At 38.5% G+C, this 60948-nt stretch overlaps 1 protein-coding gene and 1 long non-coding RNA gene across 3 annotated transcripts; one reads left to right on the plus strand and one right to left on the minus strand.

The window, feature by feature from the left end:
* Window positions 1–18688: 18688 nt before the first annotated feature.
* On the minus strand, window positions 18689–54299 carry RAP2A (RAP2A, member of RAS oncogene family). Its single transcript, XM_041731295.1, has 2 exons — window positions 53651–54299; window positions 18689–22522 (listed from the first exon to the last, which is right to left on the minus strand). The coding sequence occupies exons 1-2, from the start codon at window positions 53962–53964 to the stop codon at window positions 22285–22287; spliced, it is 552 nt and encodes a 183-aa protein (XP_041587229.1). The 5' UTR covers window positions 53965–54299; the 3' UTR covers window positions 18689–22284.
* Window positions 54300–55449: 1150 nt separating this feature from the next.
* LOC121477162 lies at window positions 55450–60733 on the plus strand. Of its 2 annotated transcripts, none has more exons than XR_005984119.1 (3): window positions 55450–55700; window positions 56928–57132; window positions 58520–60733. It is a non-coding gene; the product is annotated as an uncharacterized LOC121477162 (long non-coding RNA). The 2 variants fall into 2 exon arrangements; XR_005984118.1 differs by having other exon boundaries at window positions 58525–60733.
* Window positions 60734–60948: the final 215 nt, after the last annotated feature.

The following is a 60948-nucleotide window of genomic DNA, read 5'->3' on the forward strand; positions in this document are numbered from 1 at the left end:
CTTGCACAATCTTGGACCGTAATATACATTTAGATGCCAGCACGTTTTAGCTCCTCTTCTATCAACGTTGTCCCTCCGCCCAGGGCTAAAAGAAGTCAGAAAGATCAGTGCCAAATAATACTGAGCTTTTCATATTGATTCTCCTTCTTAAAATTAATTTCTTTACAGACTTCTGAATATTTTATTTGTCTTATGTCTGCTTTTTTTCTTCTTCTTGAGTTCCCCTCTTTGTATCTTCTCAAACACTGTAAAGACAATGGGTGTGGATTTAAGATTTGTTCTGCTATGTCTGATTTTTTTGCTTGGGCCCTAGAGATTTCTGACTTGCTAAAGGTCAGTGTGTACATTTGTAACACAAATACCCAAAATAAAAATCCCACAGTATTTGATTTTTATTCACTTTTCAAGGCAACTGTCCAAAACAGGGTAATTTAAAATATTTAAGTCTTCTTTGTGTATCCATACAGTTACTGCGCTCAGCAAAATCTACCCTAATTTGTTTCTGATGCAATACAGGAGATTCTTGACAAATTGTAATTTATGTTTTTTCAATAGTTGTAATTATAACATTTGTTGTCACAAACTCTTATTCAAAAAGGACACAGAGAGCCATAAAATGAAAACAACCAGGCTTTCATGTACTGTTTAATGCCAGTGATGTTCCAATGGACAACCTGAGACCTTGTAAGATCTTGAGCTAACATTTCAATCTACAGAGATTCAGATACAATCTGTATTCACAATCCAAGATTACGTTCAGAGCTCTTTCAAATAAGGTACATTTTATGAAAAGATTTCAGTTACTGGGAATGTGTCAGCTGTCTTTGGTATTTATGGTAATATCGGTGAATCAGAATATTCAGTTTACCAGAAAACTCCGTTTCTCACTCTCCAGGGTAGAAAGGAGGAATGAGGTGGGGCAGGGCCCAGCAGGAAACCCTAGAGAAGCCAAACTAGCAAACTAGCTTTGAACACACCCTCTGGTCTGTTATTCCAATTTTAGCCATTTGTTTTCACTCACTTTGTCATGAACTTAGTTTTTTTCTGTGCTGCTATGAGAGTACATTTATCTTCTAAATACGACACTTCTTTAAATTGCACACTGCTTTCTATCTTTCTACTTAAAATTTTGTTCTGTAAATTTAGTTCTCTGGGGGCAAAGCCTGGATTTTCCAGCCCTAGCCACAGGTATGCCAGGAATTACTCAAAACAACACTTAACAATTGTCCCCATTGTTCAGTTGAGATAACCAAGGTTGGTAGAGGTGAAATAATGTGGACAAAGTCAAGATCTATAGTTAGCAAGGGAGTTAATTGGAATTTGCACCAAGATCTGACGTGTCTCGAGGGCCATGCTCGATGCCTCAATAGTATAGGAAATTATTATATACAGGTACTCTCTAATTTTCATTTGATAGAATTTTCATTAACAAGAATTCAGATAACTGTGACTCGCAATTATTTTTTTAATTGAATTTCTTTTTTAAGAGAGAGAGAAAAATTACAAGAGTGGTTGGTAACTTTATTAATAACAGTTAAAACATAAACATGTATATATACAATTCCAGGGAATAAATAGTCTGTCATTCCCCTGAATCATAATAGGCCTAACATTCTATTCTCTAATATTACAAATATTTTACAATGACTAATATTTTTGGAGATAACCCCAAGGCTTCTAAATAATTGAAATCAATGCCAAAGCATTAATAAAACTAATTAAATAATACTAACACAGGAAAGTAGTCTTATCTATTTCATTTCATTTAAAGAATGTTTAGATTTCTTGATTTATAGAAGTCTAATTGTTCTCAGAGATGTTACTTCAAATAACATATATTTTCTGTTATTAATAAGTAAATACCTATTGTAGAATATTTAGAAAACATACAAAAACAAATTCAACAAACCAGAGATACTGTTATAATTTCTTTCTGTCATAAGTAGATACAGGAATCTACATGATTTTAACTTAAAAAGTTGAGATTTTACAGTATATATATTCTTTATTCTGCTGTGATTATTTTATCATGCCATTTATAATTCTTTATTTGCAAGAATAGAGATAGCCTAAGAATCTTCACATTGGTATATTTACTTAATAGTTTCTTTTTTGAATATTTGAGTTGTTATATATAACACATCAATTAATATATTTACCCCCGTCTATCTTTTTTTCTAGGTTAGATTCCTGGAAATAGAATTATCGAGTCAAAGGCAGAAACATTTTTGAGGTTCCTGATAGGTATTTTAAAATTACTTTCCGGTAATTTTGGACCATTTTTCACTCTAGGATCTACTTCACCAATACTGGCAATGGGTATCATCGAAGCCTATAAAGATTCACAGCGTGGCTTCATTGCAAATTATTTGCTTTAACAGGTTTAAAAAGTGATTCTCTTTTAGTTCATGGAACATGTTTTCCTGAAGGTTCTGTTGTCTAATGTAATAACAGTGTAAATGTGGAAGCTGTTGTGCTAAGAGATAAAATAATCTCTTAATTCTAACCACCCTTTGTTTTTATATATATTTTATATATAAAATAATAATTTTCTAGATGAAAAAACATTATCTCAGAAAAGTTTAGCCACTTGCCCAAGATAACCCAGCTAGTAATTGGTATAGCTTCAGCCAGGTCTGAGTCCAAAACATGTGATATTTTATTTATTTATTTTTCATCAATCACTTTAAGATCAGGCACCCATGATTCGTTGCCCCTCAACATTTCTCTACATTATTAAGAGGTTCTGATTTCTTTCCATTTATTTTCCAGATGAACTATGTAATCATCTTATCAATTCCCTCAAAACTGGCATTTTGACTGATGTTGCATTGCTTTGGTTTGCTTTTTTTTCCAATAACGAGTTAATGTTGAATTGTGTATATTTGTGTTCCTTTTTATTATAGTTATCATAGTTTTCTAATTAATTTTCTAAGGTTTCCAAATAGACAATTATGTACCTGTGGTATTTTTTTCTCCTAGTTTCTATTTCTTTTTTTTCTTTCTTTCTTTTTTAAAGGATTTTAAAAATTTATTTATTTTAGGGGGGTAGGGGCAGAGAGAGAGAGAATTTTAAGCAGCCTCTGAGCTGATTGCAGAACTGACATTGGGCTTAATCTAATGACTCTGAGATCTGAAATCATGACCCGAGCTGAAATCAAGAATCAGAGGCTTGACTACCAGAGCCACCCAGGAACCCTTTCTAATTTCTAGTTCTTATCTAACTCTTTCTTGATTCAGTGATAAAACTTCTAGAACCATGTTAAATATTGATGATACAGTAATGATAAGAAACATCTCTCTCTCTCTCTTTCTTCCTTTACCATCATGGAATTATTTCTATACTTTGCCTTCAAGTTAATGTGGATGTGTGTGTGTGTGTGTGTGTGTGTGTGTGTGTGTGTGTGTGTGTGAAACTATGGTAAAATATAGGGACATTGCAGTTAGTAGAAATCCCACCTTGACTTTAGCACCTTTATTTTAAAAAATTTTTTATTTAGTTAATTTATTTATTTGACTTTAGCATTTCAACAGTTTTTGGGTTTTAGTATTTTCATGGCTAGTTTAATGGGGAACCGCAGACAGGTATATTGACCTAAAAACTTGCTGCTATTGTAACTCTGAAATTGAACACATAAATTTTATAAAGATTTTCAAGAAATGGTGCAATATATTATTGCCTAATTAACTTTAAAATTCAATTCACTTCCCTAAGCATCTTAGTCTTCTGAGGTAAAATTATAATTGGCTTTTCGTAATTAAATTTATCCCACACTCCATTATTTTTCATTATACATGCTATTTCCAACTCCCACTAGAATGTATAGCTTTCCAGACCCAGACTAGAGAAAGTCAAACTTGGAGTTAATCAGGAAAAAACTCCTGAACTGAAAGTCCACCATCTATCTCACTCCAGTGCCCTGGAACTCACTGATTTCTGCTGTACAACAAGAGGACTTGGTGCTGGCTGTTTTCCTACTCTGAGCTCTAACTGACATCATGGTCAAGTCTAGCTACAGGACTATAAGGAACTGTGATTTTCTGAAGATAAAAACATATAGGCTTGTCTATTAATGGGTAATGGATAAAGAAAATGTGATGTATGTATATGTGTGTGTTTATAACATATATAATATGTAATATTATTTCATTATATATACCTATATATATAATGGAATATTATGTATGTAATGGAATATTATTCAGCCATAAAAAGAATGACATCTTGCCATTCGAGACAACATGGATGGACCTTGAGAGAATTATGCTAAGTGAGATAAGTCAGAGAAAGACAAATACCATATGATATCACTTATATGTGGAGTCTTTAAAACAGCAAATAAATGCAGAGAATAGATTTTTGGTTGGCAGACAGAGGCGGGCTGGGGAGGTGGATGAAATGAGTGAAGGTGGCTAAAACATACAAACACTCAGTTATAAAATAAATAAGTCCAGTATGTAATATACAGCATTTGACTGCAGTTAACAATACCATATTACATATTTGAATGTTATGGAGATTCAATTTTGAAAGTTCTCACCATAAGAAAAAAATTTTGTAGCTATGTATGGTGATAAATGTTGACTAGTTATTGTGGCGATCCCTTTGCAATATATGCAAATATCGAATCCTTATGTTATACACCTGAGACTAATAGAACATGATATGCCAATTATAACTCAATTTAAAAAATATAGGCTTATAGTGGTGGATATATGTCATTACACATTTGTCAAAACCCATAGAATGTACAACATCATGGGTGAGTTCTATTGTAAACTAATGGACTCTGGATGATAATGATGTGTTAACATAGGTTCATTGATTGTAACAAATGTACTACTCTGGTGTGGGATGTTGATAATGTGGGAGATGGTGCATGCGTCGAGAGCAGGGAGTATATGGGAGCTCTCTATACTTCTGCTTATTTTTTCTGTGAACCTAAAACTGCTCTAAAATTATGTCTTTTACAAAAATGTATGAAACATATAATGTCAATTATGTCTAAATAATAAAGAAATAAAAGAAAACACACACACACAGTCCATATGGACTTAGAACTCTCAAACACTGCTCTGATGCCATGCCTAGAGTGCCCATGGATGCCAGCTCTGCCTCTGTTGAATGTCTAGCATCTTCTCACAGGACATCCTCCGTGTCATGGTGTAGGATTCTGAATCCAATGAGGCTAATTTCTCCGGACAGTTCTCTACTCTCTCTTCCGTGTTGTTGCCTCTCCGTCTGTTTCTTCTATTCCTACACTTTCAGTGTACTTCATTCTACCTGTAATGAGAGATCTGAGGAGAATCTTCTGTAAAATAATACGAGCTCTAAATTCTGAAGCACCTCACAAGGGTCCTATCTTCATGCATCTCATAAAAAGTTCACTTGCCATCAATTGGTAATATCACTGTTCCTGAGAGTAACAAAAACCCTCATCTTTCTGGAATACTTTAAGTAGGATTATTTCAAGACCTGCCCTTTTGCTGAAAATCCAGAAAATTATTGTATAAACATTAAGCATTGGAAAGAATAAATAAGTGGCAGGGATCACAAGACTAACAAAGAATAGTCCCCACTATGTAGTTGATGGTATCCTTTGCTGCATCATACAGTGTGTCCTGTATGAGGATCCACAGAAATATCTGGAACAAATCTCCAGAGTTGGTTAGCTTTTAACTCAAGAACATTTTGAATCCTTTAGTTTTGTTTTCCTCTTGACTTTGGCTTCCAGGGAACTCAGTATGAACGGCTCAGCTTTTAGAAATTTAGGACCATCAGCATGCATTGTGAATAATAACTGTACCCTTGGTTTTTTTCTAATTTTTTTTTTTACTTTATATTCCCTTTGCTCTTCTTTCTTAGTCAACTTATGTGGTATACATTCTTGCAAGGTGGGGCATCTGGGTGGCTCAGTAGTTGTTGGTTCAGGTCGTGATCCCAGGGTCCTAGGATTGAGTTTCCACACTGGGCTCCCCGCAGGGAGCCTGCTTCCCCCTCTGACTATGTCTCTGCCTCTCTCTGTGTCTCTCATGAATAAATAAACAAAATCTTTTTAAAAAATATCTGAATTCTTGCAAGCCTCCAAGATATTGAAGGAGAGAATACTTCTTAAAGTGACAGTTTTCAGTATGAGTGTCCCTGCCTTTGCAAATTTTTGTTTTGCCAGTTTAATTACATACTGTCTTCCCTCTGCCATTTGGTACATGCTTGGATCATATAAGGTCACGGAATGCAACACCAATGCAATGTTAGTTTAAGTCAAGCATAATTAGGAATCAAAGTTTTCAGAAAAGCATGTCATATAGTAAATTCCAGAAGCAAATGAAAAATGACTTTGGTATTTACTGTATTATTACTAACACTATTATTACCTGTGCTATTTTTTTCTTTTTCTGGTAAGAAATATATTTGAGAAAAAAAATCCAACCAAGATTTTGTCTGGAAGAAAACTTCATAACACAGTACATGAATCAGTCAGATTGTTGCTACATTCATCCTGTTTTTACTGTTTTTGTTTTAATGTGACCATGGAAACATGAAAAGCAGCTAATAAATCCTGGATGATACTCAGGCTGCATTTGATTTTACTGTCATCCCATATCTGCTGTTACTGTTGGGTTAATTACACATAATTTACCAGATGGCAAGAGTGGGCTCATGTCATATAATTTTTTATTCAGATCTGTAAGTGTATTGTATATAATAGATACTTCATATTTGTTGAATGAATGATTGTGAGAATAGATGAATGAATGGCTGAGGAGTGAAAGTAACCAGGCTCAAGCTTCAACAGGAGTATTGGCAAGCCTGTTGAAAGGAAGGGAATTCTACTGTGGGCAACTCAGAATCCACATCAGAAAACACCTGTTCAAAAGAGAACTCAACATTCTCTTAATGGTGGTGGTGCTAAGACACAGCTTTCCACTTCTAGCATTCCTGTGAAGAAATATATTTAAAGGTGAATTCTTCAGGTGCCTGGCTGGTTCAGTCCATGGAGCATGCAGCTCTTGACCTTGGGGTTATGAGTTCAAGCCCCACACTGGGTATAGGGATAATTTAAAAATAAAATCTTTTAAAAAGTTGAATCTCTGATTAGGGTCTCTGATGAGATGCCCTAAAGGTTTGTAGACACCTGAGTTTTAGCTCATGGGCTAACTGGTTCCCATCACTCTCTAAGGACTATAGGAGTGGAGGCTGAAAATGAACCAATCTCCAGGGAAGGGAAACAATTCAATATCCAAGCTCCATCTCATACATACAGGACTGGCTATATATTTGAGAAATCTAGTGGGTAAGTGCCAAGTCCCTCATTCAAAAGTATTAAGAATTGCAAGATTGTGGCAACAAATCATTAAACCAAACATGGAGTCCTTAAGTACAAGTCCCTTTATGACTACACAGATTACAAGCACATGAAACTAGCATGGGTGTTCTTAGACTCTTACTTTTTCTAAGCAAAGAAAATTGAATAGGTCTGACACAAAAGATTGTTACTGCAATGTAGGGTCCTTGAATAGAACTTTCTGCTATGATGGAAATGGGCTCTATCTACACAGCCTAATACATAGCCATTGACTACCTATGACTATTGAGGACTTAAAATATGGCAATGTGAATTGAAATTCAAGTAGTTCTACTTGTATTTTAAAGAATTGTACTTTATCTAGTTTTAATTAAATAAATTTAAATAGTTACCTAGGGATGTGGCTAATGGCTGCCATATTGGACATAGAAGTTTAATGATCAACCAGCCTATACACAGTAAAGAAAATAGTTCCATATAGAAAGAATTTGTAACAATGAAAAACAAGCCATGTCTTTTCTATGAACTGTTTTGAGCAACTATATGGGCTAAGTTTGCATGTTATCCCAGTGAAAAGTGGCAGCATAGCTTCTAAACTTCTAAATAGAACAAGACATTTCTTTAAGATCCAGAACTGTGAAACTTGGAGCAGATCCCTGCCTCCAAAATTTACCGAGAGAGTTTCCATGGCAACAGAGGATCCATCCAAATGTAATTAAAAGTGGGTGACTAGGGTACCTATATTGTTCGGCTCTAGCACATTTTACCTTTAATTATATTTTTCTAAGCCACTGATGTGCGGAAATGTCAGACAGTGTTTGTTCAGGACAGAGAATGATAAGTCATTGTAGGAAGAAAGTAAAGAAGACACAGTCATCCTGGAGGAGCATTAAGAATTCTGCAGATACAATAAGACAGGAAGAAAAGATGTATTCTTTGGCTGCTCTGGAATTCTTTCAAGTAGTGATGAGAAGGCTGGCCACTATTTTAGGGTTTCCCCACTTCTTAGTATCACATTTCATTTTTGAGGACCCCTACCAGGCCTTACCCTCCACAGACCCTCCCTTTAGTCCCAGGGAGCATCTGTCCTGTTTCCCAAGCCAGGGTCCAGCATCCCAGGCAATCTTGCATGTGGGTGGGGGGGGGGGGGTCTTTCCACCATTCCCACCTTCCCCAGGCCCTGGCCTTGGCAGCTTTGGGAAGCTCTCCCCACAGACATCAGGACAAACATTAATTACTGATTCTGGTTTAAAGTTAATGATGAAAAAAAAATAAAGTTAATTATGAGAAATTGGTGTTGTGGCAGATGATATTTGCAACAAGAAAAACTATGTCACTTAAAAAATTATACAGTGAAATACTAGTTGTATGAGTGAATGAAGAAAGTGCAGAAAATTTTGAGTTTGTTTTGATTTAGTTGTAAATCACATGTTCCTGAGTGGTGAATGAAAATGCCTGGAATTGCTAAAGTGAACTAATTTATTATGAAAAGAAACAACCAGAGCAACCACCAGGTCAAAATGGTTCTCAAAAGGAAATACTGTTAATGAATTAAGTAGCAATTGTCTGGATTTAGGATGTGGGGTAAATCCAGCTGCACAGGTCCATGGAAGATACTGGTGGCAATGAGACAAAAGGAAGGAGAGAGAAAAGGAAGGAAGGAACTGGGGCACTTGGAACGGGGGAGGAAGGATAATGAAACTTTAAGTTGGTTTGAGGGGACAATTGATGTCTATCTTAAATCTTTCATTGGGTTCACAGGGTAAACTCCATAATTATTTATTTGCTCTCTCTTTTACCACCAGACAGCAGTACCCTGGGCCATATTTATTTTGTATTGGTCACCATAAAAGTGGTGAAAGTTGGACAATTTGAGCAGTAAGCATTATGAGCATCACTTATGTTAAAGGAAAAAGCTCTGAATTAACTCAGTGATTTTTAGCAGGAAAGGGGTGGAGTGCAATCTACAGTGGAAGGAGGCCTCTGAATTTCCAGATCAGAGGAAAGGCTGGCTTTTTCTATATATACCCACACATGATTTTAGTGCATTCCTTTGGAGGTGGAGCTTATTATTCCTTTTTTTTTTCTTGAGACTTTCTATATGCAATAAATTTTTGCTAACGGAAGCACATTGTACCTGTGAAGGACGAAGAAGTAGGGAAAAGGCTGAGGCATTGTTTCCATTCTTTTCCTCTTAAAAAATGCCTCTATAATCTCCTTAAATGTAGAACAGCACCCCATCCTCACTCTACTATTTTTGTCTTTTGAGACAAATGTTTTGAAGCATCTAAACCTATTCTTGTGGAATGTCTCACATTGTGGATTTGTCTGATTGCTTTCCCATGATTAGGTTTAGGACGTGTGTGGCAAGAACACCACACAGGTGACATGGGATGCTTCCCATTGTGTCACAGCAGGGACCCATGATGGGATTCATCCCACTGTGGGTGGTGCTAAGTTTGATCACTTGGTTCAGTTGGTGTCAGCCAGATATTTCTACTATAAGGCTAACTCTTTCCCTTAACAGTTAAGAAGTACTTTGTGAAATGATACAATTGACACCACATAAAAATTCCATTTCCCTGTAACATTTTTACCCAATGGTCTTAGCATTCATAGTTGATGCTTGCCTGATTCTACTTTTATGTGAAAAATTGCAAAATGATGACTTCTTGATTTTATCAGTCTTTCTGTTATTTATTAACTAATATCCTCCTTTCAAAGAAGCATCTGGGTTGGCTCAGTGGTTGAGCATCTGCTTTTGGCTCAGGGCATGGTTCTGGAGTCCTGGGATCGAGTCCCACATCAGGCTTTCCATAAGGAGCTTGCTTCAACCTTTGCCTATGTCTCTGTCTCTCTCTCTGTGCCTCTCATGAAAAATAAAATCTTAAAAAAAAAGAATGGCTTTATTTTTAGTGACACTTTAATATATTATTATGGATTCCTGGATTCAGGTTTGTTTGTTTTTTTTACCTCAGTTTTTGTTGGATATCATATCCCTTGTCTTAGATATATTTACTAAACTAGTGACCTGTGAAACACTAGTCTTGTGAAATGTTCTGAGAAAAAAAGCATTTTCTGGTCAAATAATTTAGAGACAGAATGAATCTAACATCTTTCTTGAAGCTATATAATGTACATTAGAATATTGAAGATGCCAAGGGGTTCTATAGTAGAAAACTTGCTTAATTTTGTTTAATTGGGTGTTTCTTAAACTTGATCATGAAATCCTTTTTCCTATTTAACACAGACTTAATAATACAGATTTGGTAAAATACATTTGAGGATACACTGGCCAAGTGCCAAACCTGCCAATTAAATATTTTAATATTTCATCAATAATATAAAACAAAGACTAATTAATGATGATAACTCCATCTTTATTTGTTCAACAAACCCTGTATGCTTAAAGTAATTATTCTAGAGGCACCTCGGTGACTCAGTCTGCTAGGCATCGGATGCTTGATCTCAGCTCTGGACTTGATCTCAGGGTTCTGAGTTCAAGCCCCACACTGGGTTCTTCACTAGGCATGGAGACTACTTATTAAAAAAGAAAACGAATTCTTCTAAAATGATTCTATGCATCAGGTCAACTCAGCATACCACTGAGGAAACAGAGGTCAAGAACAATCCTGAAGTAAAGAAAGATTTCTTTAGAAGAATATAAAAGAAATATAAAAGAAAAGATTGGTACATTGACTTTGTTCAAATTAAAGACTTCTATCAAGAGACTCCAACCAGAGTGTGAAAAGGCAAGCTTTGCATGAGGATGGTATATCAACAAATACATATCCAGAAAATATAAAGAACTACAAATATACAACATTACATTTAAACAATGGGCAAAAGACCTGAACAGGTACTTCACACAAAAAAAAGGATAACCAATGGCTAATAAGCATAGGAATATTATCAGCCTTCAAGAAAAGCAAAGTAAAAACCACAATGACATACCACTGCACACCCACTAGAATGAGTCAAATGAAAAACACTGACAGCACTAGGTATGCGAGTGGGTGTGTAGAGTTGGTAGATGCTGTGAGGCACCGCCTGGATTCCCCTTTCAATAAGGCGATTGTTGCCTCAGCTGCTGACAGTGTGGATGGCCTCCACCTCCAGTCCTTCACAGACCTCGTAGGCGGCATCTTGTCCAACGTCACAGTGACTGGGTGGATGGAGGGCATAAAGGATTAGCCAACTTGACCCAACTTGGGACAATTCTGAGGGGCCATTCTAATTCCCTGCCCCTCTCCCAGGTTGTTGTTAGCCCTACATGGAAGTTCAGCTTCTCCTTCTGTCCAATCTTATTACTTTCTCCCACAGAAGTGGGAGATCCCAATGGCACTCTGTAATAAAAATTTGGCACACTAAACTCTGTCACAGAACCTGTGTCCCAGTGTAAATTGGTACAACCACTTGAGAAAACTGTCTACCAAAGCCAAACAACAAGCATACCTAGGATCTAGGAATTCCACCCTTAGATAGTTACCTGGGGAAAAATAAGCATTGTGCCTGTCCACTAGGAGTTACATATAAGAATGTTCAAAACAACTTTTTTTTTTTTTTTAAGATTTCATTTACTCATTCATGAGAGTCACAGAGAAGCAGAGACATAGACACAGAAAAAAAAGCAGGCTTCCCATGGAAAGCCAGATGTGGGACTCAGTCCCGGGACCCCAGGATCAGGATCTGAGCCAAAGGCTAATTCTCAACCACTGAGCTACCCAGGTGTCCCTGTTCAAGCAACTTTATTCATAACAGACCCACACTAGGAGAACCCCAAATGCCCATTAACTGCAGATTGTATTAATAAAGTATGCTCATAAACAAGAACATTATACAATGGTAAAAAAGAACAAACTGCCGATATATGAACAGCAGGACTGAATTTCAAAGACATAATGCTGAACAAAAGAATCTAGACACAAAAGAGTACACACTGTGTGATTTAATTATATGAAGTTCAAGAAGACAAAAAATAGCCTAAGGTGAAAGAAGTCAGAACAGTAGTTACCTCTGGGCTGTAGCACTGACTGAGAGGAACATGAAGGAGCCCTTTGGAGTGATAGAAGTGTCTTATATCTTCATGCAGTTGATGGTTACATACCTAAAAGTCCATTGAGGTATGCACACAAGTTTGGGGCATTTTACTGTAGGCATGTTATGAATCAGTTAACAAACAAACAAACAAACAAATCTCAAACTTCAGTAAATTCTTTATTAGCCCATTGCAGAAACTGTTTTGTAGACTGGTTTGGTTAAGGTCCTATGGTAAACTGTGATATTGTCATCTCCTGGGAATAGTGGGGGTGGGATGGACTTGGTAATGAAGTAGTCCTGATTAGTGCATTGACTAGCACCTCTGCAGCAGAAAAAACACACTCTGGAGCTTGTGGTCTATTGGGGAAAGAGAAGGACCCTCCAGGTCTCATGCTCCTAACTTAATCAAAGGGCTCTTCCCATTCAGATATTTACCACCAGATCTTATCAGCTGTTATTAATTACCAAGGCTCTCTGAGAGAAAATTTCTGTAGGGAGGAAAATAATCTCATTTCATGGGGCTGTTAGGATAGTCCATAAACCAATCAGTTAATCTGCAACCAGGTAAATGCAATGAATTGACAGTAGTAAATCATCTGTCACCAGAGACTTAACCTGCTTTGTTCCTGAAAACTATGAACCAACTTTACAAAGAAAAAAAAGGGCTTCAGATATTTACAATTCTTAAAATTAATTTTATTAATTTATCTGATCAGCATTGACTAAGAGAGGCTAAAGAAGTATCAGGTTAAAACTCAACCCTCCCAACCACTCACTGCAAATAGCAGAATTTCCTTTGAAAACTGTACTGGTATGGGACATTTGGGAAATGTATTTGGGAATCGATTTGGGCATAAAATTGGGAAATATTCCAAATGGCTATTTGGGAAATTAGTTTACTTTAATTGGGTAAACGAAATTTAACTTATGCCTATGTAATATTCAATACTTAAACACAATTAGTTCTTGCCCTTCTAATGAGCATTATAGTTGATAAGGACTTCTTATATGTCTGTGGTGTACTGGGCTTTTTTTCTAGATATAGTGGTATGGTATGATGGTAGGAGAGGAATTGAAATCAAGATAAATGGGGAAGAAAAGAGTATACACTGAAACACTTAGATTGTGGATTATAATCCTCTAAATAGGGTGATATTTTGGAATAAAATTCATAATAATATGTGGTAGGTGGCCTTTCAAGGTGGCATCCAATGATCCTTGTCTCCTGATATTCATACCTGTGTCAGTCATAGTTCTCCAAAGGAACAGACCAATAGGATGTATGTATGATGTATCTATCTTCTACTTATACAGAGAAATTTATTACATGTATTGGCTCATGAGATGAGGGAGGCTGGCAAGTCTGAAGACCTGCAGTTGAGTCAGCAAGCTGGAGACCCTGCAGAGCCAATAATGCAGTGCCAGTCTGAATCTGAAGGCCTGAGAACCAAGAGAGCAAATGGTATGATTCCAGTCTGAAGACTGGCAGACTCAAGGGTTAGGAAGAGCCAATGTTTCATTCAGTTTGAGTCTGAATGCAGGAAAAAGCCAATATTATAGTTCAAAGGTGGTTAGGCAGGAAGAATTCACTTTTATCTGGAGGAAGGTCAGCCTTTTTGTATGATTCAAGTCTTCAGTGGATTGGAAGAAGCCCACCTCCATTAAGGAGGGCAATCTTACTGTACTCAATTGACCAATTTAAATGTTAATCTCATCCATGGATGCCCTCACAGAAACACCCAGAATAATGTTTGACCAAATATCTGGGCACCCTATGGCCTAGTCATGGTGACACATAAAATTAATCATCCTGAGACTGTTGTGTGATGTCTTTCTTTTGAGTGTGGGATGAACACAAGTGTCTTGCTTTTAAATAAGCAAATAGGGTGAGGTGTATCTTCTGAGACAAACATACAAGACTGTGATTCTGTTTTGCTCATATTCCTCTCTTGCTTTCACTTGCTGGCTAGGATGAAGCGAGCTGCCATGTTGTGAGCTTCCCTATGGCCAGGCCCACATAGGCAGCCTCTGCCTGACAGCCAGTGAGGAAGGGCAGGCCTATTGTAACAGCTCTAGAGAAGCTGAATCCTGTCAATAGCCACTGAAGGATCTTAGCAATTGATCTACCTTGAGTGATGCCTTCAGGTGACTGAACGCCCAGTCCACAGCTTGACTGCAGCCTTGTGAGTGACCAGAGCCACGTCTAGACTCCTGCCCCACAGAAACTGTGAGATAATAAATGTTTGTTGTTTTAAGCCACTAAGTTTTGGGGTCATTTGTTACACAGCAATAGGTAACTGACACAGAGTGGGTAAATAACTGAAAGGTAGTAAATGAAACAAATGAAACAAATTGAGGGAAAACATATTCAAACTTAACTTTCAAAAAAGGTGTCATTGGGGACTGGTGGAGAAAAAGCTGCCCCCTAAATTTCCATCTGTGTTCTACTTCCAAAAGGAAGATGGCTGTTGGGAGGACAGTCAGATTAAGCCCCCTTTGGCCCTGTAGCAGGCTGCCCAGATGGCACCTCCAGGATAAAGGCCAGATCCTCCCTCCTCTTCCCTTTACTCCTGAGTAAAGTGAAATGAGTCTGGAGGTAGCTCCCCGCCTGGAGTGTCCTCCTTCTGTGAGCTGCCTCCCCTGCCCCCAGTCAGTCAGGCCCTGGGGAGGATGGCCCAGGGCAGCATCGTGCTAGGTGCTGGACCAAATTCACTTTTCTTCCTTCAGTTTTTCTTGTTAGCAGAGGTGTTATCGCCATTGCATCACAGAGGCAAGATTCAGGATTTGGATTTAGGCTTCAAGACTGATGTAGACAGAGGCCTTTGGTCAGCCTCTCCTAGGCTCCTATAGCAGATCCGAGTGTGTTGGGGTCCAGGCAGTGTACCAGAGTTCTGCACTGCAGGTTTAAAAGGAAAGCTCCGGCAAGTAATTGTCATTCCCTCCTCCTGGTGTTTTAGGGTGTATGTGTGTGCATGCACATGTGTGTGCATTTGTGTGTGTGTCATTGTGTGAGGGTGGTTTCACACGGACTTGTACCTCCCTCAGGGATGACAGGGTGAGGATCAAGGATAGGATTCAGGGATTCCAGGATATTTTGGATAATGTTCCCTCAATGACACCCCTAACTCATCATTTCCTGATAGGGGCCAAGGTCAAGGACACTGATGAGTCAGCATTTTTCAATGTGGTACCTGAAATAGAGTTCCCTCTGCCCTTGTCAGCTTTGCTGGTATCCCCAGACTAGCACAGCACCCCCAATGCCCACGGTTCAGGAGCCAGCCTCTCACAGATCCTATTGTTAGCCTGCATGCTTCCTTAGGAAGTAGACACACTGTGTAGCAGCAGAGCCCTGGAGCCCTGCTCTATTGTCATCTACCTCCATCCATCACACAGCCTCCTCAAAGTTCCCATGATGGAATAATTCAGGCTGGTCACACTGGCCTTGGGAAGAACAGACCCAGCTATAGCTTGTGGGCTGTGCCCAGGACTTTGGCTTGGCCAGGGTTACTGGATTTCTGGTATGTAAAAGAAGGGAAATAATAACATTTCTTTCCAGGGAGCTAATGTGTATGTGCCTTGATGTAAAGGGAAAGGCAAGAAGACAAGACCGGGACTATAGACTGAATGTTTGTGTCCCTGCAAATTCATCTGTTGAAAGCTAATCCCACAGGAGATGGTATCAGAGGTGAGGTCTTCTGGAGGGGATTGGGGTGTGACAGTGGTGCCCCCAGGAATGGGATTGGTGCCCTTACAAAAGACAGCTCAGAGAGCTTCCTTCTCCCTTCTGCCATGTGAGGACACAGTGAGAAGTCACCAGTCAGCTGGAAGTGGGCCCTTGCCATACACCAAACCTGCCAGTCTTGATCTTGGATCCGCCAGCCACCAGAACTGTGAGGAATAAATTTTAGTTGTACTAGTTATCCAGTTTATGATATTTTGTTACAGCAGGTTGAATGGAGTAAGATAATTAGGATGTCTTTGATATCAGAGATTGTATGCATATCCTGTCTATGGATTGCAGCACCAGGCCTGATGTAAGAGTCACCCTTGATGAGTAACAGCTGAGTGAGCCAGCAATGGGTGAACACCACTCAAGAGAAAGAATTAACTGTGGGGGAAAAGAATGGATGGAAAGTTAGAACTTGGGTCTGCACCTCAACTCTGCCACTTTATTAGTGTAGCCTTGGGTGATTCTTTTTTCTGGTACTTAGAGCCAGTTTCTCAATATAATGGAATTATTTATTTCTCTGCCTGTGTGTGTCTGCATATGTACATATGCATAGAAAGACATTTACACCAAATGTCAATGTGGTTGTTTTGGAGATTTGGAAAGTGGGTGGTTTCTCCCTTTCTTCTTTGTATTTATTAATATCTGATTTTTAAAGATAAAAATGTAAACCATACCCTAAATGCTGTCAATGTAAACTTGTAATCCTATGATAAAACAATGGAGTCTTTCATACCACTAAGTCTTTGAAATGGAAAGACTTTGTAAAAAAAGTTCCCATAAACCAAATCAAGTAATCATTCCTTCGGTTTCTTTTTTCTCAATTCGTGTGTACTAAATAGGTCTTTGTGTTTAATCTGTCAAGCACATAGTCTTCTACCTTTTTCTTCGCTAATAAGCCTTGGAGGAATCTGTAGAAGGTAACATGAGGACTACTGTTGTAAGGAAGTATCAAAAGAAATAACACATCACCTTACCTGTTAGAGCAGCAAATCTTTCAAAAACCTCAAAGAAAAAAGAAATCAAAAGCAGGAAAAAACTAATATTTAAAAAATGTGAAACCAGTTATCTATTTAACGAATGGAGTGTCACTATGTTTTATTATTATATATATATATATATTTTTTTTTTTTTTTTGAGAGAGAGAGAGAGCGAGCATGCGGTGCACACAGGGGTGGATGGGTGGAGGGCCAGAGATGGAGAGAGAGAATCTTACGCAGGCTCCACACCCACCACGGAGTCTGACTTGGGGCTCAGTCTCACAACCTTCAGATCATGGCTGAGCTGAAAGTAAGAGTTGAATACTTAGTCAACTGATCTACCCAGGCACCCCTGTTCTATTAGTATTTCTATGTTAACATATATTTTGAAAATTAACAAACACGTTGTTAGCTTTTTTAGGGAGTTTGTGACCATTTTCTGTGCTTCACAGGTCCTGGGGGGCAGATGGGTTCCAAACTGGGTGGCCCTTTATTCCTCCAGCTACGCATATTTCCATTCATGGACTTCTAACAATCAAACAGTGCAACCTGCTTCAAAGTACTTGCTCAAAATACTGCTTTTCTGCCATAAAGATATTCTCCCAATTGAAATGAGAATTCAGGGTATCCTTGGGTGGCTCAGCGGTTTGGCGCCTGCCTTCGGCCCAGGGCATGATCCTGGAGTCCTGGGATCGAGTCCCACATCATGTTTCCTGCATGGAGCCTGCTTCTCCCTCTGCCTGTGTCTCTGCCTCTCTGTGTCTCTCATGAATAAATAAATAAAATCTTAAAAAAAAATCAGAATTCAATAGGTTTAAATACTTCAACAAATGCTTCAAATGAGATGATGAAGCTAACCAGCAGATATTTATTTATTATGCTAAAGTATAGGCACATTTTCCTTTAAATATTTGAGATTCTATCTACAGTGCCTCTGTTATATTCATTCAAATTATTCTTATATTCTATAACAATGAAGCCTCTAAACTGATGGAATGTTGCCAGAGGATTTCAACAGAGTTTGAAGGCAACATAACCAAAAGGCATAGTTTAAATTGGCTTAGGGAATGAATGGGCTCCTTATCGGAGCAGCTGAAGGCTGTACATAATTAACAGCATCTGTCAACATTCACAGGGCCCCATATAGAACAGGCAGGCCCTCCAGCCCTCCAGAGCAGCAACCTCCAGCTTCTGGTACCTTAAAATCCACAAGACCTAAACAAAAAGACAGCCCTGACCCATCAACAGAAGGACACGGATACATTTTTAGTGATACTAGCAGGACCACAGAGCAACTGCTAATTAATGTTAATTATCTAGAACAATTCTGTTCACATTGGCACTGAGACTTCAAATTAAAAAACATAAAATACTATTTATGGAGATAAGTTTATATTTATAATTACTGATTTTAAAGTCTTTCTTGTGTTATTTTTAAGGGGTATGAACATGATCTAATAACCTCCCTTTTTATACGATGCATTCTCAATTTAATTCAGCTTGAATATTTTTCTATCATGAGTATTAAATTCATTCCACGGCAAGTTTTAGTTGTTTTCCTACATATTGAACACATTTCCCTCACAAACATGTACAAAACCAAACCGAACCAAACAAATCCACAGGAAGTTTCATTAAATAAATTTATTTGTTAAAATAATTTAACTCCAAATACAACTGTTGAATTTGCATTGAGTTATAACTACAATTCATGTTTTAATCGAAATGTCAAGGTTTAACAACTGACATTGTTACAAAACAATAAACTGTTGTTCAATTTTAAATGGTCAGTTGTATTAGAGCTCAACAATTAACTGTGAACTATATCTCTGGGAAACCCCAAATCAATAATGATAAGTCTGTTTCCAAAACCCACTGCAGTCATTCTTGAAACCCTGATCAAGATTTAATAGATGCACAATGACACGTTAATTAAAAAAAAAAAAGACCCCCATAGTCTTTAACATTTGATTGGCAAAGGAGACAAGTAAAGCTTACCAGTGCGAACACAAGGCTAGTGAGAGGAACATCTAACAAAACAAAACAACAAAAACCAACAGCAACAAACAAAATACGCACTTGCACATTCAGACATAACGCAGACAGCATTCCCACTGGAAAACTTCTGAAAACAAACAGCAGACATCCTTAGACAATATTTCCTTATAAAGAAAAGCAAGTATCAGTAGTTTGACCACAGAAAAGTGATGGCAACTCTAAGCGCTTTGTCAAAAGCTCAGTTCTAATTCTACAAACCAAAGGAGAAAATCATCAAAGCACCTTTCAATAGTTTAAGGAAGATTTTAGGTAATGCTTTTGATCAGATGCTGGCTTGTTTGGTGTAAATCGAACAGAATGAAAGGCGTCAGTTACCATCACTATCACAGCTTAAAAAAGAACCACCCCGCCCACCCCCCCACCCCAAAGCTGCTGCAACAGAAGAGAAAAATAATTTTTAAAAAACACTGCCTTTGCTTAAAGTTAAACGAGACAAAATGAAAACAAACAGCTAAAGAAAAAGTGGGTCTTTGGATCAAACCATAACATTTTTTAAGGCATGTTAGAAAACTTTCACTTATCTAGTTGCTAGTCTGATCAGGGCATAAAATCCATCGCGACGCAAGGTCACCGACTTTTCTCTGTAGCCACTGTGACTTCGTGTGCCAACACATTTAATCCTCCTGTTCTTCAGCTTGTTATTAACATCTCAACAAACACATTCATTCAAACTGAGTTATATTCATACCGATGAAACACCAACAGTAAAAGCACGAGAGGGTTCCCATGTTTCTGGGTATCTTTGATGCTTTGTCACCTAAACATGAAGGGCTGTGTGGAAACACTGATCAAGCAGCCAAATTGGTTCTTATTAACATCTGTACAGTAAAAGCCCACCTACTTGTCTGACACAAACACTTCAAACGAAAATCTGAATTTGTAGATAATCTTTTTCCGCCTTACGTTTTCGCCATACCTTTCGTATTATTTAACTTCTTTTTCTTGTCTGCATAGCGATCCATAATGTAAAACTGTAGTCTTTACAGATGTTTTTAATATGTCATCTTAGTTGTCATAAATTGCTGTTAAATACGGAAATCTAAAAAAAAACTCATTCTGAGAAGTTAGAGGCTTCAAATCTCAACCGCTTCACTGACAGATTTCTATTTCTGTAGATAAAATCATACTTCTTGAATCTCTGATTTCTCTAAATGTTTTGAGTCAAATCAACTGTTACAGACAGGAACTGGTTTCAAGGAAATTGGTTAGAACTTTCTGTCCTGTAAACAAGGTGCTTCACAATTGGGGGTTATAAAAAACAAACAAAAAACTATATTGAAGGATGCAAATATTCACAATTCAAAGATTTTTGATAATCCCGGCCTGGTGGTACCCACATACCTGTTTTCTCATCTTGTGAAGGGTACTGTCCATCTTTTTTGCTATCCTCTCAGCTCAATGCCAGTTCACTAAACACTTGGGGGCTAGCAATGATTTCAAATAATGTGTAAAAAAACCACGCAAATAATTTAAAAGAAAAAAAAGGCTTTTGATACACTATATTCCGCAGTACGGATTCTCAGTATAGGCAATTATCTCTGACTTGTGCCAAATTCTTAGGAACAATAAACACACATGCACACACAAACACACACACTCTTCTCTCAGGTACACACATAAGACCAGAGGTTACTTGCACAAGTGTGTGAAACCAACAAAGTGTGGGGCAAGTACGCAGATCGCAGGCTTAGTGATACTGAGTTCTGAAGGCCAAATTTATCTTCAGAGGATTAGCTCAAGATACTCTCTTCAGCACTTATAACTCTGAAGTTTGCTGAAAACCCTTCTACACTTGATTGTAAAACTTATGAATAGGTTTTTCCTGTGCCATTAGTCATGCAAATAATAAATACTTCACGGCTATGGAAACCAAAAACGTCAGAGCTTGAGCACCTTTCCAAAACAAAATATTCGCTCTAGCTTTATTTGCCACTTCAGTAATCAGGGCAAAATTGTTGTAAGAAAATCTTTATATAATTCCCCAGGAAAATTAAAGATAAAAGGGTTTTTTTGTTCCTTGCCTTCCACTCTATAATTTATGTTCTACTTTTAAGCCCAAATTATTTCACATGGTTATTCAATTTTTAGATGCCTGCAATAAAGCTCTGCTATAGCAAACTGGATTTTGAAAGCAGGTTAGCCAAGAATCACACCACAACCATAGCCCTTAAAGGCAAGAAGGAATTTGCTGCTTTAACAAACGTAAAAATGCAAGATACTTGTACTGTCCTGTGAGGTTTCTGCAAATGGGAACATGTGGATGCAACATGGCTTCATTTTCCTTACACGATGGTACTATAGTTAACTAATCTATCAGAACGCTTCTTGTGAGTAAGGCTAGGCAATCTTCCCATTACAGTTGCTTCCTTCTTGTTCAGTAAAGTAATTAAGACCATCCCTGGTTTGTTAACAGAGGGTGGGTTTGGGGTTTTAATGCGGATCAAACCCTTGTGAGAGCTTCCATCTTCTATGGCAAAGCAGGTGATTTCACACATTCTAAAGCCAGATTGTATTCTTATACAACCTGTTCTGACTTCTGCTCTATCAAGGATTGATGCACGAGTTAGTTCTGCGTCACAAATTAGGATAACATCTACAATTAGGCATCAATTTCGAGAAACAGGGATACGTCAGCTCAGGAAAGATTCTCTCCCTGTAATGCTGTTGGCAGGTCAGCTGTTATTATCCTACTTGATGGAATACATTGGTTAGAAGCACTATCTCAAGTCCTGAAATTCAGTACTCTCATAGGAAAATATTTCTCCTTTACTTATTTTTTTTTTAAAGAAGACAAAATATTTTAACTGCAAGTGGTCATAGGGATTCTTCTGTTTTCTCGTGATTATTTTAATTTATACAATAGTTGCTTCTGTCAACTCTGTGACAATGCCATCATAAGCTTTCAAAAGGAGATCACCCTGTAGATCGATTGGCTATGCCTTAAAGTTGCAGGTGCATACAGGAGGCTGAGGACCATAGTGAAGACTGTGGTTGCTGAACCCAAACGTTACTCAGAGATATCGACTGACAATCACTGCTCAATGCTGAATGAGGGCTGCTATCTCACTGTAGATTCACAGCACACGTCCTGCAAGCTCTGTGGTCGGGCGGACGAGGTGTGTGTCGCCTATGGTACTGGGCAAGTCCCGTCCAGGACAGCCATGTGTGAATGCTATTGTATGTTACATGCAGAACAGCACGGGTCATCCTTATCAGGCTGTGCAGCATAGTTCATCTGCCTCACGATTTCTGCAAAGAGTTCATCCACCATCGTTTTGCTCTTAGCAGAAGTCTCCATAAAGGGGCAGCCCCACTCTTCCGCAAGGGCTCTGCCTTCATTGGATGACACTTCTCTCTCACTTTCCAGGTCCACTTTGTTCCCAACCAAGATGACTGGCACTTTCTCATACCTACAAGGGAGTAAACGCAACATGTGAATTGTAGAAGTGAGTGCAAAGTTCGACGGCTAAAACGTATTTCCTTTCTTTCCTTCTTTTCTGCTAAAAATATTCTCCTTAGTTGCATGAAAAATTATTTGCTCCACTTGCCTTGACATCTACCTGAGGGCATTTAGGAGCTGCTCCTACAGTGAATCATAAATGGTTTTTCTGAAATGAGGTTAATTCATCAATTATACATCTTTTAAAATCAATTTACCTTTCCAGATATATTTGGAAAATTATTCTCAGAATCTCAGAATAAATCCTGTGAGGTGGATTAATTTAAACTTTTTTTCATTCTAGGAGATGCTTACTCAAATTTCAGTTGATGAGGTAATAGCTCTACTGAGTAAATAGTTTATAATTGTCAGCATTTTACTCTGTTCCACAAATACACACACTGGTCATGTTCAAATAGTTCCCAAGAAAAAAGTAAAATCAATAGGATGGAAACTATCAAATAAAACAATTACATTCTATCCCTTTATAAAACTGTCTAGATTAGCCAGTTGAAAGATGATCATGGTTCTTTTCAGCCTGACAAGGATTAAACATTTCAATCATTAGCTTTATTGATGTTGTCTCTTCTTTTCCTTCCTAATCAGAATAGGTATGTCATAGAATGAAGGTTTGTGCCCCTGTCCTCTATGCTATATGTTGAAACCTAAGCCCCACTGGGATTTTAAGAGGTTGGGACTTTGGGAGGTGACTAGGTTATGAAGGGGACTGGTGCCCCTTGATATATAAGAGAGATAGGTGAATACTCCCTTTCCTCTACCACTGTGTGAAGACACAGCATAAAGATGAGTCTATGAACTAAGGAAGCAGGCCCTCACCAGACATGGAATCTGCCTGAGGCTTCATCTGGGACATCCAGCCTCCAGAACTGAGAGAAATGAACTCCAGTTATTTAAGCCACACGGTCTATGGTATTTCTGTTATACAGCCAGATAGACTAACATAAGGTGTCTGTGAGTTATGGCATTTGGAAAAGCCTCAACCAATAAGGATAACAAAAGGTATGAAAGGAAGAAAGAAAAAAGGCCCTACATCATTTTGGTACCTACAGATGATTCTCTTTACAATGCTTTCTTACCTTGTAAAAACACATGGTGCTACTCTGCATGTTTATTTACTATTTTCATTTATGTTTGTTCAATGAAATGTTGCTAATATATTTTCATAAGGCTATTAGGTTTACTTTAAACATCATTTTAAAAGCTTCTCATGATTTTATAGTATAAATCAACACGCGCGCGCGCGTGCGTGTGTGTGTGCTGTCCCCTAAGCAAAATGCATCTTTAATTTATCAAAGAAGTAAACCGCAAAGTTGCACACAGCAACAACAAATGTGACTGGACACAGCTAATCTCTTAAGAGAAAACAGTCATGTGGGTCAAGACTTCACTGGGGCGAGACAGAGTTTTTATCATTCAGGAAACTAAGGGTGGGTGGTTAACATTCGTGAGAATACTTCCACAATTTTATCATTCTGTTAAAACGGGTCTTTCCTCTCATTCTAATTTGTAGAGTAAATTATATTTCCAACAGAGTCTCACTTTTTTCACTGGCACTAGATCAAACTGAGAATGGTTTCAACAAGAGGGCATGCTCCAGGTGGTGTGCCACTTAGCAATCTGAAACATAAAAATTTAAAAATGTGGGGGAGATAGCAGTATCAAAGGTAAATCTAGAACTGTTACTCTGCAGGAAACGGACTTGGACAACTCTGATTTCTATCAATGACTTTTATGAACTTATGGTATACCACTCGTGCCTTCTGCTTTCTGGCCTCACCATACTGAGAGCTCTGGACATATGACACAAGAGTTTTCCCCATCTTCTAGGATTCTTACCTACCAACAATTACATGTGCCCCGTGGCCTCTCAAATGACAAATGGCAGCAAGATGAAGCTGCATTACAGCCACGGTGTATCAGCTGCTTTGCATACAAGCCCTTTTGACCTGCGGTGCAGAGAAGCTTGGCAGGAGCTAACACTGCCAGTCATATCAGGACAATGTCACTACCTTATTTTACTTGCAAAGATATAACTGCATTTCATTTTTCTTATGAGAGTATATATGCCACAGTGTGTTTCAGAACACTTGGTTTGGCCTGAGGTAACATAAACATTAATATAATTGAGTAAATGTATTGGTTAGATTTAATTAGGTTAAAATTAATTTCAATCTCTGTTTACAAGACTTAACAAAAAGGAAAGTGATTAGACATCATTTTCTATTATTAGCTAAGAAATAAACATTTTAGAGAATATTTTTAGTTTAAATACAGTATGCTTCCTATGTAAAGAAAGATTTCTTACACTTCTAATTAAAAACTACAAATATGTGGATTTTCAAAACTTGTAAAAATATTAAATCATTATATTCTGTACGATACACTGTTTGAATCAAGAATCCGAATAAATGTTACCAACAGATTCTCAAAAGGGCAACCACAACCCTGCAAACATAGGTCCTTATGTGATAGCATTTAAGAATTGTCAAATGAAGATGACAATTTAGTTAGTATCAGAGAACCTGCCCATTACATCATTGTTTGAATTGTCAGTGATCTTTGCTAAGATCAACATGCTAAAATTCGTAGAGAAATTGACTGATATCCTCAGAAGACTTTCAAAGACTGAGTAAGGTCTTCAGGAAAAAAGGTATTAGGTACGTTTCAGAAGAGCAGACAGAGAGAAATTCTGGCTCTTTCTGTTAACATTAAAATATGACACAGTGGAAAAGATTCTGAACCAGGATTCGGAGGCTCAGCTTCCAGCCCTGCCACTGAGGCTGCGAGCAAAGCATTTACTCTATTCACCTGTATTTCACTTCCTTGTCAGTAAAAAAGGAGTAAGAGTATCTGTTCCCACTTAACACATGGGTTGCTGTAAAGCTGAAGAGATCACCTAGAAGCATCCAAATACTACATAAATGCAGGGCAGTACTTCTTTCCCCTCCTGCCCACTGCTGGGAGACTGCTGCATCTCCAAGTGCCAGACACAAGAGAAGCTGATGGAGGTGAGGAGCTCCTGGACAGGCAGGCAGAATAGACTGACCCTAAGTTAAGGAATGCGCAGCCACCTGCCACCAACCAGGTTTCCCCCTTTCTCCTCCCCCCTGCCAAGCATGAGCATGAGGTTAGCAGGCAACAAGCAAAGCAGGAAAGCCTTCTCCAAATATGGGTATCTGTGGGGAAGCAAGCTCCAGGCTTTGGGTTGGGATGACAAAATGGGTCCCAGATGTAGGGGTAAGATTTGGAGAAACCAAATCCTCTTTAAGGAAAAAGGTGGGTGAGAAAGCAAAAGGAAAGAAGAGGTGCCTTGTGTTGACAGAGGAGAGGAGGGCATGGGGAAACCTTCCTCCCTTGCTGTAGCAAAACAGTGTACTAAAAAACAGACACATGACTCCAGACCCGGACTCCAGTTCCAGAACTGCTTCCAGCTCGTTTGGTGAATTTGGAAAATAAACTTAATCTCTTGGTTCTCCAGGTTCTTGAACTATAAGAGGAGCTGGACTAGAGAATTCCTAAGGTGCTCTTAAACTAAAAATCAGAACGCAGTGGGCCACCACTGATAATCAATACATAATCATTTACCGAGTGATTGCTGAGAGCTTTAGTACTGTTCTAAGCACAACCCCAACAGGCTGATCTTTACAAGGGGTGTGAAAGTATACAGGAGAACAAAAGCCAAAATGTAGGGGAAGTTGCCTCAGATCTCGTGGGGACAAGACACCAAGCAGTAGAGACTTCCAACTCTACCAGGGGAGCGGTCCCTGCCAGTGTGTGGGGGCTCAGGACCTCGGCTGCGGGATGGTTTTAGCCAAGGGAACATGGAAGGCTCTGATGAAAGCTGCCTGCACAGCATAAATAACTAACGATAAATGATCAATGCATCATATATACATTTATACATACACTTAACATATAACTCTTTGAGTAAGAGCCTACTATGTGCCAGATGCTATTCTAGGCACTTAAGACACATCAACGGACAAAACAAAGATCTTTGCTCTCAAAGTGATGACAATCTAGCAGAGACAGACATCTGACACAAAGCAAATAATTACTGAAAGGTGTTAAGTGTCCCGCAGAAAGGAAAATGTGGATCCGGGCAGGGACTGGGGGCACAAGGTGCAATTTTAAGTTAGATGATGAGGGTGGGCCTCATTGGGAAGGTGGCATGTGAGCAAGAAGGAGAGTAAGGGGAGTTTGCTGGGTGAGTGCCTGGGAAAGAGCATTCCAGAAGGACATGCCGGAGACAATGTGAAAACCAGGGGAGCATCTGGGGTGGTTCAGGGCCTGCACATGGCCTGCGGGTTCTGTCTGTAGAACCTCCCACAACTCCTGTGGCCTGAAGCCTCGTAGTGCAGGGAACTAGCTCACTGGCAGCTAAACAGAACTTGCAAGTCTGGGTGGCAGAGTGGCCTTGGAAGACAAATGTGCCACTTATAACAGGGTCAGTTACACTATCTAGGAAGACCAGGCACTTGCAGAGCAGCGGATGGCAATTCCTCTCATTTCATGTTCTAGATTCGTTAATAGTGTTACAAGTTGCCTCCTACTCCCCCTTGTCTAACTAACATAATTTGGGAGTGAAATTGAAGATGAATTCCAAAGCCGTTCAGTGTATGTATTACTGTGAACCTGATCACGAGCAGGATACCACCCTGTCTACGTCTTAAACATCAAGTCAGCTGGTTTCTCCTCCACTTTAGCGTATCTTCCTTGACGTTTCCTTTAAGAGCATGACCAGGGTTATGGTGATGCAGATCAAACAACTTTTTGTTTAGAGTCTGCAGACACACACGTTTTATCAACATGCATTTTCACGTTGTTTATTGCATCCACGAGCATGATTATATAACATATTGGTAAGTTAGTTCTTTTAAGCAGCTCTGTTCAATGCACTGAATGGAACATCAAAAATATAGACTGGAGTATCACTTTGCTGTAGATTGTTGACAGGCTTCTCAGTGAGGCAGCTTTGTGAACAGTTCAACACATTTGATATTTCCAATGGTCTTTGTTTTCTCCCTTTTTTTTGGTAACTGCCCTGATATGTGTATATGTGTATTTTATTTATGGTTGTGTCTAAACTTGGCCAATCACCAATATAACTTAAGAATTAAAAAATACTGATCCCCAGGCCCTACTCCAGAGCTACTGAATCTGAATCCGTGGGATCAGGACCCCCAAAGAGCCTATGGAAAAATATGTACTGTATGTGTAAGCTCTGAAGACTAATTGTGAGGTTCAGCAGGGTTTAGAAATCAAAGGCCTAATTGGTTTCATGATCCCAAATAATACTGTATTTATATAGTTCATGGTTTTCTATTGTGGCAAGTTCAGAATCAGTTCCTTCTTCCCTTCATTTCTTTACCAGTGATAAGTTGTAGACAGAAACCATTCCTGTCAGCTCCTTTAACTCCCTTTCGAGGATGTTGTATGGTAGCATATTAAAAGAAGGTCATGCCTCATGTGAATTTCATCATGCTGCTCTCTTCCTAGCCACTTTTTCACAAGCAGGTTGAAATACAATTCTGAGTTTAGGAATGAACATCAGAAAGATTTTTATAGGTGCCCTTATTCAACCTTCTACCCGTGTTAAAAATCTCATCTACCAAGAGAGTCTCAAGGCAAAATGTCAAACCATTCGATGCTCCAATCACTTCCATGACAACCTTACCAAATGGTTCTATCTGAACATTATTAGTGATTCAGAACTCATATTTCAAACAACCCGTTCTGTCCTTTCTGTCAGTTCTGTTAAACATTAGCATTAAAAAGTCAATGTTAAAAACTTTATCCCCAACTCATGAGCTGTCATTTGTAACATCTCGGCCCTTCTCATAGGTTCTATTTCTTTTACTGTTTTGAATATAGAAATCTTTTCTTTTCTCCAAAATGAAAGTAGGTTTTCTTTCCCTCTCCTTGGTCAGATTAAATAAGGTCAGCTGACCCTGAACAATGTGGGAAGACGGCAAATGACTGCATATAACTTTTGACTCCTCAAAAACAACTGCTAGTAGCCTTACTGTTGACTGGAAGCCTTACCAATAACATAAGCAGTTGCTTAACACATACATTGTATGTTATATATATTATATACTGAATTCTTATAGTAAACTAGAAAAAGAAAATGTTATGAAACTCATTAAAAAGAAAATACATTTACATTTACTATACTGTATTTATTGAAAAATAACTGCATATAAGTGGACCCGCACAGTTCAAATCTGTGCTGGTCAAGGGTCAACCATAATACATAATGATAAAAATCTCTACCAATATTTAAATAGGTAAAGAGGGAAATGAAAAACGTTTTTAATCCCATCTCCACGAGAATAATATATTTTGGTATCTATCCTTCCAGACTCTTTTCCTGTATGAATCTATATAAACATAGACATAAATTCTTGTAAAAGGGGATTATACTGATTATATTCAGTGGCTTGATATTTTCACTTGATATCATGGAAATTTCTATTTCAATAAATGATATACATTCTATTAATGGCTAAAGAGTATTACATATTATAGGTTCTATATTGTAGCTGTACTATAATTTAATTATTCCTTCCCTACTGGTACATAGAAACGGTTCCCATTCCCCACCCTTTTTTTTTTTTTTTTTTTACTAACAAACAGCAATCTGATGAACTACGCCTAGAAGTGTGATTTCCATCTCAAAGGTATATATGCGTGAGTGTGGCATGACTTTTGAACCAGAAAAATCACATTTCTAAATTAGCACACGTACACACACACACACAGTGTTAACTGACATCCCAAAATTGATACTTCAACCAATAGTGCTTAAATTAGAGTGTCTGTTTCCCCACCCTTGGGATTGATATTTTTAATCTTTCTGTAAAGTATTACAGCAGTCCTGAAGAAAAAGGATTGTTTTTGGCGAGGAGGTGACAGTTCCTACCACAGTTTGCTAGCATGAAACATCAATACTTCCAAGGATGGAAAACATGAGCTAAGTAAGGCCGCTCTCTTCCTCTAGACTGACTTGTTTTGAAGTGACTAAACATTTCATCTTAAAAGGGCATTTCTGGTAATTTAGCTTGAATAATGAAAGGAAACCACACTCCTCCACTCTGACTTTCTCTTGGTTCCAGAATGCATACTGAAGAAGACAGAGGGAAACTTATAAATGTAATATAAAAGTTAAGGAGAAAAAAAAAAAAAAGTTAAGGAGAGTAAGGACACTAAAAAGATATTCAAAGCTATCAGAGACACTCCATTCCAATGTTAATAAAGATAATCTGCTTTCCAAGAAATTAAGAGCTGACACTGTATCAGAAGAATGGATTCCTAATAGTTTGTGAGGAACCAATGGATCATGACAATGCAACTCAGGGATTTTAAATGTATTAAAAAGCCATTGAGGGAGAAAATATTTTTACATCTGATAAAGACACATCTGATAAATGATTATAATTCAAAATATACAAAGAAGTCTTGAAACTCAACAATAAGAAAATAACCCAATAAAAAACTAGCCCAAGACCTTAAAAGACACCTCATCAAAGAAGATATACAGATGGCAAATTAACATATGAAAAGATGTTCCAACATCCTATGTCATCAGGGAAATGCAAACTAAAACAACAGTGAAATACCACCACACACCTACTAGAGTGGCCAAAGTCCGAACACTGACACCACCACATATGCTGGTGAGGATGTGAAACAACAGGAACTCTCACTCATTTCTGTTCCTGTTCCTGTTCTGTTCCCATTCTGTGGGAATGTAAGCTGTTAAAGCCATTTTGGTGGTTTCCTACAAAACTACACATACTCGATTCAGCAATCCTTGGTATTTACTAACCATAGGAGCTGAAAACTTATGTCCACACAAACACCTGCACATGAATGTTTATAGCAACTTTATCCAAAATTGCCAAAACTTGGAAGCAACCAAGATATCCTTCAGTAGGTGAATGGATAAGTAAACTGTAGTCTATCCAGAAAATGGGATTTTATTCAGCATTAAAAAGAAAGAAATGAGCTATCAAGTAATGAAAAGACAGGAGGAACCCTAAATGCAGATTATTAAGTGAAAGAAACCAACGTGAAAGGGCTATACACTGTATGATTTCTGCTGCATGGCATTCTGGAAAATGCAAAACTATGGAGGCAGTTAAAAGATCAGTGGTTGCCAGGAACTGGGATGGGTAGAAGGAAAGGATAAATAGGTGGAACACAGAGTATCTTTAGAGCAGTGAAAATACTCTGTAGGATACCATAATGACAGATACAAGTTATTAAACATCTGTTTAAATCCACACAATGTACAACACCAAGAGTAAACTCTAAGGTAAGAGTGAACTCCATGGACTTTGAAAGATTATAATGTGTCAATGTAGGCTCAGCAACTGTAACAAATGTATCACTTTGGTGGGAGATGTTGATAATGTGGGAGGCTATGGATGTATGGGGTCAGGGGTCATACGAGAAATCTCTATATCTTCCTCTTTTTCCTTCTCTTTTCTCTCTGCTCACTTTGCCAGGAAAATGACCATAGTTGTGAGAAGCAGGGCAAAAGGCTATTAACCAGTTTTATCTAATTAACGTTTATAGAACACTCCACTCAACAAAAGCAGAATACATTCTTGCCAAAGTGTGGGGAGCATTCACTAAGATAGACCATATTTGGGCTATAAAAACTGTAACAAATATCAAAGAACTGAAATGATACAAAGTATGTTCTCAGACCACAATGGAATTAATCAGTAACAGAAAGATAGAAAATCTACAAATATTTGGAAACTGAACCATCCACTTTTAAATAATCCATGGGTCAAAGAAGACATCGCAAGGAAAGCCAGAAGAGATTTAATAGAAAGAAAATGAAAATATAACACACCAAAATTTGTGAACTACAGTTAAAGCAGGTCACAGAGAAAAATCATAGCCCCTCTGCCAGGGCTGACATTAGCTTTCCATGGGGAACCATGTCATACCCCAAACCCTTCTATTTAGTTCTTCAGCTATATCCAAACTCTTGCCCTTCATATCTAATTCAACCTTATCTCCTACAACTTTCCAAAGAGGATCTTCTGCTCTAAATTGTTTCTTTGTTCAGGGTGGTCATTTAACTGTAGTGATCCCCACCAATGAAACTGTTATTATTTTTATTACTTTTAATTTTTTTTCAAGTTTTAACTTAAATTCCAGTTAGCTAACATATAGTGTAATACTAGTCTCAGATGTAGAGTTTAGTGATTCATCACTTTCCATCAATCGAATTCTAAATATCATTCCAAGCTCAGGTCGAATTTCATCTTTAATAAAAATCTTCCCTTACTTTTGTAACTAATTAGTTCATTTGTCTGAACTCTTGTTTACATTTTATACCATTAAGAATTTGGGGTGCATAGATTTTTATTAATATAGCTCTTGAGTGGGGAACGCCTGGGTGGCTCAGTGGTTGAACTGCCTTCGGCTCAGGGAGTGATCCCAGGGTCCTGGGATTGAGTCTCACATCGGGCTCCCTGCAGGAAGCCTGCTTCTCCCTCTGCCTGTGTTTCTGCCTCTCTCTCTGTGTCTCTCATCAATAAATAAATAAAATCTTAAAATATATATATAGCTCTTGAGTATCTACTAGGCATTGTTGAGGGACTGGGTATATATGACAAATGATTGGTCCTTGAAGTTTATATACAAGTTGGATGAAACACTATCAACAAATAGATGATATAACTAAAGATTGTGATGGCTGTTATGAAGAAGATGGATCCTGATCATTATGTAGTAACTTGGGCAGGCCAATATTAATTACAAGGGGTAATCAAAGAAGGCATTTCCAGGAAGAAGAAATCAAAGCACAAGCTTGAAGATTCAGAGTTGAAGCAAGGGAAAAACCCAGAATTAAACATTTTAGAAGAAAATGTAAAAGATAGGCAGTGAGGAAGTGGCAGGCTTATTCACCAACAAAAAGGAGACCACCATGGTTATATCATAAAGAGCAAGAGGGGGGCACCTGGGTGGCTCAGATGGTTAAGCATCTGACTTTGGCTCCAGTCATGAGCTCAGGGTCATGGGATGGAGCCCCGACCAGAGTTCAGCTCCCTGCTCAGCAGGCATGTCTGCTTCTCCCTCTCCCTCTGCCTGCCGCTCCCCCTGCTTGTGCACGCACACCCTCTCTCTGCCAAATAAATAGTTTTTTTAAAAAAAGAGCAAGAAAAAAGAGTGTGAGGGATAAAAAGGACCAATGGCCAGTATTCTAAGAACAAGAGAATACCACTGAAGGCCTTTCAGCAGGCAAGTTACAAGGCGTATGTGTTAAGAGATCAGTGTGGCTAACACGCAGAGAATGGATTTTAGGGGGCACGACAGTAGCAGGAAGATAGGAGACACCTGCAGTGTTCTAGGCATGAGACAACAAGGACTTGAATTGAGTTGATGGCAATGACAGTGGAAAGAAATGAAATATAAAGTATATTTGTAGTTTACACCAACGAGGCATACTAATGGACTGGTTCAAAGACACAGAGCAGGCAGTGGTTTTGACAAAAAAAAAAAAAAAAAAAAAAAGGAAATTGGAAATGATTCATAGGTAAACTATTGTTTTTACAAGTATAGTTTTATCTCATGGCTAAGAACCTAAGAACCCCAAAAGGAACAACTGTATGTCTTCTATTACCCTGTTTCTTTTTTAAGATTTAATTTATTTATTCATGAGAGACACAGAGAGAGAGGCAGAGACACAGGAAGAGGGAGAAGCAGGCTCCCTGTGGGGAGCCCAATGTGGAACTTGATCCCAGGATTCAGGATCACAACTTGAGCTGAAGGCCAGACGCTCAACCACTGAGCCATGTAGGTGCCCCTATTACCCTGTTTTTAATACACTTTCCCTGGACCATGTTTAAAATGATCCTGATTATCAAATCACTACTTCTTACTAAGAAGATTTTGGTTTATCATGGAATTCTTAATAGACATTAAAGACCATTTCCTCTTAGCTTTGAGCTTACAAAATGATGATTTTCATGTGGAACTGGCTACTTTTTTTTCCTATAAAAGTTTTATTTTTAAAATATCCTACTCAGTAGGTTATTTACTTCATGTTTACCTTAATATTATTCTGGATTTTCACTTATCCTTTATTGACAATACCTGTGAGTCTCTTTAAAGATGTATGTTGTCTCCAGACACAAATGTTTCTTTTACTATGCAAGATAAAAATCATTTGCCATTCAAATTTTACCTTATCAAAGGTCTTCCTATATATTCTCAAATTATTACTAATAAACAGAGAATGATATTTTAGCCTTCAACTCTTACCACTTGGACATTTTATTTCTGAAAGTTTGTGGATGGTAATTATGCAACACTGTAAATGTACATTTTTTAGCTCTAAATTATTACTTTAATATTCTTTAAGAATCTTAGAAAAATATATTAGGACACACACACACAAAATAACCATAAAAGGAAAGATTAATGAACTGGAATAAACTCATTAAAATTAAGAATTTATGTCATTGGGGAATCCCTGGGTGGCTTAGCAGTTTAGCACCTGCCTTCAGCCTAGGGCATGCTCCTGGAGACCCGGGATTGAGCCCCATGTTGGGCTCCCTGCATGGAGCCTGCTTCTCCCTCTGCTTGTGTCTCTCTCTCTCTCTCTCTCTCTCTCTGTGTGTGTGTGTATCTCTCATGAATAAATAAATAAAATCTTTTAAAAAAAGAATTTATGCCATTAAAACAAACTCTTAAGCAAGTGAAAAGGTAAGCCAAAAATTGGGCAAAGGAATTTGCAATACATGTATCTAACAAAGGATTTCTAACCAGAATGTATAAAGAATTTCTACATAAGAAAACGATATAGTTTTTAAATGGACAAACACTTGTAGGTGTTTCTTATAAGAAGACACCCAAGTTATCAATAAAAATGTGAAAAGGTGCTCAACATCATTATACACCAGGGAAACAAAAACTAAAACCACAACGAAGTACCACTAGAACCTTACCAGATTAGCTAAAATTCAAAAGACTGCCAAGATCAGTGGAAGAGGAAACTGGGAGAGCTACTTGGGAAAATCATTTGGCAGTCCTTACAACTGCTGAACGTATGCATTTATGACCCAATCATTCCATTCCTACATATACACACCGAAAGAAAGCATATACAAATGCAGCCAAAGCTATGTATTGAAATGCTCCCAGCAGCCTTATCATCATAGCCCCTATCTAGAAGCCACCCAAATGCCCAAGCCCAGGAGAGAGAATAAAACCATAGTGTATACATAGGAGGGGACTACTGCAGCTCAGGAGGGAGTTAACTATGGCAATAAGCAATATGGATTAATCTCACAAAGAGGATGCCGAGGGACAGAGCCAGCAGCTCAGGAGTAGATATGGCTACTGTGTGTCAGTCTTTGAGTATGGAAGTGACAGGGACAGACCAGGAGCGAAACTGCTCTGTTGCATGAAATGTCCGTCCTGCACCTTCATGTAGGATGTATCCAGCTGCACATCTAAGATGTATGCACTTAATTGCATAGAAGTGATACCTCAATAAAAAAAAAATTAATTGAAACTGCACAAAAAGAAACAAAAAACAAAAAACAAAAAACAAAACCCAAACAAACCCCAAACCAATCAATAAATAAGATAATTATCTAAATGGTTTCCTCACTGGGGTACCTGGGTGGCTCAGTTAAGTGCCTGCCTCCGACTCAGGTCATGATCCTGAGATTATGGGATTGAGCCCCACATTGGGCTCACAGCTCAGAGGGGAGTCTACTTCCCCCTCTCCCCTGCTCATGCTCTCTCTCAAAAAAAAAAAATCATAAAAACAACTTAAAAAAATGATTTCCTCATTAAAATAGGAACAGAGAATAACCTTCAAGACAACCTGAGTGAGCATGCATGATGGCTATGGGGTTTAAGGCACATCAAGTGCATGACTCAGTTGATCATTTATTACTCAGCTGAACACAGCTAATCAATTTTAAATTTCTGTCCAAGTTCTATGCTGTTTAATTTACATTCATAATTGGCTAAAGATTGAAAGTGTAAGGAATACTAATACTAAAGTGCATGTTGCTGGAAATAAAAATGGTAATAATTTTGAACATTTTCTTCACTCTCAGATCTGTAAATTGGATCCACCTGACCACAGTTCTTTTTAGGCTTATTAGGATACCACAGCACTTCAAATGTCTATATTAAAAAGAAAGAAATAAAGTGATGACTACACATTTAGTTTGACTTTTTATTTATTAGAAATGGAGATTAAAAAAAAAAAAAAAAAGAAATGGAGATTTTTCTATCCCAGTAATGTGTTCTTTGTAAGGAAGTGTTTATAACTAGAAGCCTAAAATCTTGTCACTTAAGAACCAAATGCAAAAAATTATCTGAATAAACCTTAAGTTGATTATCTTATTTTTTTTAAGTACCATATTCAAGATACTCAAAATAAGGCAGAAGAAAGCAGTTACTGGTCTACATTTGATACTTTAATGTGTAGCTAAATCTCAATCTGTATTTTAATATATATTTGGTCACCAAATCAAAATAGATAATTTTAAAATCTGTCAACAAGGTATGGGTCTTCCTACATAATTTAAATATTGGGCAAAATTCAAGTTGGATACATATAAGAAGAACACTCAGCTTTCCTCTATCAAAGGAACAAATGTGTTCAGACATAAAACATGCATTTTACCTTTAGTGAGAGTTCTAATCTGAAACCTGTGTTTTTAAAGACTGGTCCAACTAATTGTCCTTGAAGAGACCACACTGAGTCAACTGCTCAGGGATATGCAAATTATCTGAACTATTACCTACATTTGTATCAGATCAGATTAAGTTACAGAATACATCTTCTTGGCACCTCTTCATTTCAGAATTTGGGGCAAAAATGTTTATGAATGAAAACTTGTATGTATATGGTACACAGTTAAAGTTCAATTACAAATATTTCTTAAAAGCTACCTTTGATTGAAGATGACTTAAAGATGCAAGCAAAGCTAGGAAGAGCTAAAAATTTTTAAGAACTTTTAAATTATGATTAGAGAGGTATTTGTCCTGGGAGGTTGTTCTACTATTGCTGTAGGATATCAAAGTATTTCTTACTTTTCAAATTACAATACAAATAGCACCAAATAAAACTGAAAGGAAAAACAAACCCCAAAACCCAACACACTAGACTTCTAGAAAGCTTGGGTTACCAGACCAACAGAGAATTAGGATTTCTTCTCCCCAGCAATAAAGAGCTCAGGGGAAGAATACATCAGTTACACATGACATGTTGTAACTGGTTGGTTCAAGTGGCAGAAGATGGGTTGGTGATGTCTATTAAAAAGGTTTTCTCATTTGAACCAGGAGAAGTAACAGGTGACAGATGGAAAATACAAAACCAAACAAATGCACAATGAAAGAGCTGGAAACTATCACCTTTGGCAGAGGTTGAGTAGCCAATGGAGAAGAATAGGTTACAGACAGTGTCAGGATTCAAACCCACATTGAAGTTAAAAGAAATTAGAAACAGTTATAAAGAAGTCTCTGGGAGCCAGCAAGGGAGAATGGCTAGTGAGCAGAAGTCTTCAACAGTCTTTAATAGTTGGGGATGGGGTTGGGATGAGGGGCTGTCACAGATCTAGTATAGATTACAGAGGATGGGAAGAGCAAGGATTATTGGACATGAGAAAATCTGTCCCTTTGTTTGCATTCCTGCTACAGAAACCTTTCCATTTCCAAAATAACTCATGCCTGAGCTATGCAAGTCTCCTAACTGATCCCACCTTCAATTTCTCACCTCTGTATTTTACTCTTTATGCCACTTCCACAGTAATTATATTAAAATACTACACACAGTTTTCTCCCCATTCCCCCAAACTGCTGCCTCAGAAAAATATGCAGTGGCTCTGCAATGACTAGATAAAACTTATCCTTAGGTTAAGAGTCAAGGTCAACCACAATTTGCCCACTGGCTAAAATCTTGATGGAGTGTATCATAAGGGAGAGAGAACTGGATTTGGATTTAGGGAACCTAGAAAAAGCCTGGCTCTGCTCCCTTGGATGTCAGGTGATCTTTCTGAGCCATAGGTTCCTTATTTGTGACATGGAAATATTAATGAATCTTATTACTATGCTGAGGAGAATGATGGCGATGACTTTACTAATAATAGCTAGCATCTGTAGATGGCTTAGGAGGTGCCAGACACTGCACTAAACAGTTTACATGAATTAGCCATTAAAGTATTATGGATACTGTAAAATACTACAGAAATGCTAATTATTCTTTTCTAAGTTCTCTCAAACCATCTGTTAGTAAGTCAGTTCTAGAATCTTAATTGTGATGATAGATTTGTAAAAATGTACAAAAAATGTTATATAGCATCTTATCTCCTCTATCTCTGGCTCCCATTTGCCTGGCAAGGATGACCAAATCTAACCATCTACTGAAGATCATTTGATTTTAGAAAAAAACAAAACAAAACAGAATACTATTCCTTCTAATATCAAAGGCTGACAATTTCCCATTTTCTCCAAACAGAAGTATCTTTTCTTATTTCAGTCATCTTCCCACTCCAAACACTGCTAAGTCATTAGATATGAACCATGGCTCTGAAGCCCTACTGAGATAATGAAAGAAAGGAGAAAACAAAAACAAAACTGTGAAGAGAGTTAGGAGTTCTGAGATAAAGTCTTGTTTCTGCTTTACACCAGCTGTGCTATGTTTGAAGTTACATCTGGGCCCTCAGGAAAACAAGGGCTAGGTTTGTTTTTAATGTCGCTCTATTGTCAACACTGGAATCAATTATTTTATAGACATTCAAAACAGAATGGGTTAATGAAATGAAGATCTTCAAATATGACAGTTTTTGCAATGTAGACTGTAGTGGAAATATCACAGAAACAATGCAAACATACCAATGGCTGCCAGTCTGAGAAAAGCATTTTTGGATGAACCCTATTCAGAATATTTTATTCTTTTTATATCTTGCGCCAGATACTGAAATACTTAATCTGATTTGTGGTGGTGGCAGAGGGGGGAGGGTTGGGATCTCCAGATATTTGGGAGGAAATGGCCAAAATCCAGAATGTAATGACCTGAAGGGACCTATACTCATGAATTCAACAAACTTTCTACGTGCCAGGTGCTGGATATCAAAATTGAAGCAGTTGACCACCAAACAAATACATGGAAGAAACTTTTTTTTGTTAAATTAAATGGTAGTATATGTCAAAAGGCATACATATACTTAATTTTATGCTGAAACTAAACTTTAATATGTTATATTCTTCATTTTTTTTTTAAGAGAGGGATAGAGAAGCATACAGGGAGGTACAGACAGAGAGGGAGCAGAGCCCTGATCCAGGGCTCGATCCAAGACCCTGAGATCATGACCTGAGCTGAAATCAAGAGTCAGACGCTTAACTGACTGAGCCACCCAGGACACCCTAATATGTTATATTCTTAACAAAATCAAATGTGGTCTCCAAAGTGTGGGTAGGAACAGTAAAAAGACACTGGGCAGATAAATCGTAAGGGCAAATGGTAGGTGCTTACATTAAGTTGCCACCTTTTACGATTTAAGATAAATTAACTCATTTACTTATCATCTATCTCCAGGAAGTATTTTTTTAAGATTTTCACAGAGAAATCCAAAGGTTCAACAGTACTTTTGTCAAAATAATTTCTATAACAGGTACCTAAAAATGTTTTGCTGTTTCAGATAACTACTGCTGCATAAAAAACCACCCCCAAAACCTAATGGCTTAACATAATCATTTTACTGTATTTCATGATGAGATGGGTCAGGAATTCAGGCAGAGCTCAGATGGGCAATTTTGCTCCGTGTAGCATTGACTGGGTGTCGGTTAGGGCTGGGCTGAGCAGAGGGTCAGAGATGGCTTCACTGCAGGCCTGGCATGCTGGGAGGCATGGCTACTCTCCATTGTAGCCTCAGCCCTCTTTGTGCGTTCTCCAGCAGGGTAGCTGGACTTCTCTCATGGTGGTGGAAGGTGCTTACTCCTCTTAGTGACTAGGCCCAAAACCTGCTTAGCATCACTTCAGCCACACTCTGCTGGTCACAGTAGTCCCAGGCCAGCACAGACCGTAGGGGAGGGGAAACAGATCCTCCTCTCAATGGGAGCTGTGTCAAGGATCTGCAGCCATCTTTAAGCCAGCATGCTTAACAAAAATGTCATTTTTAAAAACTGCATACAAGTTCCAGTTCATCAGGATTTGCTGATCCACATTAACAAATGCAATACCAAAGAATGTTGGTTAAAGAGACAGACTCTTTATATAGACTAGATTATCACAAAAATATAGGTAAAAATGGGATGTGAATTGTGATGATTCTAAAAACAGGGAATTTGAGGTTAGAGTTGAAAATGACCATGTAATTTAATCCTGAGAGTTCTGAGATGGAAATGGGCACTGTAAATAAATGTGCCTTGCCAACAGGCAGACACATGAACTGTCCCAGGTAAACAGAGACATGTCACTTTTAGAGAAAAGAGACCAGATCAAAGCACTGATACGAAATCAAAGGAATGTTAGGAGCCAATCAGTATGGCCTGCAAAGAAAAGCTTCTAGACTCATTATGTTAATAGGATGTGTTGATGAGAGCCATGGACCAAATCTCCTTCCCCCAAACAGTCCCTTCCTTCCTAAATGTCCAAGTGTTTCTTTCAATCAAACCAGTTGATGTGCTCAGGATGGTCTTAGGAATAAATATTTTCTATCATCAAGGGCAGCCTTTCAAACATATGTACCTCTGGGAGGTATCCTACCATAATCCAGGTGCTGACTTGTTAGGCACAGATGTAATCATGCCACATTGGCGGCTTCTCTCAAGGTAACTGCTGCTGGTGACCACAGCATTCTCGCTGCTGCACCCACATGCACGCTGCTGGAGGGTCCTTCCTGCCCAGCACTCCATGCACCAGCTCCATCTACTGAGACACTCTGTTCTTGTCCTTCCTCAACTAAGGCACCTGGAAGCTGAACCTGAGTAATGGCCATTTCAGAGCAAGAACAGATAGTTTATGCAAACATTACTGCTCCTCAATGCAAGTCCACTGAAAAAATGTTTTGTGTCATTAGGATTACTCAGTATGCACGAACTGAATTAACCACTGAGAAATTACTTTCTCATTTCTTGCTCTTCAGAATAAACTAAAAAAAGTTGTCTTAATTTCCAGTTAGCTTCCATGTATGTGTGCATACATGTATTTAACTATTGGTCTTACTGTGGCCATCCAGCCCTTCACTGTACCAACATTACTGACGGCCACAGTTTGTTTGGAGTGTTGATTCAAAAGCAGATAAAGAACAGTCTTGAGCATAGGTGTGGGTCATTTGATGGAGGAGGGCATGATATTTTGGATTCTGTGGTTTTATATACTCTGTATTTGGATATTTTGCTAAACGCAAAAATAAAAAAATTCTATAAAGATAAAGCTTTTTTATCTTTTAATCTATATTAGACTATCCTTGATAATTAACTTTTATCTTTAGCCAGGAGCCCAGCTATGTTCTCTGAGGACTAACTATTCTACTGTTTTTCTTTTTCTCAATTTTCCACAAATCAGTTTACTTTTCTATTGCTTTCTAAAATAACAATTCTGCCCAAACCATTCTATAACTAAATACAAACAGAAAATAAGATTTCATTTCCAGGGAAAATCTTATTTCCAGGGAAATAAGATTTCATTTCCAGGGAGGATCAAAATACACTAAATGTAAAAAAGTGAATATATAGTCATCGGCATTACTCTTATAGACAGATTTTTCATTTCTACAATGAGTTTTAATGGATGAAAAAGTCCTCAGAAACATGGCCTAGTAAAAGCAATGTTTTTCGGTGGAAAAATATTTTGAAAACTTAGAAATCAAATTGTTTTAGAAAATGCATTTTGTCCCTCTCTATATATACAATTAACTCAATACTGTCACATATACATTTACAGTACATTTTGGCATACCAGAAGAACAGGTCCTATCTTGTACTGATTTTGCCTAACAACCAGAGCAATGTATGCAAATGAAGTGGGTTAAACCCACCAGTATTTAATGTTGACAGTGATGACTTTAATATAAAGACAGATAAAACTTTTGGAATCAGTTTATTAAAAAGTTCTGTCAACATATTTCTCTCTCTAAAGTAGCCAGCTATCTGTCTATCCATCTATCTATACTGGCCATATCTATCTACCTACCTACCTAATCTAGCCATCAAGAGTGTTAAAATAATCTTCAAAATTAAATAATTAAAATTATTTATTATTTTAATTTTATTTAAATAATTAAAATTATCTTTCTCATGTAGTTTTTGGTATTCATAAAAGGTCTATTATCATTATCAACTTAAAGATGTTATTTAAGAAATACTTATTATATGTGTCATCACTTTTTATAAAGTATTCTTTATACTTAAAATATATGTACTAAAAAACATTATAATTCTTTGTGAGTCACCAAAACATCTTGTCACCATTTATAGCCAACATAGTATCTAGTGGAAGGCAAAGACAAAATAACATACTGTACTAGCACTTCAGACACAGATGAGAAAGCAATTGGAAAAAATGGAAAAACACTACTAGCTTAGCTAGTTTAACTAGATATGGGGAGGCGATTGAATCTAATTCTTAAGAAATCATGTGGCAGTATACTGTTTTACAAAGTCAGATAAATGAATGAATTCCTATGTGTGTGATTTTTGGGGAAACTTTACTACTGATATTTTAGGGTTACTATGTAAAGAAACACTACATTTAGTACTAATAATTAGTATTATACCCATACTACAGATGAGGAAGTTGAGGTGCAGATGTTAACTTCTCCCTAATTACATGACTACTAAGTACTGTGACTCAGCTTTAACCAGATTAACACTTACTATCTTCATAAATAAGATCAGTGTGCACAATAAAATAAAATGCTGAATTAGAGCAATTATCATATATGCAGTATTTGTTATACTCACTGGAAACCTAAACGTGGATGTATTTAGAATTTAGAACAAAACAACAAAGTTCTCTATCCCAGAACAGAGAAAAACACTCTCAAATTTCATTGACAGAAAGCTGTGAAAATACCTGATAAAGAAGAAATACTAATATGTGCTGAATTAATAATATGATATAGTATTTCCACATTTGCATTATTAATTTTTAAGGGTTGCTCCTAGAAAAGAATGAGAAATAACACTCCTACATATCTTAAGTAAAGGTTTATGATCTTTCTCTTGGGTAATTCTATTAGGTGATATTAAGATATATATATACTTATGACCATCTTCATCTATTTTTACTGTCAAAGGGAGAACTGAATCAATATCGTCCCGGACAGATGCAACAAACCTCATAAAAAGATCACTTTCCCAAACCTCCTAAGCAACCTGTTGTCATGATGGATAATACTTGTAATCGGACATCCCGGTTTGAACGCTACTACATCCTTCTGTTTTAAGTCTTTACAAGGCATGAGCTCCCCTGCCTTATCAGAATGAATAAAATTACACAAGAAATGAGAAATAGATCCACATATTTCTAATATGTACAACCAAGAGAAATAAACGCTTCTTCAAAAGATAGACTTCATGTTATCGTTTTGTTTAGTGACTCAATGTTCTCTTTCTCTGTAACAGAGGTAACATTACTAACTCATCTTAGGAAGCATTTCACTTTTGTAGAATTTATATACGGTTGTTGGAAACTGGAAAAGCAGGAAGAAAAGATAAATGTTTCAAACTATTACAGAGATAGTTCTATTTATTTTTCTTAAGAGGACAAATATTCTAGGATAGCAGTTTTCAAATTGTGTGTAACAAGATAAATTTAGTGGATCAAGAGGAATATTTAAAAACAATGAAATAAAAAGAATAAAATAGAAAATATAATACAAGCAACATCGCAAATTTAACTATTATTTCATGAAATTTTGGTTTTAGTTGTATATATTCATGCTGTGTATATGTGTGTCACAATGTAAAATGTATTTCTTACTGAGGGCCATGATTAAGAAAATGTGAAAGACACTAACTACTAAGTAAATACAAGGAAGCAGACAGAGAGATGTGTTATTTTTTCAATATTTTGTTTTTTGACAGGTGATAACAATTAAAAAACAAAAATTTTAAGATATTGATAAAAGAAATTGAAGACAAATAAAAAGATATTCTGTGCTCATGAATTGAAATATACTGTTAAAGTATCCATACTACTCAAAGCAATCTACAGATTCAATGAGATCCGATCACAATTCCAATGGCATTTTTCACAGAAATAGAACAAATCTAAAATTTGTGTGGAACCACAAAAAATCCTGAATAGCCAAAGCAACTGTGAGAAAGAAAAACCAAGCTGGAGGCATCACATTTCCTGATTTTAAATATACTACAAAGCTACAATAACCAAAACAGTATGGCAATGACAAAAAAACAGACACACATCAGTGGAACAGGCTAGAAAACCCAGAAATTAACTTATGCATACATGATCAACTAATTCACAACAAAAAAGCCACTAAGACTATAAAGTGTGGAAAGGACAGTGTCTTCAGTAAATAGTGCTGGAAAAATTGGACAGCCACATGCAAAAGAATGACACTGGGTCAGTATCTCCACCATACACAAAAATCAAGTCAAATGGATTAAAGGCTTAAACGTAAGACTAAAAGCCATAAAACTCTCTGCAGAAAATATAACAGGCAAACTCCCTGACACTGACCTTGCAATGATTTACTGAATGTGACACCAAAGCAAAGGTAACAAAAGCAAAAATAAACAAGTGGGCTACATAAAACTAAAAAGCAGCTACACAGCAAAGGAAAACATCAACAAAATGAAAAAGCAACCTATGAAATGGGAGAAAATCTTTTCAAATACAGATCTGATTAATATCCAAAGTATAAAAAGAACTCCTACAACTCAACAGAAATAAAACAAACAACCCAATTAAAAAAATGGGCAGAAGTTCTGAAAAGACCTTTTCCCCAAGAGAACATACAGATGGCCAACAAATACATGAAATGGTGCTTTAAATCATCAAGGAAATGCATATCAAAACCAAAATGAGATATCACCTCACACCTATTAGAATGGTAATTATCAAAATGGCAAGAAACAATAAGTATTGGCAAGGATGTGGAGAAAAGGAATCCTTGTGCACTGCTGGTGCTAATGTAAACTGGTGTAGCCACCACGCAAAACAGTATGGAGGTTCCTCAAAAAGTTAAAAGTAGAACTACATATGAGCTGGTAATTCTACTTCTGGGTATTTAACCAAAGAAAACAAAATCATTATCTTGAAGAGATATCTGTACCCCTATGTTCACTGAAGCATTATTTACAGTAGCCAAGACATGGAAACAACCTAAGTGTCCACTGATGGATGAATGGATAAAGAAAGCGTAGTATGTCTGTATACACACATATCATCACAGACGCACAGAGTATTTTTCAGCCATAAAAAAGAAGGAAATTCTGCCATTTGAGACAACATGGATGGGTCCTGAAGACAGACATTATGCCAAGTGAAAAAAGTCAGAGAAAGACAAGTACTATATGATCTCACTTACATGTGAGATCTTAAAAAGCTGAACTCACAGATACAGAGAACAGATTAGTGGTTGACAGGATGTGTGCATGTGTATGTGAGAGAGAGAGAAATGGATGAAGGTAGACAATAAGTACAGATTTCCAGCTATAACATAAATAAGTCCGGGAGGTTTAATGTATAGCATGGTGTCTATAGTTACAATACTGTAGTGTATATCTGAAACTTGGTAAGAGAAAATTGTAAAAATTGTCATCACACACACACACACACACACACAATTGCAACTATGTATGGTCATGGATGTTAACTAATTATAGTGATCATTTTGCAATATATACACACATCAATCATTGTATTTTATGAGGAGTAACACTTCTAAATGTTTTAAGTAAAGGTTTAAAATGTTTCTCTTAAAAAAAAAAATGTTTCTCTTGCATAATTTTACTAAGTGAAAAAACTTAAAAATAATACAAATTATATGTCAATTATATCTCAAACAGAATTTTAAAAAAACACAAAAATATATTTCCCCTTAAAATACCAATTTTGATATTTTCAAAACTTAAACATATAAAGATAAAGAAAATAAAAAATGTAACAAAGTGGAAACAATTAATCCAATTCTGACAGTGAATACATTTGAGCATTTTGAGTAAAAAGAGTGTATACTGGGATCCCTGGGTGGCGCAGCGGTTTGGCGCCTGCCTTTGGCCCAGGGCGCGATCCTGGAGACCCGGGATCGGGTCCCGCGTCGGGCTCCCGGTGCATGGAGCCTGCTTCTCCCTCTGCCTGTGTCTCTGCCTCTCTCTCTATCTCTCTGTGACTATCATAGATAGGTGGAAATAAAAAAAATAAAAAAAAAAAGACTGTATACTTTACAAGTGTACTTAATTTACACACCGTAATCTATTTAAATAGCTTATTCAGATAGAGTTTTCAGCAATGTGCAATATTTTCCACATTAAGTAACAAAATGCATCAGATCTTAAAGACGTCCCATGCTGCTTTGTTACTGGACTTACCAAACCATGACTTCAATACAATGTGTTGATGATGCTTGATTCAGATACCCAATAATTTTATTTTGACTCACAGGCTGAAAAAAAAATTTTTTTTCAGTTGTGACCTTTAATTTAAACTGAGATGTATTAAAAATCAGGCTAATGTAGTTGTTCTATTACGGTTTTCCTATCAGAACGAAAGGTGAAATAGTTGGCATATTGGGTCCAATGGTTCCAAAGGGGTTTCAATCTTTTAGAAGTATAGAGTTAAATCTAGTGAAATAGTATTTAGTATATACAATGTTAAAATCTTCACAACTAGAGCTATTCTATTTTTAGATATTTTGATAACCTTTAAGAGCTATTCTATTTTTAGATATTTTGATAACCTTTAACTTTACAAACATATTTACATTTTACTTATATACTTTTTGAAATGCAGATGTCTAAAATCATAGCATTACCATTATTGGTATTATTCTACCAAAGGGCACAGTTTGATATGGTAAAGCATAAAGGTATGCTTAAGAAACTTAACTTTTCTCTGTCAGGCTGAGAATAATTTTTAATATAATGAACCACAACTGTGAAAGTAACAATTATAGGATGTATTTTTGCATACTGTTAAAATTTCACAATGCATTTCCTACAGAAATAATATCTCTACATTTATACTTTTGTAACTATTCTGTCTCCAACAGTTTTATCTCATGTTAGAGTCTACTCCTATCCAAACTCAAATATTTTTCCAAAAAATGTATAGTACTTACAATTCTTTTTACTACTATAGGCCAGAAAAATATAAGTATATAAGAAAATAGTAAGTAAGAATAGAGAGAAACAGATAACAAGGAAAAAGTGAAAACAGAAGCAAAAACAAAACAAAACAAAAAAAACCCCTAGAATGGAATCACACCTCCTTCCCCAGGGGCTTAGGTTTGAAGGCAATGGCTAAGAAAGAAACTGTGTTAAAAATTATCCTTGATTTAAAAAAAAAAACAAAAAAAAACCAAAAAAAAACCTCATGAATTAAGTATGGTGTACATGCTTTTATGTAAAGTTCATTACTTAGAAATACATATAAATGTGTAATTATGCATTATAGTGTGGCACATATAATTTCCTGGTAGAGGACACAGAAAACACTCAAATGTATCACTAACTGGAAAACCTTAGCAAATAAAAGGATTCCAACTTTGTTGGGTCTTCCTGTTGGTTGAGTCATCTAGAGACATTTTATCAGTTCCCTCCCCCTCCTCCTTAGTGTTTATCTAGTCAGGAACTGACCCTACTTTTTCCTAAAGGAAAGTCGACATCATCCACTTGCCTGGCGACCGGAGTATTTCTCATTTGATGGTTAGTGGGTCACCTTCAAATCACCCATTTGTTCCTGTGGGAGAACTTCTACCCATATGCAGGGAGAGGTGCTTTGTCTGTGCGCACTAGGGTTGGTTGGCTATTTAAATTACTTTGGCCCCCTCTCCCTTAAAAAAAAAAAAGTTGTAATCATGATCCCTTGGATTATTGATTTCATTGACAAAATTATAACCAAATCTTCACTGGACAAGATTTGCAAGTCACAGGTTGCTCATTCTCTAAGGCTCATATTAAAACCTACCTCCTCTTCCATCATGGAGCCAACTAGAGACAAGTAGCAACAGAATATTGGGGTCAAAGGGAGATCATCTGCTCCCTCTGCAAAGTGAACTTCAACCTTCTGATCCTGAGATGGCCAAGAGAGAACTACAATATTGTAATGTTCTGATTTTATAACGCAGCAAAAACAAGTTTCCCCCTCAGGAAGACAACACTTGGGGGCTATAAGAAGTGACTCATGGCTTCTATGCTCTGCACCTTGGAGGTCCAGCTTTCAATTACAATTTTGGTTACTGGAAGTATCAAACTGAGGAAGGAGATATTTGTGGAGGAAGGAAGTGTGGAAGACTCTAGAAATTTCACTTACTTGGGACAAATATTTGATGTATTCCCTGGTTTCGGCTCCACAGCACCAATCTGTCATGGGTCAAGATCTATGAGTGGCAATTGGCCACCTGCCTCTATTTTAGAGGTTTTTATGGCTACTTATTGTGAGGAGAAAAAGTACAAATGACCAGCTGGGTCACTTAAAAGTGATCATTTAAATAATATGGAAATAATGGTAATAAAAGTAAAAAAAAAAAAAAAGTTACTAATTTGCTTTGGGGAGTGCAAATCAGCCACCTCTTCTTGTTCTCTTTTTCCAATCTTAAAATGCTCCAAACCTTCTAGGCTATAGTAACATGTGAAGCCTCCTCTGTATTTCTTACAACTCCCAAGTTCTATCCTTGGCCATATTCCTTTACAATTTCTATTTTTCAATTCTCTCTCTACATATTCTACCCAGGAGGTCTCATCTACTCTCCACATCTGAACCACAGGGATGATCCTGAGTCTCTATATTCACTCGTGAAGTCACCTTTCAGGCTTTATTCAAATATTCTAATTACATCTACTGGATGATCACCATCCCCAACTTTTGTTCCCCAGCTATTCCTCCATAATCCCGCTCACTCATGTTGAAAGCGTCCAGATTACCTTGGACCCTTCCCCCGCCCTCTCCAACTAAATTTAATTCATTCTTTACAATATTATTCACATCCATTTTTTCCTTTTTGTTTCTACAAACACCATGCTAATTCTGATAATCTAGAAACTAGATTATCACAATATCACGTGATTATTCCCCCTAACTCTGGTCTATTGCCACTAAACCTTCTATCAGATCACCTCCATGTTACCACTTCTATACCAGTTTTGCTCATGGTCCTTCACTACAAAACCAAGTCCAAAGTCTTTTAACCTTCTGGAACTTAGCTTTACATTTCTGAGCCTTACCTCCCTCCTTTCACACTTCTCTATGATTTCCTTGTTTAGCCAATCTGGTCTATTTAATGGCCAACAAACATACTTTATGAGTTTCCCATGCCACTTCCCTCATCTGAAGACTTTACGCTCCTGATGCTTCAAGATTCTTATGAAACTCCACCCATTTCCTTATCACCCCAACTAAATACAAGTACTGTGGCAGAATGTGAGAGCTGAACAGAGGTCATCTACTCATGGATTTTGAAGAATTATCTCCCCCATCTATAAAATTCAAATGTTTGGGGAAACTGAGGCCAGGGGCAACTAGTGTTCTTTTCAAACACTAGTCTTCTTTCAACACATTTTTCATGAGTGTTTCCTCTGTGCTAAGGAGCTGTGCTAGCCACACAGGACTACAGTTTAATGAAAAAGACCAATGACATGTCTATTGTCCCACAGATAGTTAAACATAGGTTAGTACCTCAAGAGTGAAGTACAGGGTGCCACTAATGTCTGAAGTATGCATGGTTCAGGGAAGGGGTGAGGCGTGACATTAATCTAGTGTGGGAAGACAGGAAGGAGTTAGCTCAGCTTGGGAGAGGAAGAAGGTTTACATGAGGAGGAAATCTTTTAAGTAGGGGTGAAAGTGAGTAGTAATTAACTGCAACAGGTAAATGATTGCTACGTGTAAAAGGAAAGCCCAAACAGGTACTTGCAAGGAACAAAAAGTGAGGGGGTGCTGGAATCTAAGGGATGAAGAAGATTGCAAAAGGTGAGGCAGGAAAAGCAGAGATGGGCAGGAGCATGTGTGCCTCGGAAGGTCATATGGAAGATTTCTGGGCTTTATTCTAAGAACAACAGGCCTTGGATGACATGTTCCAAGATACTTTAAGTCAGAACCATAGCTTACCCTGGGAGGAATGGGAGAAACAATTATGAAATCAGAAAAAAAAAAAAATCTAGTTTTATTTTAGTCGAAACACATTCTGTATCCCTATCACACTTTCCTGAGTGTGTTCTCATCTGAAGTCAGTTGAAAAATGAAAGCATATGAATTTATAAGTATAGCCAGTTTTAGTTGGCCCACTTGGCTTAGACAGGAGGTAGCGTATGTATATGAATGCCCCTGCACCTGTAAATACTTAAGGCACTATGGGCTTGTTCTACATTTTCTAAAAGCACAACATTCCACATAAGAACAGTCCAATAAAAAGTTCCATTTCACTGTCAGGCCATGCATTGGTGCTATACTTGAAGTTAAATCTTCAGTTTCCTCTCCTTTCCCATAAGACTCTTAATAAGGGAAAATATTTTGAGAATATACCAGCAAAATTTTTCCAAGGGTGGTTTTAACCCCTGCTGCTTTTTATTCTCATCTTGGGTACATCAAGTAATGAATTTCAAAAAGCAATCATGAGTTTATTACCTTTAAAATTATGTTTATATCAAGGATAAAATTTAAAGAAGGTAGGGTGACAAGGTTATTAATAAAACAGCTGGAATTTTAGAGGAATTTCTGTGTTCAAGGTATTGTGTTGGACACCTTGCAATAAATTATCTCAATCCTAATAAAGACTTTGAAAGGCGCATCTGTTTCATAGACAAGAAAACTGAGGCATATTATTTCCCTACGATATATACACCTTAGACCCAAACTATCCAATATGGTAGACTGCAGCCACATATGCCTTCTGAGCACTTGAAATATGGCTAGTCTGAATTGTGCTGTGCTATGAGTGTAAATTACGCTTCAGATTTTGAAAATTTAATTAGAAAGTAGTAAGATATCTCAATTTTTGAATATTGGTTACTTGTTAAAATGACAATATTTTATACAGTGCATTAAATAAAATGCATTAACTTTATCTGCTATAACTTAAAAAAATAAGCTACTAGAAATTTTTTAATTAAATGTGTGGCTCACATTACACTTGTATTGAACAATGCCACCCTAGACCAAAAGCTGGATTTTGAATTTGCCAGTTAATAAGTTCAAAGCCTGGTACAGAAGAAGAGTTCATGGATTGTTACAGATCTTGGTTTAAATCCTTCCATCGGTGACTAGTCTTGGATAAAATACCAAATCTCCCTGCACTTCACTTTTGTTGTTAGCATTATAGCATTATTAATATCCCCAAACAACTGTTCTAATAGGTAAAGCAGCTAGTGGGCAGAGGGAGGGAACAATTAGTGAATACTTCCAACAGCAACTGGTTAATTTAAAAGTTGATTCCCAAAAAGAGTAGAAAATTCACTTATTTGAAAGACATGTTTTATTCTAAGTGGGAGGAATTAAATAACTAGCACATTGAATACCTGCTTTATTAGCACAATATATGCGATATATGCATTATATATTGTAGTGTAATACACGTAATATACACAGATCCTTTCTATGCTAAAGTTATTTAAGATATGTTAAAGGTTGGGAGGCCAGACGATAAGTTAGAGTGAGGTATAAAATGTCAGACACAGAAGGGCCCAAGGGGTCCTTATGGGTACAACAGATAAATTCCAGTGAAAAGAGTTTATGAACTCTGCCTGAGTGGATCCATGGTCTTTTTACATCAAGAACTGAAGACTAGTTAGTAAAATGACATCTGGGCAAGTAAAATTTTACTTTTTTTTTTCTCTCTGGGTCGTAGTGCAAACAAATAAATCGTTCTAACCTATCAAGTTTAGACTAGCCCACTATCAGTAATCTCTGCTGAATCATAAGAAACTACAAAATCATGTGGACTAAACTATCTGAGGATATTTTGCCATATTCTGTCCCCTAGGCTTTTGCTTTTGTCAGGAAGTTTGCCCTTTGTATGTGACTTTATGAATGTTTGAATTACATGTATACATTTAAATGTAAAGTATGGAGCAGTTGGGGCATTTACTTTATTATCTGATGTATGTATATGGCTTAAGATTGACATGTGACAATGTATTAGTCTGCCTTATTCTGTACTGGTTTGTTTTGTTATTGTTGTTTCAGTAGTATGAGGTGGCCCATGTTAATTAAGGATTTCAGTCACTTCAAGTGACCCTTAAGTACACATTCATTAAATTTAGCACCAAAACTGTTCATTTGTTATCTACAGCAATTAACTTTACGAAAATGAGGCTGGAGATGTAAAAAGCTATCAGATTTAGAGATCTTAGAACAGCAATGGAGATCATGAAAATATTCACTTTATTCTAGTCTGAAATTTAACAGAAGAAATAATACACAAAATTTTAGTTTAGCTATTAAAGCGCATGTGCAATAAGTTAAAGGGGGATGGGGACAGGGCCTCTCCCTTGATCTCACACATTGCATTAAAAATCCACCTCTTGGGCAGCCCAGGTGGCTCAGCAGTGCTGCCTTCAGCGCAGGGCCTGATCCTGGAGACCCGCGATTGAGTCCCACCTCTGGCTCCCTGCAGGGAGCCTGCTTCTCCCTCTGCCTGTGTCTCTGCATCTCTATCTCTCTCCTGAATAAATAAAATCTTAAAAAAAAAAAAAAAATCCACCTCTTGTGGTGGATTTTTGAGTACCCACTGAGTACATGTGAGTTGGTCTTTGCTCTTTCAAAATTTCTAATTGACTTACAACGGAATTGTGTCTACAGTACATTTACAACTATCTTTCAGGAAATGTCTTCATTTAGGGCTAAAGCTAGAATTCGGTAGGAAAAAAAATCACACTAGATCAAAATTATTAATGATCAGCTAATAATAAGAATCACGCAGAACAATAATGTGTAACTAATAATTAGAAAGATTTGCTAAAACGTTGAACTAAGATACTATTACACTTCTGATGTTTGAAATTATAGGAAAATATATGCTCAGTGAATATAAAAACAATGATTTTAAACCATTTAAGCTACCAGCACTACTTTCAAACTGCACACTGTTAAAAAAAAAAAAAAGAGTTCTTATCAGGAAAGAACTTATTTGCGTTAACTTTAAATTAGCTAATACATGAGTTACACCTTTGAAGATACTTGTTTTGCTTCCAGGAATGCTTTTTTCCCCCCCTTCCTTTTCTTTCTGTTTTTGAGGGGGTTAAGGCAGTTGGATCAAAAAAAAAAAAAAAAAAAAAAGTTAAGCCGCATTCTTCACGGGAAGGGCATGTCTGTACTCCTATGTGCTAATAACTCTCCATCTCCCTGAACTGTTAGGACGTCCTCGAATAACCTAATAAAGTCTTTTAAAGTTTCGTCTTAACTGCACAGTTCATTTCTGTAAAACGCCTCGGCGCCACTCGATCTTTTAAGAGAGCAGAAAGGTCTCTCTCCTCCGGACTTGACATTTTTGCCACATACGTGTGAGCGATTTTTGCTGTCAAACATCGCCTCGGTGGGTTTCGTGTCGTCGTGGTTCAATCCGAAAACGTCTCCACTGTGCACAGCCCCCCCTTCCCAACACAAGCCTACCCAGCCCTGTCCCCCACTTCAAGTTCTCAACTTTGTTTCCTCGGGGCTCTGCACAAGCGCCACGAACAATATCCACGAGACAAAGAGCTGCGTGAGCGCCGTGGGCTCCCGGGATGCCCAATTTGAGTTGTGAAACAAAGCACTCAAATTTGAGACTCAAGATGATGGTGGTGGCGGTGATGCTGCCACAGGAAGACACGCCGACTGCGGCGCCGGAGCCCCGAGGCCGGGCCCCCGCCTGCCAGCTCCCCCCGCCGGCCCCCGCCGGCCCCCGCCCGGCCCCCGCCCTCTCACCGCTTCACTCGGATGATCTGGTCCCGCATGGGCTTGATGTCCTGGAAGCTCTGCTGGTTGACCAGGCTGTAGACGAGGATGAAGCCCTGGCCGTTCTTGATGTACAGGTCCCGCATGGACGCGAACTGCTCGGTGCCCGCCGTGTCCAGGATCTCCAGCACCGACGGCGACGAGTCCACCTCGATCTCCTTGCGGTAGAAGTCCTCGATGGTGGGGTCGTATTTCTCGATGAAGGTGCCGGTCACGAACTGCACGGTCAGGGCGGATTTGCCGACCCCGCCCGAGCCCAGCACCACCACTTTGTACTCGCGCATCGTCCCTCCGCGGCCGCCGCCGCCGCCGCCGCCCGCGACATAGACCTACGCCCGCCGCGCTGCGCCCCCGGACCCTGCGCCGGCGGCCGGCCCCGCCGCCTCCCGCGGCCGCCCCCACCCCACGGCCGCCGCGGCCCCCCGGGCGCCGGCGGAGCGAGCAGCAGCCCTGGGCATGGGCCGAGCCGGGCGGCAACGCGGCCCGCGGGCTCCGGCAGGCTCTGAGCACGAGCAGCGAGCGGGAGGAGCGGCAGGAGCGGGAGGAGCGGGAGGAGCCGGAGCCGGAGCCGCCCGACCGCCCGAGCCGCGGGCCCGCAGTGCCACCCGCCCGCCCCGCCCCGCCCCTCGCGCCTCCACGCCCAGCTCCCCGCCCGCCGCCGCCGCCGCCGCCGCCGCCGCCGCTTCCTCGGCGGCCGGAGCGCGCGCCCGAGCGGGAGCCGCAGCGCTGCCGGGGGCGGGGCCCGGCCGCACGGGGCGGGGCCTCGCCGCGCAGCTCCGCCCCCGCCCCCCGTCGCCTAGGCGACCGGCCGCGCGCGCCCCCGGGAGCCTGCGCCGTGCGGAAGCGCCGGCTCGCGCTTAGGTAAACAACCTCCTCCGCCACCCCGCTCCGCCCTGCCCGCGCGCCCCGTCCAACCCCGGGGCCTGCGCGCTGAGCATGCGCGGGCCGTCGGCCTGAGCCGGGAGCCTGCTCGGCTCCAGACTCCCACGCTCGGCTTTTGAGGGGAGACGAGATGTTAGCGGGGCCAGAGCTAAGTCTGCAGGCGGTAGCGTGAGGCGGAGAGTAAGGAGAAGAAACGGGCACGGTCCAAAAGGAGGTCCTGACAGCACCCGGTCTCTCCCGGTTCTCCTCAGAGCTTTGGCTTTATTTTGCATAAACGAAACGAGCAGCTTTTCCTAAGGGGACGAGCACAAACACTACGAAGTGAAGCTCGGTCTCAAGCGTCAGGACCCCGAGGGACGCACAGTGGCGGCAGGGCCCCTCCCCCGGCCCACTGCCCAGGGCGGCGCAGGCGAGTCCGCGGACGCCAGGCCCACGCCCGGTGACGGCGCCGGGGGTCCCGCCCACCGCCCCGCCCCGCCCCGCTCCGCTCCGGCGCCGGCCTGGTGTCGAGCTCTTCCCACGCCCTCTCAGCTGCGGGCGCCTGGAAAACCGGGAGAGCGGAGCTCGAGGCCGCGACAGAACGCCCAGGGCCACCTCCTAGCAACAGCTAGCTGGGGCACCTAGTCGGAAGCCGGGACGCCTTCCAGCCAACCGGATCACGCTCCTGTAACCCATGGTACCATTCTCGGCCAATAGGGGGCCGCTTCATACCACGTGATGCCCGCCCATCAGCCAATGGGGAAAGCTCTAGTCGCAGGATCCACCGACTCGCCTCCCCTTGCGTGGCCAGGCTGGGCGTTTGCCCCTGCGCACGCTCTGCCAACCAATCGCAGGTGAGCTGACGAATGACGAGGTTTCGATGCGAGCCAATCAGGACTCGCGATTTCCTGGCCACCTCGGGCTCGGTGGTATGGAGACAGGGCTGCTAGTGGGGTCCGGGCGGGGCCGGAGCTGGAGGGGCCGGTCGCGGCGCCCTGTGCTGGCAAGGAGCAAGGTGTTTTGCAGGCGAGAGTGATGAATTCTGCGTTTAACGACGTCTCCTTGGCATGCTACCTAAACGATGGGCATGGAAATGGTGCTGAGGGATGTGGGCTGAATCGTGGGATGAATCGAGAAAGCAGGGACTTTTGTCTTTAGGGTGAGAAATTTTCCGGTACTTAAGGAGACATACTGCAGCAGTTGGCACGGGTCTTCCCGGCGTGCCTCCTTCCTGAGACACTTTTTTTTTGTTTTTAACTAGTTTTTAAACTTACCGTTCGGTCTCTAGTATTGTGTGTTACACAGTCTCATAGCCACAACGTTAAATTTAGGAGAAGTTAGATTTCCAAGTACTCCTGGATTGTCTTTTGTAATAAATGGTTATTGGATTCACTTAAACTGTGTCCTTCGCAGACTAGTCTACACCCAGCTGTTACTAAAGCACATTTCTTGGGAATAATAAGTTTCTGCAGTTCCAGCGTTTGATCATACCTCTTCGCCCTTTCTCTTCCCCACAAGGACATCTTGTAGAGAGGATTTTGGTCTGAGTTCCTCGAAAAACCAGGTGTTTCTTTACCATCTTTCCTGTCAATTATCAGACTACGACAAAGGTGTGCTTAGATTCAGCAGTGTTCTGTTGCTCTATTAGTCCATTATATTAGAATGGAGAACTTTTATTTGCATTATCTTGCTATAGTGTAGCACATACCAAGTTTTTGCTTAAAATGATTGAGGGCAAGTGTCATGTCAAAATGTGTAATAAATATAACTCAGTCTTTGTTTCTTAATTAAGTCGTTCAAGTATGAGTGTTTAATAACTGAGCCTCTGGAATCAGCAGTGAAGGAAGATTGCAAAAAAAAAAAATATATATATATATGAATCAGAGGAATGTTTTAAGATCATGGAAACCGTAGAAGGTCTCATCTCTGATTCTAAATTAGTAATGTGAAAAAGTGAATTAAAATTAAAGGAGCTCACATGGATTCATTGTATCTGAGCTTTTTTCACAGGGATATTTCAAGAAGATGTAGATGAGTGCAGTGTTCACCGAGCCTTTTTCAAGTCTCATATTTTGTGTGAAACTTGCATGCTAATTTGAGGTTACTTTAGTTTTTAAGAGTCACACTTCTTTTCAGAAGAAAAGAAAAACTTTCTCTTTAAAATCCAAATTGTGCATAATGGTGGTAAATTCCTAGACTTTTTGAGAAGCATCAAGCCTTCTCTCTTTGTATAGGTCATTAAGACCTGTGTAGTACCTTGCATTACAGTGGAGCTGAAAAATCCTTTATTTTGCAAGCAAATAAAGGTCTGGTGGCTTTTGTTTTTGAAATTTGCTTTGGGATTGTGAGTCCAGGATGTAACCTTAAGCAACTTTTCATTTCCTAGGTCCTCAGAAGTTGAGAAGCTCTGGATTGCCGCGCATCTGATAGAAGTTGTCACAAAAAAATTAGTGAGTAGGCTCTCTGGTCACTCCACTTAGCATAATAAAGAGTAGGAGAGCCTTATGACATTTATCAGGCTGTTTTCCCTGACCTTTCATTACTGCTGGCTTTTCTTGATAAGGAGAAGTGCACAGACTGCAGCCCTTAGGGTAGGTGCACCTCTATATATTTCCTCATCTTGATATTCGATATTCATTCTTGATAAATTCATATTCATTTGATATTCATTCTCCATGTTCATTCTCAATGTAGCCATAAGGGTAAACTCTTAGCCACTAATAAGCAAAAGAAACATGGTAAGTAGGGCATATCTTCTTTCCTATTCTGTCTTATATGATGGCACTTACCTAATTTGAGGCTATATATGAAATGCTGGTTGAAGGAGTAGCTGCCATAAGAAAGGATGTCAGAACGTATAGAGAATTTTGAAGATTTGGTTGGGAGATGGGTGTCTGTCTCCTGATTCCTTTATCATGTTCATTTTTGTGCCAGCATGAACTATCTATCCTGAGAGTGATTTTAGAAATACAAACTTATGTCTCCATTCATTTGTTTGTGGAAAAGACAAAATAAAAGCGAGATAAAATGAAATTGAATTTTCACCAAGAGCTGTAAATCTGTATCATGGTGAAAAGTTAATGCCGCACGCTGACACTTTAGGGTCTCATTACCTTCAGAAGGGCATTGCTGGAAGGAAAAAAAAGAAAAGAAAAGAAAAACTTCATTTCTCTTCTCCACACTATATCTGAGAGGTATCTCACCTATGCCCAGATACCCTCAACTGTCACACTTGTGTTACCATGGAAACCCAGCTCCTTCTTTGCCTCTGTGAAAGATGTTGGAAAAGGTGGGATGAAGTGGGAAATGCACTGTGTTAGGGGACTTTCTGACTACAGCAGGAAGCAAGTATGCAAAGAATTTAATATAAACAAGTTAGAAGAGGATGTTTGTAACATTAGCAGTGCTTCTTGTCCATAAAACCCTGATTCCTATTGCTTCCTGTTACAGCCTATGTATGTGTGATTAACTGATAAAGGGGAAGGGCAAGTCAAGTATATTTAGTACCTATGAAATGCTGCTGGCAATTATAAAAAGAGCAGAAGACATTTTCTTGACCTCTGAGGCTCCTGATACCATTGAGAAATGGAAGTATATATAAACAATGGAAAGGAAGGAACAAAATAAACTTGTTTCTTTTTTGAAAATGTGGTAGGTCTCAGCACTTTTGAAAAGAAACAGAATGCAGAAATTAAGTGAGTATATAAATAAGTCAATGAAAGAAACCTTTTTGGTTGAGAAAGCAAGTGTTACTGAGGGAAAAGGCTTAATGATTAAGATACAGGAGCAAGAAAGAAAAAAGCCCGAAGAATCTTAAAAGCTTGAATGTTCAGAGATAAATAGAGCTCCAGTGTGGTTCATTGGCCGAAGAGTAAACACTGTTGCATCACCAGCAGTTTCCTTTTCTTTTGGCTGAAAACTATGTGATAGATCAGTATTGATCACTAATGGCAGTCCTTTTCCTCTCTGCCCTGTAAGTCCAGCAGGAGGCACATGACTCAGTTCTCATCACTGGAATGGGAAGAAGAAGCCATTGGGACTAGGGATTCCTGGGATTCTGACAATGAGTAGATCTCATTGTTTCGGTGTCACTCCCTCCTGCTCTGCAAATTGACATAAGAGAATGTGGCCACCATCTTTGGGCTGTGATGTCGTATGGCTGAGGTTGCAAACCAGTGAGTTTCAGATGGCCAAGAAGGATGGGAAGAACCCAGGTCCTGGAAAACAACGTGGAACTGTCATGCCAATACTGGAAATGCCTACCTTTGGACTACTAAGCAAACAGCTAGCCTTTGGTTTAAGTCTGTTAGTTTAAGTCTGTTAGGTTTTCTGTGTCTTGGAGTCAAACACATCCCAATTGTGATAGAAAGTGTGAAGTATTTGATACAAAGTTGGCGAGCATTTGTGATATTCTGATGGGTATCCTACTGAATAACCCGAGTGGCATTTCAAAGACATTATGGTATTAATTGAGCGCTTTCTATGTGTATTATTCTAAGCTCTGGGGATACATAAATAGTTCGCCAAAAGAGCTTGTAGTTATAGACATCATAAATAGAAGAGACCAACATTAAACAACTGATTGCTCATTTACATTTTATAATAATCACTTATTCAAGCTAACAAGAAAAAATGAGAGATTCCAAGGATGAAATAATAATATAAGTAATAAAATATTATAAAATATATAACCACATAACAGAATAAAATTATAAAAACAAATATTTTCAAGGACATGATAATTTTGTATATAGTTTATCATGAATTCTTAGAGGTTAAGAGAAACAAACAAGTAGGTTTATTTTTACTTTTAAGATTTTATTTATTTATTCATGAGAGACACTCAGAGAGAGGCAGAGACACAGGCAGAGGGAGAAGCAGGTTCCCTGCAGGAAGCCTGATGTGGGACTCCATCGCAGGACCCCAGGATCATGAACTGAGCCAAAGGCAGATGCTCAACCACTGAGCCACCAAGGTACCCCTGAAGTGGGTTTAATAAAGGAAAGCTGTCTGAAAGAAATTAATATGGAACCAGGTTTTGACAGAAGTAGCCAAAGAATAGACTACATGGGGCAGGATGGAACACTCTATGTGAAAGGAACTGAGAGCAAAGGAAGGAAGCAGGAACGAATTAAGAGTGAAATATGGAAAATACAGAATCACTCGATTCTTTAATTCTCTACAGCAATGCCATTCTAGGGACATCTATCAGGCGAAAAAAAATCAGAGGCTAGAAGTCCTAATGCAAGATTACAAAAGATATAGAAATAGTACAGAAGAAAATAATACAGAAAAAAAGTAGAAAGAGTAACAAGGGTACATTTGAAGAAGTTAGGGTATTATTTGAAATGATGAATAATTTATAATGTGGGCATCATGAAAGAATTGTCATAAGGAGTAATTATGGACTTGAGGGCATCAAGAAGGTGGAACTCAAACTTCCACAAGCAGAACTAGAAAGAAAAATGAGGAGGTAGCAAAAAATGAAGACAGGCAGCAAAACAGTTTTTGCTTATGGTTTTTTTTCTGTGGTAGCTGTTACTGACATGCATTATGTAAAAATGAATGGAATTTGATTGAAAAGAAAATTTTCAGTAGACCAGTAATATATAAAGATAGTCTTTTAGGTAAATAATGTAATTTAGAATGTTTTTCCTAGAATGCCTTTTTGTACCTTGCCATAGAAAAGTCTTTTCAGTAAGGAAGCTGTAAGGAATAATATGTTACAGATTAGTGATGTATTTTGGAAATAAAAAAAAACAAAACAAAACTGTAGATGTGCCAAATGTAATCATATAGCAACAATAATATTTTTAACAAAAATCAGAAGTTTGTCAGATTTTATATGGTTTATGCTCAAATATGGTTGTAGTGTTTTTCAATGCTATTTTCTGTACAAATATAAGAATATTTCTTAAAAATTAGGCTACAGTAAACATATGAACATATTTTGATATTGTTTACAATAATGTAATTAATATTTATTGTGCTTTGCCATTTCCAGAGCCCTTTTCTACATGTCCAAGAAATTTGTAGTTTTTTAATAACAAAAAATACGCAAATTATTAGGAGCCACCATACAAATACGTGCTATGAAGATGCTGAACTAGCATTATTACTGCCCCTTCCTCACAGTTCATGGAAGCAATGTAGAGGGTACAACACCATCAAATAAAGAAAGCTATAAGAAAACCATGGTAATGAGAGAATTTAAAGGAACTGTTTGGTAAGGGGGCTGGGAGGAGAGGGTGGTGGCAGTGTAGCCCAAGGACTGTAAGCAGCCAGCCACCTTGCAGGAGAATAATAAAATAGGAAAATAACTATTATACATGTGCTCACTCATGCTTCTCACTCACTATTGCCTTGAGAAAGTCAGTACCTGCCCCCACATGTGTGGTGACTCAGAG

The sequence above is a fragment of the Vulpes lagopus genome, chromosome 16, assembly GCF_018345385.1.
Source record: "Vulpes lagopus strain Blue_001 chromosome 16, ASM1834538v1, whole genome shotgun sequence".
NCBI classification, from domain to species: domain Eukaryota; kingdom Metazoa; phylum Chordata; class Mammalia; order Carnivora; family Canidae; genus Vulpes; species Vulpes lagopus.

Bases quoted from the DNA above. Each gene is read 5' to 3' on its own strand.
- RAP2A (XM_041731295.1), bottom strand. From the start codon at position 53,964: ATGCGCGAGTACAAAGTGGTGGTGCTGGGCTCGGGCGGGGTCGGCAAA. The intron at 22,523-53,650 runs GTGAGAGGGCGG...ACTCCCTTGTAG, and splicing joins CAGATCATCCGAGTGAAGCG to GTATGAGAAAGTGCCAGTCA.